The 72,089-nt window shown below is 42.0% G+C and overlaps 1 protein-coding gene and 1 long non-coding RNA gene across 4 annotated transcripts; one reads left to right on the top strand and one right to left on the bottom strand.

Annotated features, from left to right (window-relative positions):
* Positions 1-22,419: 22,419 nt before the first annotated feature.
* On the top strand, positions 22,420-66,117 carry iqsec1b (IQ motif and Sec7 domain ArfGEF 1b). Of its 3 annotated transcripts, none has more exons than XM_029501369.1 (14): positions 22,420-22,583; positions 30,858-31,137; positions 44,304-45,565; positions 46,158-46,319; positions 47,330-47,452; positions 48,883-49,049; positions 49,469-49,608; positions 55,881-55,910; positions 56,060-56,185; positions 56,275-56,374; positions 57,082-57,243; positions 57,350-57,517; positions 58,652-58,701; positions 61,875-66,117. In XM_029501369.1, exons 1-14 carry the CDS (start codon positions 22,519-22,521, stop codon positions 62,403-62,405), a joined length of 3,366 nt encoding a protein of 1,121 aa, XP_029357229.1. In that variant the 5' UTR covers positions 22,420-22,518; the 3' UTR covers positions 62,406-66,117. The 3 variants fall into 3 exon arrangements, with proteins under 3 accessions (XP_029357229.1, XP_029357231.1, XP_029357230.1); XM_029501370.1 differs by lacking the exon at positions 22,420-22,583 and adding an exon at positions 25,404-25,455; XM_029501371.1 differs by lacking the exon at positions 56,060-56,185.
* On the bottom strand, positions 31,076-33,552 carry LOC115043159 (uncharacterized). Its single transcript, XR_003840719.1, has 3 exons — positions 33,132-33,552; positions 32,754-32,846; positions 31,076-32,589 (listed from the first exon to the last, which is right to left on the bottom strand). It is a non-coding gene; the product is annotated as an uncharacterized LOC115043159 (long non-coding RNA).
* Positions 66,118-72,089: the final 5,972 nt, after the last annotated feature.

The following is a 72,089-nucleotide window of genomic DNA, read 5'->3' as shown; positions in this document are numbered from 1 at the left end:
GATGAATCCAGATGTTTTGTTACCTTTACCCTCATCTATAGCTTCTTTAAAGGTTCTCCATAATTTTTTACTGTCATTCTTGCACTCTTCCAACTTGGATAGATAGTATTGTTTTTTTGCTTTTGTCTGTTCATTTTAGTTATTTTGTTTCTGAGTAATCAGTAAACTTGACACTCATCTACATTACTCAATGCAATAGCAGATTTTTTCATACAGCATTGTAATTCATCATCAATCCAGGGGGCTTTAGCTGATCTAACAAACAACTTCTTGTTTGGAGCATGTTTATCACAGACAGCAGAAAATAACTCAATAAAAGTGAATAATGCAGCCTCTGCATGCGAACAGTCCAGAACATTTTTCCAATTTACATTTTCTAAGTGATCTATAAAATCCTTCTCAGAGATATGATAGAGCGTTGCATGTTAGAAGAAGAGTTTTGAATTCTATTCTAAATTTTATTAATTGATTAATTCATCGGAACATTGACTGGGATTGGCTCCAGCACCTGTGCAACTAGGAAATGGAAAAGTGGTAGAAGATTGAGATTCATTCATCTTCAACTGCTTAGCCATTTCCCGGTTGCAGAGGTATTCTGAATATGACTGGGAGCCAATTAAGAGAAGGTAGCACAGGAAAAATGTGATCTCTTTTGCTAGTTCCTGTTAATATTCATGCAGCAGAGTTTTGAATCAACTAAAGGCTTTTCAGATAATTGTCTGGACATCCTAATACCAGTTAATAACAGTATACTAGTCTATAGGTAACAAATGCCTGCCTGAGTTTTTCTGCATTCTCTTGAGGCAGGATGTTTCTGATCTTCACAATATTGTGTATGTGAAAGAAAGCTGTCCTGGACTTCTATAGTTTTATATGAAAGACATGTTCTACCTGTGCCTGTGTGGTTTTCCTCTGGGTACTATGTGTCCTTTCTACAGTCTGAAGAAATGCAGGTTTAGGGTTACAATAATGCTACAATAATGCAATAATACAATAATGCATTTCTTTGTGGGGTGAAACTTTTATTATTTTCACTGTATTAATATGGAATATAGACCTGATTTATAGTCAAAGACCACATGGTCGTGTATTTTTAGACTGGACCTTTGAATGAAACTTCGGCCAGGAACATGGTTTATTTCATTTCAGCACAGATATCAAAAATGTTAATATATTTTATATATTAATATACAATTTATAAGAAAAATGTGTCATAAACACAGAGATTGGAAGTAGCAGCTGTGAAATTATAGGAAAAAAAAATATAATTTGACATTGCCTCATCTACAAAAAAGATATTTCTTTTCTTACCTGGAAGAAGTTAGTTTTAATCATAAAATAAAAAGAGTGTTTTGCATCAGATCTTAAAAATCACATTGCTTTTCTAATAGATGTACTAAAGGATTAAATGCCATATTTCCTTCTTAAATGTAGAAAAAACATAAACAAATGGCACAAGTACTTTAAAATCTTACATATAGGAATTGATGACAAGATAGCATCACATGCACATCGCAAGGCTCACTGTTTTACCTTCAGCAAACTTCAGCAAAATTGTTTTAATTCATCTGGTTATTTCCCACATGCTCACCTGTTTCAGTTCTGCGAACTTCTGATACACAAGAAAGGCGCTCTTAGATATTGTTGCATCTAGGATTGTGTATAGTATTGCCTCTTATCAAATCTCAATCTGGAAGGGATGTTCTTTACTGTGGATTGATTTAAGAGCAATTACTGAAGGAAGGAGTGTAACAATGGCTTAATGTATGGGGGTTTTATTAATAAAAAAAGGGGAAATAAAACGTGCACATTATATACAGGTGCAAATCAAAGCATAAACTGGGTGAAACAGGTGAGGTTGGATATGTAAATGGAATGGCATGATATAACAATGATAATTAAGCGGCTGGTGACTCTTGAGAATTTGGGCAAATGAATGGCAGATCATTTATCAAAATACAAGGGGGCGTCTGCCTGTTGGCCCTGTGATAGACTGGCGAGCTGCCCTTGCCTGGAACGTTGGCTGGGATTGGCACCAACACCCTCATGTTGCAGGAATCACTTACACCTGCACTTCTCTGTAAATAAAACTATTCGCTTGCACTTCGAGTTTGATGCTAATTGCATTTCATTGGCTTTGTAAATCTACTCTGCACAATGAAAATAAAGATGAATCTAATGTAATCTAAAATGATGTCTGACAGAAATATAATTGTTGTTATTGCTCTCAGAGCATTAATGGATTCAAATAGATATAACGATGATTAAACATCATAGTTGCTCTTTATAATCATAGTCAGGTGCTGTAATTGGCCCAGTTTTGCATCAGTGGTTGACTCGTTGCTCAGTCAGTAATGTTGGGCAGTTACTATGGCAGTGAAGGATACAACCTGGGGTCCCCCTTCATCTTTCATGCATTTCAATGAAACCATGTTCATGTAACATTAATAGCCACAGTGGCCATGAGTGCATTTAAGTCTGTCTTGGGCAGCTAGGATATATTATACTGCCATTGCCAGCAGAGCCAATTAATTGTTATTATTTTGTGTGCAAGTTGATCAAAAACAAATGGTCATGAAGTATCAGTGCAGTAATTCAGGAGCAGATAAGAAGAAAAGTAATTGACATGTCTCAGTCTGGAAAAGGTTACAAAGCCATTTCTAAATCTTTGGGACTCCTGCAGTAGTGGGGAGTTGTATGGTTGATTTGGAATGATTATTCACAGAAGCAGACAAGTTATTTGTCTTCACCGGTTTTTATTGAGAAATATAATTTTTTTCTACCGTCGCAGGCTTCAATCTGCTCCTCTTCTGGCTGACCAGATCCCCAGCTTTGGAAAATATCCTTTCACAGGTAACAGTTGATGCTGGGGTGCACAGATACTTACATGCAAGTTTCCACAGTGTTGGATATAAAGTCTTTCGTGCTACCCGGTACTTCAGGGGATCCTCTGCTCTTGTCAGAATTTGTTCTTTCAAATATCTATGACACAGACAGTAAGACAATGAATGACTGAATAAAACTGATGTTTCAACAGTAATCAACATGCATACCTCTGGATCTCCACTGCTGGTGTGGTGCAGAGACTTTACATAGTTGTCCAGTAAAGCCCACAAGTTGTCATTTTCTTCACCAGCACTGGCAGATGTTACAGTCTCCAGTGGCACATCTTCTGCTGACCCATCGATAAGACTGGCTTTCTACAGCAGCCTGAACATTGCTTTGATTAGTAAAGCCTGTTTAAACTGTGGATCCAAGATGGTGGCCACAGACAGGGAGTTCACCTTTTCCAAGCCACTGAATTTTTCAACCAAGTTAGTTTTCAAATGGTTGCCAAGTGTGGCACCAATACAAGGAGCCATTTGGACACATTTGGCAGAAATTACGTCTCAGCCTTTTAGCTATAGGAACCTATGGAGCATGGCATAAGTTTCTTGGGAAATAATGGGCTCACATAATAGAACAAGAAACAGACCAATCACAATTTTTCTTCCAGTGGTATCTGGGTATGCTATTAAATCAGCGATTCCTCCTGCTGGACCTTCGGTGGCTGTAATGAAGACCTGTGTCCAGTCCAGCTGTCAAGACCATCAACAAAAATTGAATTAGGTTTAGGCCTACAGTATACTCTTTGCAGACAGTTTTATAGCCATTAAGGCCAGTGGAAAATGGCTGAGCATAACTTACAAAGAGCTTTTTCCTTTTCCCATTTCACCTCAGGAGGTATTTGTGTTACACTGAAATATTACATCTACATTGAATCTCAATTGTGTCCAAGCTGAAACAAACAAAAAACATTGGATCAGCATTGGATCCATCTTTAGTGGTTGAATAGTAGCAAATGATTATTCTAGATTTTTTACTTTAATTCCAGCTAAACAAAAATGTGAGGTAAGTGAATGTGTGATTTGCTTGTTTCATTTAGTTTTAGAAATTAAATGATGTCATGATAGCCAGCTTTGAATGTATGTTTTTCCATGACAGGGCTCTGGCTATTATTTGCATTGTTATGTTTAATCTTTTATTGTTACAAGTGGTCCTATTGAAGGCCCAGGGTCTGGGTCCATGGTTCACTGACTTACAGTTCAGTCAATGTGTCCTAAAGGCTGAAAAGGACACGTGTGAGGGACAAGTATAAGCTGTTCTGTTTGATGATTTAACCCTAACCCAAATATCTGCTGCCTAGTTCTGATTGGATTGTTGTCTTTGAATAGTTGAGTAAGTAAGTGCTGCTCATGTGCCTGAGTTGGGAAAGATCTGGAAGCTGGAATAATGACCCCCTCTACTGGTCATACCTCAACACAGCCAAATAACCTGAGACCTGGAGGGGTACACATCCCTTATCAATGCAGGTATTATAATATTTCTCTCTTTCTCTTGAATCCCAGCTGACTTTCCAAGTAAGGGTGAGATCTACCCTAGACAGGTCTCCAGTCTATGGCAGGGCTGACATAGAGTCACACAGCCAATCAAACCCATGCTCATGGGCAATTACAGTCACCAATTATTTTCAACATGCATGTCTTAGAAATAATAGTACTATAGTATATTGACACAACTTTTGGTAGTGCATATCTGTAGCTGTTAGAGCATGTGCTATTATTTTTAAACATAAATTCAATTAGGATTAACCTGGAAAACAACATCTGCCACACATTCAAGTCCTGATTTTGTTGTGGACAAAATATTAATCATAATAACACCAACGAATCATACTGATGCAACTGCCAACTTTACCCAGCAGTCCAGTCTAGTACCTTGATTATGTTATTATACTAACGAGACGAAATACCTGGGGTTTACACCTGATGACCCCAAAGGCACGTTAGCTATCACTGCTCACTAGCCAAGTTAGATATTATCCAACAACAAACTTTCACCATACCCTATATGTCCTAAGTTAGATATTATCCTTCGGACATATAGGGTAGGGTGAAAGTTTGTTGTTAGGGAGTTAGTCACTGAGTCTGGTCCATTTTTTTGTAGCACAAGTTTCTTGTGTCTACTCTGAATTCCTACATCTATCCAAGTCTAATTATAAACCAGCCTGAGGTGTTTAATTAAGATCTTTCGTTGAGTAATTACTCAGATTTCAGATTTTCTACAGTTTTTTTTTTTTCCTAAGATCCACTATTGTTCAGTGTGTTATTAGTGTGATATTGTTCCCCACGTGTCAGCCGTGAGCACAGGTGGTTTCAGGAAATGACACCATAAAACCCATTATAAATCTCTGAAAATGCTTTTTATGCCTCTAAGCTGGTGACAGTGACAAATCTCAAGGATTAACTGTTTTTAGTGGGTTATTGAGTCCCATTAGAGTCTCCATCAGGATTATAATTTTATAGCACAGAAATGCAATAATGTGTCTCAGGCTACTGTCGCCCCACAATAAGAAGGTCACGGGTTCGGTTCCCGGCCTGAGGCCTTTCTGTGCGGAGTTTATATGTTCTCTATGTGGGTTTCCTCTGGGTACTCCAGTTTCCTCCCACTGTCCAAAGACATGCATGTATAGGTTAAGTGGCGACGCTAAACTGACTGTAGGTGTGAATGCGAGTGTGAGTGGTTGTTTGTCTCTGTTTGTCCTTGTGTGTCGGCCCTGCGATGAACTGGCGACCAGTCCAGGGTGTACCCCGCCCCTTGCCTGATGTGAGCTGGGATTGGCTCCAGCAGCCCCACAACCCGGATACGGATAAAGCGGATGAAGATAAGTGAGTGAGTGAGAGGCTGCTGTGAATCTGCTGTGGTGGTTGGGTGGTGGTGGCGGCTGATGTATTAAACTGAAATGATGAAGATGGCTGTTTGGGGAGGACATCAGAATGTGTCAGGAGTGATGAGGTATGCTAATCAAATTTTTCTTAAAAAAAAAAAAGACTTATATGATGAATAGTTATTATTATCATAATCCGTTTTTTCCATTGGATCTAGTAAATGTTGCATTTCTCCTCTGACACTCAATTGGGGTTTGATTTGGGTGTCTGTGCAACACTCACAGGTGCTTCCTGTTGCAATGTGTGAAGCATTGCCGCTGATGCTTGTGGTGTCACAAGCTGTTCTGCTTTCAGAGGCTTATGGAGAAAGGGTAACAATCTGCTTTATCCTCATTAGCATCATTACATTATGACGCTCCTGTTGTCACTGTTGTTGCACTGTTTCCAGCTCTCCCTCCCTCTGCCTGTTTTTTTTTATGCCCTCCTGTGCCTCAGTGGTGGAAATATGGCCACATACATTTTATTGATGGTGCTTCAGAGAAAGATGCAAGTGAGTAGGGAATAAGTGATAGAGGATATGATCAGCCACTCAAGACGAGTTCCCTTACTGAGTTCATGTAACTCTGTAAATAGTTGAGGCACTATTGAGGACAATGCTTAACTTCAGTGAGAAGCCAGCAGTGGCAGCAGAGTTCAAACCAATGGAACAAACCTTCTCCAGACATACATGTCAACAACAGAGAGCTGCAAAAAAACAGCTGCTCTCAACAGGTAGCTATGTTTCCTCTAAGGTCACCTTGATTTTATTTACCTACAGAGATTTGACAATTGGCATTATAGACACTTTTTTGTGTAGTGCAATTACACATTTGTAATATCAGATTTGAATTTAAATTACATGGATTTTATACAAACATTGTCTGTTAAAAGCGGGTGCAAACTCCTTATTTATTAAAAGTGAAGCCAAAGCTAAAGCACCTGAAACTTGTATTTTATGTAATGACGATTGTATTGAAGTTTATGGGATGGTGCCCCTGATTCTCCCTTGATTTATTAGCTCAGTAAGCATTTTCTTAATGAGTTTACAGTCTGTCTCTAGTTTCAAGTCTTCAATACAGCATGATGCTAAATTAAATGAATGATACGATTAAGTCATATTTAGAGGAAAATAGACCAGGAATCAGGGGATTGATTGTCAATTGTTGCTTCCATGTGAGTGATAAACTAATCAGAATAGAATGCAGAGCATGTCAGCTCCACACCTCACTCCTGTTCAGCTCCGCCTTCTTCTATAAATAAATATGGTTTCAGAGAACCAATATGCTGATGCCCAAATTATGGACTGGAAGTTTCAAAACAGCTAACAAACCTATAGGTGATGCATGAGATACATCCATCTATCAATCCATCTTCTACCGCTTTTCTGTTTCTGGGTTGCAGGGGGTGCTACCTCTGGTCGAGGGCGGGGTACACCCTTTCCAGGTCACCAGTCCATCGCAGGGCCGATACACAAAGACAAACCACTCACACTCACATTCAGACAATTTAGATGCACCAGTTAACCACGACATGTGGGTGGGAGAAAACTGGAGTACCCGGAAGAAACTCACACAGGCACAGGGAGAACATAGCGCGAACCACTACACCGCCATGCTGCCCTGCATGAAGTACATTTCAACTTTAATTTAGTAGTCATAGGGAATATAACAACTGGCACATTATAAAGTTTATACTACATAATACTTTTTCTGTAATGTCTGCTTCAGGGGCCACGCTTATTCCCTGCAAAAATTTCCATGATCAGTAAAACACTTGTCATTATTTTCTTTATGAGCTCAGCTGCTTTTTTAAATCTTGATATCATAGGTCCAAGAATATCTGAATATCTGAAAACACTACAAACACTACAATGCTATTTTAAAAATATAACATGCCATCACTCTCAAATTTGATTGATTTTGAATGAAAGGCCTGACACCAGGAAACAATAGAAGTTGAAATTTAGTAGATTGATGTAACTAAAAGCCTGGGAATTCCCTCATTAAGTGGAGTTCTGTTTTCTCTGCCAATTAATTTCTAAATTCACATGAGCAAAGTAACACATAATTTTTCATTATGGTGATTCACTGAAAAATACATGGATTTTTTAACTTAAAATGTTGCATGGCTGTCTCATTTTATAATTACTTCAATTATCTATCTTGAAACTCAATAGAATGTAACAAATGCTACAAAGGCCAATGTTTTCCCTCAGAGAGACTGGCAGAGAAAGCTTAAAATCTGCAATGTTTTTATAGCTGAAGCTGAACTTGAGCTAAATCGGGGCACCACCTGTCAGAAGGAGCCATTAGTCGGAAATCCCATTACCAGTAATCCTATAGGCCAAGTGGTGAAAGCGCATCAACTGGTCCCTACTCTCTCCTTAGTTTCTCTGTTTGTGCATCCTGGCACCACCAACAGTCGTGTTGCCACATCAGTTGTTTTGGCAACAGGCCTGAAAGTGCCCAGATTACGAAGGGGCACGAACCCTGGTAGACTTCCTCCCAGGTGGATTGAGAGGCTCACCCAAGGTATTAATGCCACTCCATGCCAGCTGCAGTTTACATTCGCAACAGTAAGTCTTATCATCCAAAGTCCTGCTTTTCTTCACCGTCATGTATTTGTTGGTTTACCTTCTCAATGTTTTCAGATATAGACCTATATGCTCTATCAGCATGAGACATGACATGCCCATTTTTAGCAGAGAGGAAGCTCAGACCTGTGTTATCTATGATGTGCTGCTCTACTATTGTAGACAATCTGCTATACTCTACAGCCATGCTAATGCTAGGAGATCTGTAGGCTCTAATTATACACAGTGATGGTTTGAGCTAAAGGTTAACAACTTCACAATAACAATAATGATATTTTGCAGGAGTGACATTTACCATATACTCTATCCAGGAGTAGCATGTTAACATGCTAACATGCTAATATTAGCATGTACTATACACATAGGGCAGCTATGTATGATGGGAATGCCCTCCCATCCCTAACCCTAACCCTTATTCCACAACAAAATCTCACTCAACATGAGGTCAGGCTTAACCCTAACCCTATGGTTGGCCAAAGAGGGCATGGAACAGAAAGTCATTTTTTTATTGCTCTTGGTTCAGTAATCTGTCTAATTTCTTTAACATGAGAACTTTCACAAATGCACAATTGTGGATTATATGTCAAATACTCTTCCATCTATTTTATCTAATGTATGGCTTAACCACAGCCATGTCAAAGTTTTTAACTTCCACATTAAGTGTTAATTTATCACATCCACTAATCTGTTAACAGTGGTTAAATTCACACGCCAAGGACTCTGGCTGTCATCCAGGTCAGCAGTGGACACTTTTACATGCACAGTTAAGTTCAGCTCGATAAAGCCATCTAATCAGACTTCTGTCCTTGTCCCAGTATACATGCACGGGAGTGAAATAAATTTTTGTTGAAATCATGTCGCTTCTGCTACGATAGGCGGTGATATGCACTCTTTCAGTTTGTAGGTAAAGGGCCACTACCAGTTGACCTATGACGTCACAGACCACAACAGAGGTGAAAAGAAAAAAAGGCCGGTGAGCTAGTAAGTTAGCCTCTGTATCCATCCAAAAATGAGCTTTTGCTGCAGACTTTGCCATGTTTGATGCATAGCACTTAGCTGGTTTCTTTTGTCTGACCTCCTAAGTTTGCCTTTACGTTTTAAATGCTGTTTGACTTCCGAGTCATAATGTGCTGTGAAACTTAAGCGCATGTGCAGATCACCTCCTCCAGCTCCAGTCCGACTGTCTGTATACATGCAGCAGTAGATGAACTTTCAATCGCATTATCTGGTGTGTTAGTCCGACAATTATAAATTCGACGTGTACTTTAAATGTCCAGTTGTGGTCAGACTAACACAATAATGAACTTTTTTTAGGTGTCATGTAAACGTGAGTGTGTGTGTGCATGATCAGACTTTTAAAATGCGTGCAAACACCTTAATCACATTGGAAACTGATGAAATCTGAGCTCTCAAAGTTGGAGTAACAAACCCTGATTACTTCATAGATAATCAGATAACTCCTGCATGTAAGTGCCATTCTCCTACTGAATCGGTGAATGTGTCCTGTCACTCCTCCTTGGGCCTTCTCTGGGAAGGAGAACAAGACGACGTGATAAATACACTTACGGTGTTACCCAAAAACATTACTCCTACAGACAGCAGTTATGGATTTACTCTTATACATGTCTCTGAAGAATAATTTTTGGACAGACAACGCATTGTATATGTTGTCTGCAAGGCTCTATGTTGTGTGTGCCGTAAAAGGTCAAGCTTAAGTGACTTAAGACCCACCAGTTGAAACAAGAACAGCACTGCCTAACGTCACGGAAGCAACACAACTTTAGCCAATAATCCAACTACAACTCTACTCGGCACGTAAACGCAGAGTAAAGACAATTCTCCGTTCTGATCATAATAATGGGGAACACTGCAAGCCGCTCAGTAAGAAGGTTCTGGATTTGACCCTGCTGGGCTTCTCGGTTCTTTATATGTGGACTTTGAATGTTTACCTTATGTATAGATGGATTTCCTCCGAATACTCCTTAGCCTGTTTGTTTGTATGCTTTTGTTGACAGCACTTCATGTAAATATCAGGCTTCTTTTAGATTTTTTAAGAAAAACCTTTCATACTCCTAGTCCTCCTTTTCTGTCAATTGTTACTTAAACTCTGTTATGACTAAAAATACCATTATAACTACTATTGACAATGAAATCCTCAAGTGATCTTCAAGTTAGTCAGCATTCTTGTGTGCTTTTTTGCTGATGGGGATTTTTAGGGTGAGAAAAGAAGCAGAAGCATGATTTGATTCTGTCTGCACTGCTGTTTGTTTGTCTCAGTCAAAATTAACCTTCCATTTTATTTTCCATTTTCCTGCCAGAGAAGTCTGCACATTTCCCCTGTATTCAAACTCAGAGCAGTTTTTCTCATTAATTACCACAGCTTCACCTGGGAGGGATGAAGACAGCCAGTGAAATGACTGAATTAAAAACCCGCTCATTCTCTGTGAGGGATGAGGTGCAGAGACAGACCATGACCTTGCAGCAGTACCAGTCAGAAGCAAGGACTAGCCAGCCTGCATTAGGCTGGACACATGGCAGACAGGGAGAGAGGAGTGTGAAGAGAGGAGGGGCTAGAGTCATGTGGAGAGTGACAGAGGCAGGATGATAGGGGCTCAAAGCACAGGAGGCAAATAGAGAGGGTGGCGAGGGCCTGAGCTGTTTCTTTGTGAAACTGAAGGTGAATGTGTAAGGATGGTCCCTCACTCTCATCCTGCCAGTGTCAACGGTGCAACCGGCTCCTTGCTGTCTGTCACTGCTGGTAGGGACTGCTGCCTTTATGTTTCATCTCTGCTGTTGTGTTTTTGCTGCTCTGTCATATGCCTTTCTGTTGTGTTGAGGTGGTAGCACTTCTGGTGTATGTTTGTCCTGTGTGTGAAATGAGAAAAGGAGAGAAATGTGCGGCAGGCTGCATACCTTGTTTACAGCCTGCACTCAGGCAGGTGGCTGGCAGAGATGACTGCAGCAGCTGCACTCAAATGCCCCCACCATATCCTCAACCCAGCAGCCATTCCCTCCTCCCATCATTCCATCCTCCGATTTAATGACATTCGATATTTATGCTGGAGGACACCCACAGCTCACTATAAACAGGGTTTATACTGAAAGGACATTTAAACTTCTCAGGCTGTTGTTTTCCTCCCTCCTCTCCCCTCTTATCTCATGTCTCCCTCTCCTCTCTTCCCTCTTGCTGAGGCTATGATGTCCTCCAAGCAACTTTACAGACAGAGAAGGAGAAATATTTATTGTTTCTTTTTTGTTTGTTTGTTTGTTGTTGTCTTCCTGCTTCCTTGTGCTCTTTTGCCAAGCATTGTGGCATTCTGGTTAAACCCAATCCCTATCCTTTAAAAAGAGCCATGAATGATGCATGACGTCACGTTGCTCTCAGCTGATCTACAGTAGACAACATTTCATCTTTCAAAGTGAATGAGCTCCTGTGCCATACTCCCCATGACTGCAAATGAGAGGGAGTGTCAGCCTGAGCAGTCACTCTCACAACATTCCTCCCCAACTATGACTTTACACAGTTTAATGGGTTTCAGGAAAAGCACACATTAACTCATCAATGAGTTTGGGGCTCTTGCGCGACACAGGATTGTAAATTACTTGTGTGATCTTGGTTAGAATTCTTTCTCTGAGCCCAGATCTGTTTTTCTAGGTCCTTGGTTTATATCCTCATGGGCAGGATGTTCAGGTTGGATAGATTATGCAGCATTAAGCTGCTTGGTGTTAGATAATTCTACAATGATGAAATCCTCTGTGGTTATGAATTAAAAGGGGCTGAGTTGTGCTGGGTTTTTTATGCTCCCAAAAAATCTGAACTTCACATCTTGAATGGCTTCATGTTCTGTGTATCTCAGCTGTCAGGATAGAGGGAATATGCTTTCTTGTTCAACATTTACAAAAACATTTCCTGCCTGCTTGGTATTTGCAACCCGGCCGTCTTCGAGAAAACCAAACTGATGGTGCAACAAACATGTTAAATAAATTATGGGCTAGTCAGAGCAGTTTTCAGGAGTATTCAGAACAGACAAGAGGCAGCTGGGGAGTTGTGATAATTGTCTGAGTTGTCTCGCATTGCATTTCATAGGCATTTGGATGGGCTTCTCAAGTGCTCTTAAATAGTGGGGAGGCACGGTGCGATGCCAGGGGGCCGTGTGACCCTGCAGACCATGCTTTTTTTTTGCTGTACTAAAATAAAGTGTGATCTATATTCCTTTCTTTTTTTTTGTGTTTTCTTTAATGATAATAGGAATACAATATTATGCAGAGGTGTACTTATAACAATTTTGTAGACAAATGACACTATTTATAGTTGCGGTGTTGGGGTGGGAGCAAAATATTTTCTTCTTCCTGGGAGGCGTAACAGAAAATCAGAAACAGAAACTCCTCTTCAGCATACTCACTTTGATTGTAGTTTGTAGTCACTGAGACATTAAAGCTTCACTATCTCATGTTTTTTCCAATTTTAATCTTTTGTTTGAAGAAGTTCATCTGATGTGGCGTTTTGGACACAAAGAAAAACCAGTTAGTCTTTCGTAGTGATGTCTTGTGCTCAGACTAGATAGTCCAGACACTGGATATGAGTGTGAGTAAGAGCTTGGTTTTGCAGGTTTTGTATTTTGAAAAGGTTTGGTGGCAAACAGTCCACATGTTGATCAGAGGTTCATACAAAGGCCTTGTGTGACACAGGCTTATTCTTGTCATTTGAGATCAGATTCTGAATATGATTTATTTTAGTAGAGTGTTTTACACTGTGCACTCCAGATCGGTAGTTTTACTACAATCTGTACACCCCAGGTTTCAACTATAATGATAGAAAAGAACACTAAATGAGCTTGAAGCAACCTGAATGACAGGGAAATATTCATTAGCTGTATTTGCTACATAGGTTTACTTGTTTCCCCATAGGTGAATTTCTTGCTTGAAGTTTACTAATCAGGTTGACTGCTTGCTGATCAGCTTTATTGTTTAAACTCGTCATGGCCAAAAATGACAGAATATTTCTTTAAATAACAGCAAAACTGTCTCCTTTTGAAGATGACATAGTTGGGAAGGAATTCTCTTCTCTCAGAGACAGGGATCTCCAATTAAATTGACGAGTGATTCATGTGTGAGTGATGGCAGTAGGCCACATGCACAACAATGTAAAGACAAAGATAATGTGTGTAAATGGGACAGGTGAATGCTAGTTTTCTCAAACCACAGGAAGTTAGCATGATCCTTGAACAACTCAAACTACTGCAGTTTGTGACAAAAATTGCACAACTGAAGCTACATCTACACTTACACTTTTTAGTCCAAATTGCATCCATCACTTTTGGACCTTTGGAAACTATGCTGTCCAGGTTTGTGTTGTCAATGAGAAGCACTGCCCGAGGGAGGGATGAGGCCCCTCTTTGAATCTCATTAGTAATGATTAAAAACGGTGAATGCAACACAGATAATGCAGATTGTCGCATTATTTGCAACTAACTGCCTCTTGTAGACAAACTGCTTCCTGTATAAATGAACAAATTGTTGGTCTTGATTAACCGCAACCGTCTTTTGTCAAACACAACGAGAAACTTTTTCTGAAATGAAGAATTTTCTTGAGAGAAATCCCCTTTTATCCCTTACAATGTTCTGCTCAGGTGTTTGAATGAACCCCTCCCCCTCTTCCTCCTCCTCTTCCTCCTCCCCACTCTCAGCACACTGTCTCACATAGCTCTCCACCAGTCGTTTGACACTGTCAAAGTTGACTCTTTGACAGCTGTCATGCGTCTGCGTAATACCTTCGACTTTGAGCACTGCTTTTTTCTTGTTCCTGGTTTGATAGGCGTAGCTTTTAGGACCGGCTGCGACAAATTCTTGTATGCTGTCCCCATCTAATTCGTCGGTCAAATCTCCCAGGTAGTTACCCAGAGGCAGTGTGTTTTGGCCCGTTCTAGTGGTGTAAATGAGGCTGTCTGTGTCAAAGTAAAGAACTCTGTCCTGCATCTGTTCCAAGTAACCGTACAATTTTAATCTGCCGTAGGCCGTGGTGAAAGCGGCTACACATTGTCTACCTTGTTGGGAGGGGCGATGTAGCGATCTCCGTGCACCCACTGGATGAGAGCCTCTCTGTCGTTGATGAAGTTAAAGTATTTGACTTTGTGCTTTGCTGAAAACATAAAAGAGAAAAACTCGGGTTCTGTGATGACAGACGTCTGACAGAGGTTATTTCTCTGAGCAAACTTTCCCCAGAAGCTGTTGAGACACAATTTAGAAATTTGTCTGATTTGGTTTAATTTGGGAGGCGTCCAGCAAAATACCCTGATACATCTGATAGTCCCTGACGTATCTTTCCCTGCTCTCCTCATCTACGACCTCGGGTGGGTAACCCAAAGCCTCCTGTTTACCTTTCAAAAACGTCTGCATGTACTTTAGAAAGACGGTGTCGTCCCTGAGATTGAAATGCCACACTTCTGTATCTTGGCCAAACGATAGCCCATCTTCAAAGCCTTGTTAAACTCTGGCGTGACCCAGACCCCCTTTAAAGCCCCGGCCTCGTCACTGTGAGTGCACGCCTCCTGCTGAAAATTCATCTCTGCGCAGGTGCGGCACAGAGTAAACACCAGTTTACCGGAAAGAGTTCTGTACGGTATAACAGGGAAAAACAAACCTCTGGGTGGATACACTACGGCTTTGATTAGCCCAAAGTAGCTGCTGGGGTGTTCAAAATCTTTAAGGATTATTTCAGGGTGACCCAGAGGATAAGGGAAACTGCAATTTACATAGGGATACAGGGAGGTCACGTCCACATAACAGACGGTCTCGTCAGGATCTGTCTTTACGGCACATGTCCTGCCTCCAAAGCCTCGCCGGGTGACAGAGGCTGAGGAGTGTCGTAACGTCTGAGAAAATCTTTCACCCCTTTCATCTCTGCCCACCTGTGCTCCCTCATGACGACAGGTGTGACACCGTGCTCCGAACGCAACCTCTCTTGGCTCTTCCCAGACGTACTTAACGCCTCCTGCTTCAGCATAACCATTTACAAATGGCATTCAGAGCGTGCTGTATAAAGATGCCGCGGGTGTTAGAAACCCATTCTAACCACTGTATGCTGTTGTGCGAATAAGATTTAAATTGCCATTTGTAATTATCGGTAGGAGGAATGGCTAAGGTTTTGGCCTTGAGAAAATTAGTGAGAAATACTTTCATGCAGGCCGAGGCTATGGTCGACCTGCTGAAAGGATCCACACCCGTTTCCTGGATGTAACCATTTCTGAAAATGGTACAAGCCTCAGAGAGAATGTCCACGTCGTTTTGACAAGAAAACAGCGCTTCTTTTTCAAAGTTAAAGACTCCGCCCCTGACCGTTTCGTACCACACCTCAAACTCCCTCTTGCGCGCAGCTGTCATGCGTTCTGTGCAGTAATCTTCAGCTCGAGGGTAAGGGCCTTCGTACTTCAAACGCTGCTCAGAGCTAAAACCGTGAGGAAAATGGTTTCATCAGCAAAACCTAAAGCTTTGGGCATGGCCGAGAGAGGCTATCTATGTATTTATGACCGTAATCGCTTTCTGAATCGCTTTGCTACCCTGCATGATCAAGGACGGCTTTATGCCCAGCTCTATCAGGGCGTTGAGGATCAAGTAGTTGTCAAAACCTTTAGAATTATGTGCTATAAAGACGGTTTTCTGATAAGAGGCCGTTCTGAAATGTCTGACAAACTCTAGAATGCATTTCACGCCGTGGTTTTTGTGCACACCAGATATGGCATGTGCACGTCCTGCTCGTTCGTTAAGGTTTCAAAATCATAAAAGACTATTTTCTGGTTACGATCCGTGTCTGCCTGTAAAGGCTGCATGTAACACAGATGCTTCTCACTCCCTGACTCCTCCTCCTCGTCACCGGTGACCTCCCCGCATATTCTGCATTTCAATTTTTGACACACGTGAGGTTTGCTCTTGCCGTTCATAGCGACGTACCACTGTCTGTGACATTTTTCACACTGTTTGTACATCTCACATTGACTAGCGTACGGCCCAAACCCTATTCTCTCAACGGGCTCCTTGTGTTTTACTCAGACAGTAAGCAGAACAACACGTTCTGTTACAATCTACATGCTCAAACCTGACTTTACAACATGAGCTGTCCAGACACACGGGGCACCGCCCTGGACAGCGGTGGCTGCAAACGCTGTCATACCCCATGTAACAGTACTCACACACGTGATGGGCTCCTAGAAAAGATTGTAAATTTTTTAGGCCATAATAGTGATTCTGTAGTAAAAACATAAACACAGTTTTGTCTTTTCTAGGGTTAGGGGTAAGGAATTTGGAGAGGGCTCATGTGCCTTTGTTTCTATAAAACACTGCAATTTTACAATCCAAGGCCCTCTCAAATTTTGAAACATCATCAAACGTCACCTCCATCTGATCATCAAAACCTACAGCCGTCTGAAACTCTCTGGCCCTCCTCTCAGCCTCTCTGTCGCAGAGATGGGGATGCAGCAGGTGTGCCAAATTAATAGCAAAGCACATTTTGTTGTGGAGATTTTCCACCACGTACAAAAATCTTCTCTTTTTCAAAACCTCCTCGTCCAATATTTTATCTACGCTTCTTTTCCCTCCGCCGCGAGGATTGCGATTCAATTGCACCACTAATTCAAGACCGGCGTCCGTCATGACAGACATGTTGGACTGAACCAGTTCGTCCAGGAGATTCTGAAAGGCGGAGAGACCCCCGTCAGCGTTCTCAGCTCTGACTATAGAGGACACGCATTTACTCAGTCTGTCCCCTCTGAGCTCCATCTGTATAACGTCACGAGGCTGCGCTTGCAAGAAGACTCTTTCAGACAGCTTGTGAGTGGCTCCCATCACAGCACCGTAAAACTCTCCATAATCGGCTATGCCCGACGGAGTCTGGAAATTTTAAATTTGCCTAATTTCTATATTATTGAATCTATTTCTAATCACAACCCCCTCTGCCCCTCTGCCCCCCTCCCACTCATCCTCCACAAGCTCTGCCCCTCTGCCTCCCTCCCACTCATCCTCCACAAGCTCTGCCCCTCGGCCTCCCTCCCACTCATCCTCCACAAGCTCTCCCCCTCTGCCCCCCTCCCACTCATCCTCCACAAGCTCTCCCCCTCTACCCCCCTCCCACTCATCCTCCTCTAGCTCTACCCCCTGCCCATCTCCTTCCCTCTCCTCAGCCCCTGAAACTACACCTGCGTTTCCCCCCTCCTGAATCCCTAACAGGTGTACGGCCCTGTCTATGGCATTCAAACATTCTGTGTGTGAAACAACCGGTGGAGAAGGTGAATTAAGCCGAGAGAAATGAGGAGAGGCGCGGGGCTCGGTTGCAGAATCATTTTCTATAGTTAAATTGTTCATTACAGATCGCAATTCATTTACAGCATTCGTTACAGCTTCAGGATGATTCAACTCATCTATATTTATTGCAAGAAAAGGGTCGTCTGAAAAACTCCTACAATCGTCATTCCTTTTTTGCTCCATGTCACACCTTTTTTTAACTCAAACCTCATACGCCAGTGCATACAACCTGTCAAGGAATCTATCGAGGTGTCTACACGGAATCCTCCTGCAGTTTGGTGACCTTGTGTAGGATGGCGATCTAATTCTTCTTCTGTAGGATGGGGACCTGTTTCTTCTGTAGCGCGAATTCCTCCTCTTCTCCTTCCTATAGTCTGAAAAAAAAAATAAATCAATAAAATAACTTCCCACTGAGCTATACACAGTTGAAGCACCTTCGCTCTGTTTCACTGTTCATGCAGGTACACAGTTTGAAGTACAGGCTGATGTTTTAGATGTGGGAAAAAAAAAAAAACTTACAACCTCTTCAGCTGGCGGCAGAGGAAGAAGACGAAGAGGTGCTCGAAGACTCCTTGGATCTTTTCCTATATTCTCCTCAAGCTTCCTCCCGTCTTGAGACCTCCAGGTCCTGCAATAGTTGTTTATCCCCGTATGGTCGCGGTTCTTCAGCCGTGACTTTCCGGGAGCTTCCGGCCTATGGAACTGTCTCTGGTACGGGCCCGGTCACGGCTGTAGCGGTTGCTGGTGTGGGAGAACTTTCTCTGAAAACTCTCTCGATTTCGTCCAGATCTTGCGTACAAACTACCGGAAAAAATACTGTAAAAAATAAAAATAATAATATGAATATAATCTCGACAACATTAAACACTTACCTTCAGGAAAATCATCAAAAGTGAGCCACTCCAACTCACCCTCTAGAAGACCGCCTGTAAAAACAAGTCTTTTAAGAAAATATACACATCACAAAAAAACTTTTCAGAAACAATCAATTAACTGCGTTATCTTAAAATGACTTACCGTTGTTCATTTCTTTCTTCCGCTGCTCCGAGTGGTCAACTGATAACAACTTCAACGTCAATCGATCGTTTTGTCAATACACAGGCTGTGCTCGCTGTGGCCCTCTGTGTGGTTCTTGGTTTTTTAAACCCCACCCTGTCACATCGGCGTAATTCATCTGTGATTGACGGTCAATTGAGTGTTTTTCTGGTAAACGCAGAGACCGAGATTTTGTCCCTCCAGACACACCCTGATAGTTTTTTTTTACCCTTCATAGATAAAACGTTTTACCATATGTAATAAACACATTAGAGTCAGGGTCTTGTCCTTTCTTGGAATGAGAAGATGGACTAGTTCTTTGTAAGTTTTGCATAAAGAGAGAAACATAACTTTCAGATTATTTAACACACTCTATCTTGTAATGTGAAGTGAGAGTCATCGGACCTTTGATTCCCACTATTTTGTTTTTGTAAGTTTTGCATAGAGAGAAACACAAATTTCAGATTATTTAAAACACTCTCTCTATCTTGTAATGTGAAGACAGACTCCCTTAACCTTTCACTCTCACTGTTTTTTTACGAGATGTAATAAACACATTAGAGTCCTTCCAGACTCACCCTGAAAGTTTTTTAGTCCTTCATAGATAAACAAAACTTTTCACCAAGTGTAATAAACACATTAGAGTCAGGGTCTTTCTAGTTCTTTGTAAGTTTTGCATAGAGAGAGAGAAACACTCTGTGTCATGTGAATATCACCGTCAATATCCTCGCCTTTCATTACAACAGAGGTTTGAACAACAACAAACGAAAACCTTTAACCGAAAATTACAAAAGTAATTGTAAGTGAGTAGCCCCTTCATAGGGAGAAAACACAACTTTCAGATGATTTAAAACAATGACTTAAAACCATTGTTTTGTCAATATACTCCCTCTTCGAAGAGAGAGAGAGAAACACTCTGTGAATATCATATCATCCTTTTTTTAAATACATACTCGATCTGCTCTCAACACTAAGTTTTTTCCTTTCACTATCGATGTCTACATGAATTTACTGCCATTCTGCTCATACCCGCCCTTGAACGATCTCATTGGTTCTCGCCTTATCGCAAGGGCTGGATCAGTGGGTGAAAACCTACCGCCTCTCGAGTCAACCCTGAGTAGAGAGAAACACTCTGTGTCGGGTGAATATCACTGTCAATATCCTCTCCTTTACAACAGAGGTTTGAACAATGGACGAAACCGAAAATTACAAAAGTAATTGTCAGTAAGTAACCGCTTCACAGGGAGAAAACACAACTTTCAGATGATTTAAAACTCTTTTTTCTATCTTGTTGTGTGAATACCATTGTTTTGTCAATATACTCCCTCTTCGTAGAGAGAGAAACATTGTGAATATCATCCTCTTTTTTAAATATATACTCAATCTGCTCCTTTCACAAAACACATCCTCCCTCTTTGCCTGTCAACCTGGAAATGGATTTGCCGCCCTCAAATGATCCGATTGGTTGTGACCTCATCGCCAGGGGCGTGGAAACACTAGGGGAGTGGTTACGAGCGGGGAAACGCTCTCATTGGTCGAGAGGGGAGGGGTCAAAAGTTCAACTAAGATCAAAGGACCTGTCAAGTTTGATGAGAAGGTGTCCATATTACTCTCTGGCACTATTAGGGTGACCAGATGTCCCAAAATTAAAGCAGTTGTCCCGAATCCCAAATCCTGCCCTAATTGTCCTGAAAATTACACAAGAGTAGACTCTGGAGTTATTTCCTGATAAAACATAAAAGACAGTCAGTGCCCCTATTCCTTCTATGTGGTGGATCTTTGTGTTTTAATCAATGCTGCTGTTTTTACGGTTGCAGACCACAGATCTGGTGAGGTGGTCGTGCATATATATTTGTCACATTTATCTCCAGCTAACAAACTCACACAAACTGTTGGCCAGTTTACTAACACAGTAGAGCAGAATATCCCTGCTGAATGGAAACCAGACTCAAGAGGGTATAGTCTTTAATTGTAGATCTGTGACACCTTTCATTTAGCCTTTTGAGGAGAAGCAACAGAAGAAGTGGTTAATACTAGGATGAAGGATACTGTTGTTTCCTCTTTGGAGTCTAGGCGCAGTATGACAAGTGTGCCTGCAACATAAACCCTTAAAGAGCCATCTACTGCAAGGAAGCAAAGACTGGAAACTGAAAGTATGAACATTTACTTGTGTTGAGGTCATGTCACATATGTCTTGCATATGTAATGCAAGTGGATTTTAGGGTGGTGATGCCATTTAATGAACTTTGATTGGTCAGACTTTTATACTCTGTGATCTTGATCTGTAAACTATTCAGCATAAGCTACCATGGTGATATAACCCAGCAAGAAGCGATCCATTTTCACAGAAACGAACACCCAGGATTTAACCTTAAATTAGCTTTGTAACTCCAAAGCCCACTTCATAAAACAGCTCAATCCCAGAGAAGCTAACTGTTAGCCAACTGTTAGTTGTATTGGAGTTTCCCCTGCAAGTGTTTGGCATAGATTCAGTCTCAGCTGTGAGTTAAAAATACCTCACATCTCTTCTAGGCACTGTCTGTACAGTCTGGATATTTGCTGTCAAGAAATATATGAGAGGGGCAAAAATAACCCAAAGTCTGATCAAAGGCAGCTGCTGCAGACTGCCCCCTCAGTTCTCAAATGCATGGAAGTGACTGCTACTGCTGTAGCTTCACTTTGAGATTAACAGTCTTGGTTAAATGCTAAAACAGACAACTGTCTTGGATAATGTTGGCGATCATTTAATGTTTAAATGGGGTCTACTCCGATTTTATTTGAGAATTTGGAGCAGTTAAATTTTTCAAGGACTTCTTGAACTACAGAGCTGCACTCCCAGAAATGAGGATTAGTGAGCACTTTATATATATTTTTAAAATGTTTTCTTTCTTCACTCACCATGAATTCTCTCCATATGGGAGACATTTTCTTAGTTTATTAAGATCTGTAAAGCTTCATTAAAGAGGCATTCGGCTCCAGCTACCTCTTCACTCTCACTTATTATATACTGTAATTGGGATTATTTTCCACATTGCATAAGGCCATTAAGAATTTCTTTTCTTGAGCCTTGCACTGTAAATGCCTAAGACCTACTTAAGGCTACAGAGCAGAGTCAGGCAGTTTTAGGGCCATGCAGTCATGATTACTCTCTTCCAACTAAACCTATTAGGGTATGTTATCAGACTTTATACTGCATGGTTGCCTTGGCCAAAAACATCTTCTTTCTACTAAATACACGCCCACTGTTTGGCTAATGATGTAATAATGCAGGAATGGATAGCCCCCTCATCATTTGTCTTTCTGGACTGAGGCAGGGTAATTGTGGGTGGGTTGGGGGGGCAGCATCAGCACAGAGATGGGAAGAGAGGAGTCAAATATTTCCCCAGTTGTAAAGTGTAAATTGTGCCCTAGGAGGCTGAGGACTGACATCTGAGGACAATTATGTGGATTTAAGGCTCACATTACTGTGACCACAACTCTGCTTTCACCTGAGTTAAAATAGTATATGGTTTCCCCAGGCTTCACCTCTTACTATTTATAAACTCATCAGAGCTCTCTCTCTCTCTTTCTCTCTCCCATTTTTACTTCTTACTTGATGTCCCTTCCTGTTTCAAACCTTCTTGATCTGTGGGACAGCAGTGGTCCCACTGCTATACAACCCAGTTTCCTATGCAGGAACTCCCTCCCTCTTCCTAAAAATGCCCCTCCTTGGTAGAATGAAAGAACAACAGAGTGATAGAGGTGTCCCAAACTGTGCAGCCAGACAATGAAAGCCACATTCAGTGCCCAGGGTTGGCGTAACAAAGATCAGGGTGATGATGGCTATGGTGTAGGGGCTCAGAGGCTAACATGTGGTGTCTGCAGTGCACCTCTGATAGGAGTCATTCCTTACTTGACCTGAAATCATTCAGTTGGTAAGTTCAACTTTGTGTGTGTGTGTGTTTCAATAAGTGCTGTGTGCAGAAGTCAGTACTTTAGTAGTAGTTGCTTGACATGCACTTGTTGACTGATTTGGCTCTGGATAAGTCTTGTAAAGCAGATTGTACTTTTCACTTATATTCACTCCTTTCTTCAGGCATTGCTGCTAGACTGAACTGAGATCAATTGAGAAAGCATTTACTGATGTCCAAGAAAACTGCCTTTTCTCCTTATGGTATACATTAACTTTATTGCAGCAAATTTTTACCGGAGCACAGAGCAGATGACATTCATCAGTAACACAGTGTGTAAATAAGGTGTGCTGCATTAATGATGTAGCAAAGGGTGGTGCTTCAATGATGAGTCAGGAATTGATTTTCTCATAATGTGCCAAGTGAATGCAACTTACTTATATTTTATTTCTTCATCCAGCACCCTTATTTATATACAATTATCTTAAGCAGACTGTAAGAGTTAGACACATGAAAACATTTTGAATAACATGTTTTCACAACACAGTAAAGAAAACTATGTAAGTGTGTGCATGTGTATGTAAGTGTTTGTGCATGTATGTGACTATTTATTTGCGTGACTGACTGGCAGCTCAGAGCAATTAGTTCATCCCACAGAGTGACACTGGGGAGTAGCTTCACTGGAGGAATGACTCAGCAGCACAGGGAGGACATCATCTCCAGAAGCATCAACACCATTTGCTGATATAATTCTGTTAACTTTTAAAACCACATTTGTTTTTTGGTTGCCCCCAAATAGCAAGGAGCGGTTAAAGTTTCAAAGGGCACTCCATCAGATGTATGTGAAGTGAAGTTAACTTGTTTCTGGGAGTTCAATCTCATGAAAACGGTTGTAAGATCTGCTCTGTGGCTCTGCAGGAATTTTGTGACTGATAAAATGAACCAAGGGTGATAGAAGTTGTTTACCAGACAGGGATGGTCTTACTCAAAACAAAGCTTGGTTGCAATTATGGAAGTGGAAGTTTTGTGAACATCGGTTTACCGCAAAGTAGGACTGGGCAATTATGGCAAACATAATAATCACAATAGTTTTTATTAATATTGTTATTATTATTATTATTATTATTATTATTATTATTATTATTATTATTATTATTATTATTATTATTGCTGATATTGTAATCACAATTAATGAACACATTAATTGTTCTGAAAACATAAGCTTTTATGAAACAACCGCAACTGAACTTTAAATATAACTGAACAGAACAGCTATAAATACATTGAAACCAAGTAATGATAGATAAAAATAATAAAAGCAACACATAAAAACAAATGCAAACTAGAAAATTCCAGGGATATTTTGAGTGCCATGGGGCATCCTTATTTCCAGTGTTTCCATAATATTCTGGTTTCCAGAAATTTCACTGGGGACCACCAATGTTGTCCAAATGAAATAAATGAGTGATAACTGTCTGCTGGACCTACTGGTATGTTTAGTAGGGCCTTACTAGCCCATATATTTGGGATAGATGTGTGACAATAATGCCTATTGAATATAATATGTTATGGCTTTGGCTGGCATCTTCACTAGGGCGACTGTCGCTGAGGGCCATGGGTAAGCTAATGCAGCCTTCTGCTAACGTCCAAAACCACTATTGATTTCTCAGAATCGGAGAAGAAATCATTAAAACTGATGGCCATAACGATCATATTGTTGAGCTATCAAAGCTATCACATTGAGCTATTCTCAATGTGTTGAGAAATGTTAAAGATGTCATTAATATTGACAGTGAGGAAAACGCTAATAGGCAGCAGGTCCTCTCTGCTCCGCCCACTAACTGGACTGAGAAACATTGATTAACATAAAGAAATAAAACAAGGATTTATTGATTAAATGTTGCATATTGTAGTGGTTATAGGTAAAAAATGGATTCTGGCTGACTTGGGTGTTGCTGCCTCCTGGGGCTGCTTTGGGTCTTGCCTGTGTGAGGTGATGTGGGGGCACGGGCTCTGCCTCCCCTTGCGCAGTGGCACCCTGTGGGATTGGGGATTGTGGAGACCTTGGGCTGGGTTGGTGTTTCCCTGCAGCCCGGCGGTCCAGGAGCTAGTCCCTCTGCATAAGGTCGCCCGCAGTGTGGGGTGTGGCGTTGACCTTCTTTTTAGGTCTCTGGACAGTGCCCCTGCGTGCTCCGGTGCAGCCCCTGAACCAGCTGGGCTGGGCTATCTGTCAGCTGGTTGCGAGCAGCGGTGGTGAAGTCTGGAAGCCACACACTGAGATGACTAGTTACTCCCAAGTCATAGAAAAGATTAGCTCAAAATGAACGAATTGTTCATGGACAACACATCACTATCTAGGAGGCGAGAGACAGCAGCAGTCAACAGCTTCTTCTTTTTTCTTTCTGATAGGTGTAATATCCGGACAAGACCACTAATTCATAAACTGAAAACTAAATACCTCAGACCACTTATTGCATGCACCTCCTGATAGTCTTCATTGACACTCCGAACAAGCTGGTTTACCAGAAAGAAGTGAGTGCTCCATGCAGCACGGTGGTGTAGTGGTGGTTAGCGCTGTGTGGAGTTTGCATGTTCACCCTGTGGCTGTGTGGGTTTCCTCCGGGTACTACGGTTTCCTCCCACCGTCCAAAGACATGCATGTATAGGTTAACTGGTGATGTTAAATTGACCGTAGGTGTGAATGCGAGTGTGAGTGGTTGTTTGTCTCTGTTTGTCTTTGTGTGTTGGCCCTGCGATGGACTGGCGACCTGTCCAGGGTGTACCCTGTCCCTCGCCCAATGTGAGGTGGGATTGGCTCCAGCAGCCCTGCGACCCGGATACGGATAAAGCGGAAGAAGATGAGTGAGAGTAAGTCGGTGCTCCAGAACTGCAGCCGGTATGTTAACATAGTACCAAATATCCCGGTCCCTGGTTATCTACTTCCTCTAAACTTGCGGTCAATATCTTGGTCAGCATGTGCAGAAATAACGGCAACACAAATTCCTCTGCTTTACACACTACATGCTCTAGGTCAGCAGGTCCCGCTTCCACATACTCTGCAAGGTCTAAAATGTCTTTCAACAACTCCAGATAAAGTTGAAACACATCCTGCATAGCCACAATGTTTGCAAAGACTTCCAGGTTTCACCAATCGATTAGAGTCAATTCGCATTAGCCCCGCCCACTGACTTTGGGTGAGTTTGACAGATAAAATTAATTAATGAAGCACAGCAACAGAAACATGAAATAATTAAATAAATTATGAAATAATTATATATATTTTTACTTTAAATGAACTGGTATTTTAATTAATTAATGACACATTTAAGTAATTTAAAGATTTATTTAAATATTTCATTCTGTCCCTTTTGGTCCTCCATAAACAGGAGGCTGTCTAATGACAAACTCTTTTGAACAAGGTAAAACAGTCTGTAGGGAATGTTGCCATGAATATGGTGTGTTTATAACATCATGTTGTTAGTTTACGCTTTTATATATAAATATATAAAAAGGAGACTAATGCCAGCCCTCACCAGCACCAATCACCATTGCTGCTATTCAGTGGACTGGTGCAGCTAATCAAGGCAATCAAGAGGTGCACTCACCACTCACAGGAGGGAGGGGGAAGGAGCAGACCCACAAACCAAACCCTGTGACACCATTATAAAATCTGAGAAGGGTGGAAATTTTCATAAAAAATTAACTGTGATTGTATAATAACCATAGCAGCTATCAAAAAGCCTGTTTACACCATCAGAGTTCAAAGTCTTGTTATCCGTTCAAACCTTAAGCCACGTTTCTGTGACAAAGTATGAGAAAGCAGTGTGGCTCGAAAGAGGGGTGGCTTTGATCCATTTTTATGGTTTAAATTTTATGCTGACCCTGCCTGTCAAAGTCACATTTTATGAATACCAACACCTTTGTCTACATTCTGACAAAAAATAATTTGTCTCCTTTTCATGGTTTTGGCCATGAGCTCAAGTTAAAAATAGAATTTAAGGTTATTTTTTACTGCTTCTCCTATTCTACCAACTGACATTCTATACTCTGGCTTTGAAGAAAGTGATTTCCACTCGTACCTTGAGTGCTCATAGTTTGAATAGTTTCCTTGTTGTGTTAAAACAATTCAATGTTTTGTAAAGAGCAGATGTTTACCTCTGTTTTTAAGTTTGAATCACATTTCTACATGCAGGTATGAGAGAGCTAGGTGGCTCATGCCACAGGATTGATGACCTTCTGAATGAAGAAGGGGCTGACAAACTTGGGAGCCAGTTTTCATGAATTCTACTTGCAAAGGAAGGTCGCGGGTGGAGAGCCAGACCCTTTGGCCTACCTGGTACTCTGGAACTTGGGAGTGAGAATGATTGGCTACAGTATCGGTCAGCTGCCTTGAGGAGGGAGGCCCTTGCTCGAGTCCAGCTCTGACTGCAGCAACTGAGGGGCAGGAAGCATCCCCTTCCAAGGCTGGGAAGAGAGGTGGCACACTGGAATGGAGCTAGAGCAGTGGCGGAGCTGGTGAGGGTGTTGTGGGAATATTCCAACCGCAACAAATAGGGCATGCACTGGCGTTTACCCTCTCCTTTATCTCCCAGGTCAGAGATGCCAACACACATGGAGAATGGAGGATGTGTCCGACGCACTGGTATCTTTAGCCTTCTTCTGGAACTGACAGGAAAGGGCGTCAGGTTTGACACTGTGGTAGCCAGGTCTGTAGGAGAGGGTGAAGTTGAATCTGGTGAAGAAGAGGGCCCACCGTGCTTGTCGATAGTTACGTCTTTTCGCTCTTGTCGGTCCACACTAGGAAGGGCTGTTTTGGTTCCTCCAGCCACTGGCACCACTCCTCTGGGGAAAGCTTCACAGCCAGAAGTTCCCAGTTGCCAATTTCATAATTTCTCTCAGATAGTGAGAGGCACTGAGAGAAAAAGCCACATGGATGTAGCTTCTGGTCACTGGCTGTTTGCTGGGACAAGATAGCCCCCACTCCAACATCTGCCGCTCCAAGTCAGTGACTTGGAGGTTGGGCACAGAGCTGAAGCATTCCCTGGATATATCTGGAAGGCGCAACTAGCAGACTGGGACCGCCAAAAGGATGTCTTGGAGGATGTCAAGATGGTGAGAGCAGCAGCTACAATTCCGGATGAAGCGTCTGTAAAAGATGGCGCCCAGGTGCAACTGTTTACAAGTCATCACTACCCTGACCTTAGCAGGATCCATTTCCAAGCAACCCTGGGCCATGATGTAACCCAGGAAGGACATCAACTGGGCGTGGAACTCTTACTTTTCTCCTCTTTGCAAAAAGGGAATTCTCCAAGCTGCAGGAAAGTCTGAACATGGTGGCTGTGATCCTTGAGGAAACTGGAAAAGATGAGGATGTTGTCTCAATAGACAAATGCATTCGATCCACAAAGACCCCATGAACAACAGAAGAGGGAACAGACCTTGTGAAGCCCGGGGCCCCCGTCTAGACCCAGGCCCAGATATGGTGCCAGTACACAAGCGCCTGGTCGGGTGGTCGGGTCTGCCACTCAAGCCCGAAGAACCCACATGGATAAACCCCCCCACCGCACCTCAACCTCCGTGGATCCACCATCTGCAGGGAAGACCAATGGGGTTGGGTGTGATGCCAAATGGGTAGCGTTGGAAGCAGGAGGTCCTGGCAGACCGGACCCAGGTGGCATGGACTGACCAAGCATGACATATAGTCATTAGTTGAGTTATCGTTATTGGTTGTAGACTGAAAGTTGTGAAATTATTTTTCTGTGCTCACCTTTTTGTTTGCTCCTTGTGTTCAGGCCCAGTGTGCAGGAGTGTTTGGGAGGGGGTACCCCAGCACTTCCTCAGTTTTATAGGAGTGATGTCATGGCTGACATCATCAGGGCTGAACCATGTAGAAGGGTTTGTCTTTTGTTTTAGAATTTAGGATGTAGTGTAACAGGCAATTTGAGGGTAATTATGTTGTTTTTTCATACAGTATTAGGGGTATGGAGAGAGGTAACCCTTGTTGTTTGGTATGGCCTGGAAGGGGCTAATTGAGGGCTGTATAAAAGATCAGTAGAGTTCAGAGGTTAGAGAAGGTAGGCCATGCTGTGGTGAACATGTGCTGTAAGTTAGATTTTTTGTAATTAATTTAAGTTTATAGTTATTTTCTTGGGAGTTTTTGTTAATTTTTTTGTAAATATTTTTGTTTATATTTTGCCTAATTTGCACGTGTTTACCAATGTTTAATAAATTGGCACCAAATTTGGGAACTTAGTGTTTGCCGAGTCTGTCTACTCACCATCTTCCTTGCCCTCACGCCAAACTGCCCTACAAGGGTTTGGATTCTGTCCTTTTTGGTGACAGCTGTGATGTTTTCTGTCCATGAGGAGTCAGCAAAGATGAGGACACCAAGAAACCTGAAGGTGTGGTCCCTCTCTACAAGTTCAACATTGAAGTGAAGAGAGGCAGGTTCTGTTTTGTGCTTCCTGAAGTCCAGGATGATCCCTTTTGTTTTTGTGATGTGCCGTGCCAGAATATTCACTGAACACTGGGCTGTTGACCTCTGCACGTCCTCTCTGTAGGCTGACTCGTCCCCCTCTGAGATTAGACCAACCACCTTAGTGTTATCCGTAAACTTGATGATGATGGTGATCTTTGTGGGCTGGACTGCAGTCCAGTGCAGTGGCAGTCCAGGCACATGTGAGAGAGGAGGCCATAGCAATTCAGCTCAGTGATCAGAATATCCGGGATAATTGTATTGATTGTATAGTCCTAGCAAGCCACCTCCTGTTTTTCCAGGTTGCTCAGCACAGAGTGGAGAGCTATGGTGCCATCATTTTCTGTAAGTCTATTCACTTGATAAGCAAACTGGTGAAGGTCAAGTTTTGGGGGAAGGCAGCCTTTAATGTGCCAAAGAACCAGCCTCTCAAAGCACTTAATGATTCCTAGTGTGAGGGCAACAGGCCCGTAATCAAATAGGCTGACTGTGGGTGATTTCTTTGGCACTGAGATGATTGTGGCTATTATCAGGCGGGTGGGGGGGTGACTGCTTGGGCCAGGGAGAAATTTAAATATCTGTAGAACAGTGGTCACCAACTCCGTCTTGGAGGGCACTGCCCTGCATGTTTTAGATGTTTCCTGCTCCAACACACCTGATTTAAATGAGTGGCTCATTATCAAACCTCAGCAGAGCTTGCTGACAAGCTAACCCCTGCTGTAGAAGATGGACTAGAGCTGGTGGGCACTAAGCACCTTGCTGGAAATTCCATTTGGGACAGCAACCTTCCTGGGGTTTACTGGCAGAAGGACCCTCCTCATTTCATGCTCCTTTACAGTGAGTGGAGGGTTGTTGGTGGAGGCAGGATTGGAGTGGTTGAGTCTTGCTGCAGCAACTCAAAGCAAGCAAACAGCAGTTATGCTCCTTGTTGTTGCATTACAGCCTCTGTAATTAGTGGTTTCTGTAGACCTTGCCACACCTACCGTGAATTATTGCTGGAGAAGGGGGTGGCTATATTCCTCTTGTTGTGCACCTTAGCCTTTTTAATTCCTTTTTTCAGGTCAGCACATGCCACATTATGTAGTGCTATGTCACCAGACCTGAAGGCAGCATCGCGGGCCCTGAGGAGATTATGGACCTGGCTGGTCATCCAGGGTTTCTGGTTTGGGAAAACCCAAATTTTTTTTTATCCACAGTCACAAATCCAATGTTTAGGCTGTTTAGATTTACAAATTCAACCAGATGAGGTTTCTTCCTTTACTTCCTTTGATTCATCTAATCACAGTGAAAGATGTGGAGGAATTCAGCATATCTGAGGTTGAAATTTAGCTGGTGCTTTCTTGTCTGGGACAGGATTCTCAACACCACCAGGGTTTATCCAGTCAATTGTCTAGGTTTGTGCTTCTTTGAGTACACAAAGGTCTTTATTGACCTTTAATATTCAACATAAACAACACATTTTCAAAGCCATTGCTCTACATGCTTTAATCACACTTGAAATCGTGTTGCCTTGTTTTCCTGAGTAAGAGAGTGAGCAAATGATTCAGTCACAGTGATTTCAGTGTCTTTGTTCTGGGTCTTTGGTAGAAGCTCTTGGCTTCTAATTAAGACAGTTTTTCAGTTATATGAGTGATTTTGTGTCTCTGTGTGAAGACAAGTGGCAGCACTCAGGCTCCCTCTATAAATTCTCTCACTTGAATTTAAACCCTGCCAACAGAATCAAAGTTCAACTTCTCCACCTGTCACGTGCTTCTTCTGAAACACAAAGCAATGTGGAAAATGACTCTGCAAGCTAACCCGATGTGCGGCTGTGTGTGTTGCAGTGTGGAAGCTGATCCTCCAGGCAGTGAGGTGGGTGCCTCTGTGGACTCCAGCAGTGGCTATGGCTGTGTCCCAGTAACCCACAGTGGCAGGCTTGACTCTGACCACTGGGAAACCCTGCCCTATGGACACATCCTGCTAGCTGGTCAACTACAGCCCCACCAGCCTAAACTCCAGCGCTCCCAGTCCATCCTTCGCAGACAAGCAGAGGAGGCAGCAATCAAGCGCTCCCGCTCACTGTCAGAGAGCTATGAGCTCTCATCAGACCTCCAAGACAAGCAGGTATGATGGCTGGGACAAACACTCACACAGGGACAATCTTATTCCAAATAGTCACAAATTACCATTTAATGACTGATCATTTTATTCCATTTCCCTTCAACACTGCCAAGTGTTTTAGTTTATTTTATCTTATTGCTTTAGTTGTTGGGCAAAAACATTACATTTTTAGTTCACCTGTGATCTTAGTTAATTTTATCAACTTAAACTTAGAAAATATTAACTTTACATTTAATTAATTTATAACCCCACTCAAAATTGATTAAGAATAATGTTCTTGGCCCATCAGGATTGGGATTTACAGACTTCAATAAAAATGGTTAGATACTGTCCCCTCGGTCACTTCTGATGGCAGAGCTCACACCCTTGCTTACTAAGGGAGAGAATACATGCTTACTCTGGGTCTGACTTGTTGCACACGTTTTTTCTACATCACTGCGTTTTGTGATTTGCTCACCAAACAGTTTGAAATCATGATTTCGCTAAAAATTTTAAGAATCATTCATCTCTATCTCACACACAGACAAGCATAAACTACATTAATCTTTAAAACAGCACACACTGAATCTTTTTCAACAGTGATAGCTAATCACAGCCAAGCAAAATGCAACAACAATATTGAAGAGGTGGTGCTCAGACAGATTATTACATTGGGGTTTACAGGAAACTAAATACTTTTTGACTCACACCCTATGGAACACAAAATGGGTATCATCAGAACAAGGGAAAAGAGCTGTCTGCTTCTGGGGTCTCTGAGAAACTCAGAGAAATTTTTAACAAACACCACATCCTGGAACACTTCAAACCCAGCACCACATTCAAAACTGGTTCATGCCAAAGTGACTAACTTGAAAAAATTAGTCGATGGAATTGTTATTTTGAGTTCAATACACTTAATGCCAAGTTTGTTCAACTTAAAATCAATAGTAATATCAATTGCTTTACATATTTATTCCACTTATAACTTTAAGCTGAATACACTAACCTCCAAGTTGATTTATCTTAAAAATTAATTTGCCCAATTACTCCACTATCCGAAGAGTAAAATAAAATATGTTTAGTGCCAACAGTAAATATAGTATTTTCAAAGTGCAACATTACCAATAACCAAGCACTTAGATCCAGAGCAGTGGTATAAGTATTCAGCTCCCTGTTTTAAGCAGATAGTTGATTCTTCAAAGATTGAATTTTGGGTTTCAGCTCACCTCTGCCCAGGTTTAGCATGACCTGTTGAATAAAGTGGAAGGTGCTTTTCATGCACTTGTAGCAATCCAAGTGCAAGGCATAAATCAGTCCAAAAAGGACATAGAAAGCCTGTGGCAGGTTGGCCAGCTCCTCCATTACTACACTCCCTTCCAAGACGATGCTCACTCTCGATGGGTTGAGTTGAGGATGTTCGTCAATGCAGAGAATTCTCACTGGAGTTTCACTGTACAAGTCCTTGTCAGTTGCATCCTAACAGAAAAAGAAACAGACAAAGAGAGAACATTGTAATTTCAATAATGCTGTATTGACCACAGAAACTAAGAAAGGACAACACCAGTTTTAAATTGCCATAATTTGATCCGTGCATTACAAGAGCAGTTTGAAAACCTGTGTGCTTAAATTCAGTTACTTACCAAGCAGGTTTTGAAGAACGCAGAGGAGTCATCCCCCAAGACGACTGGCAGTCCCCAAAGACAATGGCACCAGATGTCTGTTGGCTCAGTGGTCTGGAAGATAGTGGGCATAACTATGTACACTCATACTGTATATGGTTAAAGATTCCAGAAAATCGTCACAATTTAATTACTTTATCACAAACTTCCTGGACATAAAATGTAGAGGAGTGGATAGAAGGACAGAAGACGAGAGATAAAAACAAGAGAAGAGCAAAGTATAAAGAATAGGAGAAAAGAGGAGGAAATGGAAACAGGAGAGCACTGAAAAGTAATGAGATGACAAGAAAGGGGGGAATAATAGAGAGGCAGTCATCTTAGGTAGATAAGTCAGCCTACCTTTGTCTGACGAAAAAGGTCACTTAAATACTGTCTTCTTCCTGAATAGGTCCATCAAGTTTGGGGAGGAACAGTCAAGTGCCTCAAGGAAGTTTTCTTTGAAATTTTTCCCCACCACTCGGATGAACTCGTAACACAACTGAAAACATAATGTCTAGGCCCATGATCAAATGAAAGACATTTAAGTGTGCATTATGCAGGTGACTAAAGTAGTCAGTTTCAGTACAAGACTCAGCAAACCCACATGACAGACAAAACTTTACTGGTACATCTACAGCTGGTTGCTGTTGTGAAGGCGGGATAAGTGTATTCTTGGTGCATTAAGTGATTTGAATGTACATAGACATTCCTGGTGTAAACATGGAAATGGTTCTGTTCCCATGTTTTAGTCTATAGCAGCGGTCCCCACCCCCCTGGCCAGTCTTTTGAACCGGGCCACACAGAAAGAATAAATAATTTACATTATTTATGTTCTATTTACTATCTGAAGCTGAACTATGTTTTATTTTGAAAAATGACCAGATTCTCTCCGTTACATCAGTCTATGACTCACTCTTGACGCATGTCAAGACGTCTCGGTCATGTGATGTGTTACCGCTAAAATTAAACCCACAAGCTAGCGGGGTTTGAGCGAGCGAGCAAGCGAGACAGACAAAATGAAACATTGATCATTGTAAACATAATACAAACACCATTGCTTAGCATAGTAACAAATAACGATAAATAATACTGACCACTTTAGCCTGCTTCTCAACCAACGGCAGTCGAAATATCACCTTTCATCTCTCCATGGACACAGCAGCAGCGAATATCACAAGGTTTAAAGTAATAATAAAAAAAAAAAACTAAACTAGCAAATTACCACAGCTACATGTGCTCTTCAGTCTTTTGTGAAGTTTGCTAACACTAACAGCTACCAATTCCCGTTTTCATCCTTCAAAATAAAAGCATGTATTTCAAAATAAATTCAAAAACTGCTGCAATTACACACTGCATAAACAAATGGCCCAACACAGAAGTTCTCAGGACTAGACTCCCCTAAAGCAGAAGTCACACTCCTTCCAAGAGAGCAAATACACATATTTTGAACAGGGAAGATAGATGATTTGAAAGAAGGTTGAGGGGAAAAAATCTATGTAAAACTGGAAAAATCATTCCTCACCAGAGGAGGTTTGCAACACCACCACTCTCCCACTTCCAATGTCGTCCTTTCAACTCTACCCAGGAGACTCAAAAGCTTAGCCTCCAAAACAAGACGTTTACTAACGGCTCCAACGACTCTCATGAGGACTGAATGGAGCACTAATGAAGTCGAAACCAACACCTCCAACGACTGTGATTTCCAAACACTGGCCAACTAATGGGCTGCTGACATTAGCTCTGATAATAACTGTAAAGAGCCTAAATACCTGAATTTCTTCACCAGCTGTCAGACTAGTTTAGTCTGGCCAGAAGGGCACAAACTGATGAAGACTCTTGGATGAGAGGCCAAACAGCTTCACAGATATAAAACCACACTCCACTTCAAAGAAATACTTTCTGACTATTCAACTAATTCACAATAAACCTGCTGAAGAGACTAATTTATGTTTAAAACTTAGTTGTTAGAACCATATTGCGTTCTATCAATAAGCAATGCATTACATATGTAGCAACTATGCATTTAAGCGAAAATCAGTTATTGCTGGATTAAGTGTGTAGCGATAGAGCTTAGTTTAATAAAAACAGATGGAGCATGTTGGCATTTGTGAGCAAAAACACAATGGTCTTAGAAGTCACACGTGTTGGTCATGGCTGTATTGTAAAGACTTTGTCTTTGTTATCACATGAGCAGTAACTTTAACCCTTCACTGCATGGCCTTTTCAATGTTCAGGATTAAATTAATAGCTTTTGTTAGATGTGACTACGGGCCATTTTCAGTTCAAATGGGTGAGGTTGTATGAACTCAAAAAATCGGACCCATTTTTCACTAAGCATATTTTAAAGCTGTTTTTAAGAGCTTTTTATTGCCCAGCAAAATCTTCAAGAGGCACCACATCGGTGCGGTCAAGTACAGATCTCCTTATATTTTGGACCTGATTCAAAATGAACCCACTTGACCATTGGATCAATTCCAAATTCACCTGGGTGATAATAAAAACGTGGTAAGCTCGAACAGTAAAAATCTCTCATCCAATAAATGGAAAGTCAGTTATTTAACAGTTCACCATCTCTCTGTCTCAAAAAACTAAATTTTATTTTATGGAGGACCATTTTGCAGGTAGTCAGAACAAACTGTGAATATTGATAGAACATACTGACACACAACTGAAGACTGCAGCAATCTAATGAAGAGCTCTAGTGCAAGGTGAATGACAATATAGTAACAGAAAATGGTCAAAACATAATTTGTGAAAATACAATGATCAATTATCAACACTTTAACATCTTTATATATATTATTGTATTACATTACCTATAGATTTCAATTTTCTTTTTTGTTGCATGCTTAGTACCCTGGACTCACACCTCAGCAGCTCAACATCTGAACAAAATGTTTCAAGTTTTACTTTGTTGGAGTCAACAAAGTAAAACTTGAAACATTTTGTGAATGTCCACTGTCTGGTACCAGAGAGCACCCATCAGTTTTATGCCATATGGAAGTGGAAGTGTACAATGTGGAGAACACATCCTGTAAATCTCATAGAAATCAGACGATGTTTGCATAATGAGGCTTACATCCTGTGTCTGGGGGCGGGGTGAGTCTGAGTCTGCGTCACTACTGACACTGTACTGCCCTCGCAGTGCGTATGCTGGTGCACAACTAGACAGTCAGCTAACTAAAGGAAGTCCTTCAATAAAACAAGAGATTTCGACTTCTTCTTCCTTTAATGAAGTTTTCTTTCCTCACCGTAAAACTGAAAATTATTACAGATAAAAACAAATTGTTAAATACTGTAGGCTAAAGTTAACAGAGTACGTTAACAACATAAACGAAATCTTCATACACTGTCATACTTACAAATAATTCTTTTCCCAGGCAAGAGCGTAAAAAACACATCAACAATCTGCTGTCTGCTTGCTCCTTAGCTAACTCAAGTAAAACTGCACATGAACACAGAAAAACACACGTAGCTGGAAAATAAAGGTGAAGAGCGATCACACTGACGCGTTTTTTCCGAACCAAAAAACAGAGCACTCACTCCGACGCGGTTTCTAACAACCAAGAATATATATACTTTTTAAACTTTTACCTGTTATTATTATTAACTTATTTAACTTGAATACATTTTAGCATCCTTAACATTTTAAGGCAGCACACTCCCCGCTTGATATAATCACATTATATCACTCCAGTTATAAACACATTTAAAGGGAAATGTCTTCTTACGACAATATAGAATTCTTTCACTGAGTCTCTGAAAGAAGGACTACGACCTCTGAGACTGGCCTCAAAAACACTCTGGCTGTCCCGTCCTTCACAATCCGCACCTCTACTTTGCGGACCTTGTTGTCACTGCTTGGCAAAACCTTGACAATTAGTCCCATTGGCCATTCATTCCTGTGGGCCTGGCTGTCTTTCAGCAAGACAACATCTCCTTCTTTGACATTCGGTTTGTCTGTTGTCCACTTTCTGCGGCTCTGTAGTGTAGACAGATATTCTCCCTTCCATCTTTTCCAAAATGTGTCAGCAAGACACTGGACTTGTTTCCACTGCTTGCCATACAACTGAGCTGTGCCAAAGTTTCCACAAGGGGCTGAAACTGCACTCATCTTCTGAGTAATGAGCATCGCTGGGGCTAGCACCATAGGCATATCTGGGTCAGTGGATATGGTCACAAGAGGTCTTGCGTTCATGATTGCCATGACTTCTGCCATGAAAGTGCTCAGGACTTCATGTGTGAGACGTGTTGGTCCTGTTTGAAGCAACATTGCATCCAGGATGCGTCTGGCAACTCCAATGAGCCTTTCCCAGGAGCCACCCATGTGGGAAGCATGAGGGGGATTAAAAACCCAGGAGCAGCCTTTCTCCTGGAGGTACTTCCTAACTGTTGTGTCGTCTGTATTTATGTTCAGTTCTTTACATGCTCCTACAAAATTAGTCCCTCTGTCAGACCGTAGAAGTTTAGCTGGACCACGAATGGAGAAAAACCTCCGGAGAGCGTTGATAAAACTGTCTGTTGACATGGTTTCAATCAGCTCGATATGCACTGCTCTGGTTGACATGCACGTAAACAGCACAGCCCAGCGTTTGCTGTCTGCATATCCTCCTCTTGTCCGGCGTGTCATGATGGACCACGGCCCAAAGACGTCGAGGCCAACAGTGGTGAACGGAGGCTCAGGAATAAGTCGGTCGGCAGGTAGATCGGCCATCTTCTGGTCCTCCAACCTCCCTCGCAGTCTGCGGCAGGTAACACATTTGTGAATGACAGCTGACACCAGACGCTTGCTCCCAATTATCCACCATCCAGCTGCTCTTATAGCTCCCTCTGTAATGTGTCGCCCTTGGTGAGCTACTTGTTCATGAAAGTGTCTCACAAGTAGTGTGGCAATGTGATGAATGTGTGGAATGATCAGTGGGTGTTTTTCTTCTTTTGACAGGTCAGCACAAGAAAGACGGCCTCCAACACGGAGCAGACCATCTTCATCCACGATTGGACTGAGCTTTTTGAGTGTGCTTTGTTTGGGGAATGCCTGTCCACCTTCAAGACATTTCAGTTCCTTCTTAAAGACACTGTGCTGCACAGAGCGGATAATCACAGTTTTGGCTTGTAGAAGCTCGCTCACGCTGGACTCATCTCCGAAACACTTCCATCCTTTCCTTTCAGCCTTGTCTGACTTTCTTTTGAAGGATGCTGCAACGTGAATGAGTCTGGCTATGGTGTGACAAAGTGTTCTCCAGCTTGAGCATCGCTCGAAGTGTTGTGCGCCCAACTGAGACTCTGATGCCTTGGTTGCTAGAGTAGTAGCCTCTGGACGAATCTCATCATCAGCTTCAGGCTCAATGAGGGCGAAGATACTACATTCGGATGTCTCCGCTGCCTTGTCATGATAGAGAAAAGCTGGCCCTGAGAACCAGCTGCTGTGTTGGAGTTGGCATGCCGGCATAAACCTGGTTGCATGATCAGCTGGATTCAGAGCTGTTGGCACATAGTACCACTGGTTGGGGTGCGTAGATCTCCTGATCCGAGTTACCCGGTTGGAAACATAGAGGTAAAACCTTCTTGTGGAGTTATGAATGTAGCCAAGAACGATCTTGCTGTCAGTGAAGAACTTTACAGTGTCTATCTCGATGTCCATCTCATCACTGATCAGCTCGTATAGTTCAACAGCCAGCACAGCTGCGCAGAGCTCCAGGCGTGGAACAGTGTGGGCAGGACGAGGAGCTAACTTCGATTTCCCCATGACAAATCCGACCTGATATTGTCCCTCAGTGTCTGCAGCTCTCAGGCAGGCCACCGCTCCTATGGCTATTGTGGAAGCATCTGAGAAGATGCACAGTTCCTTTGTCTGTGTTGAAGACAGTGAAGCTGGTATGTAGCACCTCTTAATATGCAAGTCTTCAAGAGCCTTTAAAGAGTCTCGCCATAAGTTCCATTCTGCCTCCTTTTGTGGGAGAAGAGGAGCATCCCACTCACTCTGATCAGATGACAACTCTCGGACGAGTGCTTTCCCTTGCATTGTTATTGGAGCTACAAAGCCCAAGGGGTCGTACAAACTATTGACTGTCGACAACACACCTCTTCGTGTGTATGGCTTTTCTTCGCTGGACACCACGTAAGTAAAGCTGTCTGTCTCTAAGTTCCAGGAGAGGCCCAGACTCCTCTGAAGAGGGAGGGGATCCATTTCGAGATCCAGATCCTTAAGATCCTTGGCACGGTCCTCTACTGGAAGTGCTTCCATGACCTGGCTACTGTTCGATGCCACCTTGTGCAGTCGCAGGTTGGATTCTGCCAACATCTCTTTGGTTCGTGTGAGGAGATCTATAGCTTCTTCAGGTGTGGCAACTGAGGTGAGTCCATCATCCACGTAAAACTGCCTTTCAACATACTGTCTTGCATCCGAACCGTGTTCTTGTTCACCTTTTTGCGCTGCTCGTCTCATGCAGTAGATGGCTACAGCAGGTGAAGGGCTGTTTCCAAAAACATGGACCTTCATCCTATACTCGACCACATTCTTGCTGATGTCATTATCTTCATACCAGAGATACCGGAGATAATCCCTGTCCTCCTCTCGAACGACGAAGCAATAAAACATTTGCTCTACATCTGCTGTAAGAGCTACAGGTTTTTTACGAAACCGCAGGAGAACTCCCAGCAGAGTATTGTTCAAGTCTGGTCCACTAAGGAGGACATCATTGAGTGAGGTTCCATCACATTCAGCGCTTGAATCAAAGACAACGCGTATCTGGTCGCGTTTTTTAGGGTGATACACACCAAAGGTTGGTAAGTACCAGTGTTCTTTCCCTTTGTCCAGAGGCAGTGCAAGCTCAGCTTGATCATTGTCCAACATCTTCTGCATGAACTTGCTATAATGCTCTCTCATTTCTGGCTTTTTCTCCAAGGTTCTCCGAAGTGAGCAGAGACGTTTCAAAGCTTGCTCCCTGTTGCTTGAAAGGCGTCGTCTTTGAGCACGGAAGGGTAGAGGAGCCACCCAGCTATTTTCCTCATTTTGGTAGACTTCTGCATCCATGATAGCTAGGAAGGCTTTATCCTCTACAGACAGTGCTAATTTGTTGTCATCTTTGGACCTGTCAAACACAGAACACCCTAGGTTGTCTGTACTCACATGGAGACTTGTGTTTATCTCACATGCAGGGAAGGTTGTGCTGTGATGTTGTGTTGTACCACCGTAGTCTTCCTTCACATGGATACTGTTAGGACATGGTCTAAGGAAGGATACACGGCCGTTGTTCATGATGTTTGTCTTGTAAACGTTCACCTCTGAAGGCTTATGAACTGTGCCCAAGCACACATCTCCCACAATGACCCAACCTAGGTCTAGCCGCTGTGCATAAGGCGCGTTGTGGGGCCCGTTGATTTGGTCACGTACCTTGTGCACTCTGAGGATGTCTCTCCCTAAGAGCAGGAGGATTGGTACATCTTGGTCCACAGGTGAAATTTTACTGGCGACTGGTCGCAGGTGGGGGTGATGGTGTGCGACCTCTGGGGAGGGGATTTCTGTCCTGTCATCTGGCACCATGTCACACTCTATTAAGGGGGGTAAGGGAAGCTTCACTTTCCCATCCATGGACTCAATGATGAAATTAGCAGCTCTCCTACCTGAAGTCTCTAATTTCCCAGCACAGGTTTTCAGGGTGTAAGGGGTCGAGCTAGTTTTCACTTCAAAAAGACTGAAAAACTCTGTCTTGGCGAGGGACTTATTACTTTGTTCGTCCAGCACTGCATACATCTTGATCGCATTTTCTTCCCTTCAGGATATGTTTTCACCAAGCAGATTTTGGAGCAAGACCGTGAACCGTCTGCATTTCCACAAACCTCTGTACACTTGGAGGTGACTGACGAAGGTGGGCTTTCATTTTGCTCCCCGCTTTCATCTCTGTCATCCACCGAACTCTGTGTGGTCACAAGGGGAGGACCTGGGTGCAGAGCTGCAATGTGTTTGTCACTGTTACATTCAAGACACTTGACAGTCATTTTACAATCTTTTGCCATGTGTTGAGTAGATCCACAACATCTATAACAGATACGATTCTCCCTGAGATATGTTTTGCGTTCTTCTAGAGTTTTGTTTCGAAAGAGCTTGCATTTTTTCAATGGGTGGGGCTTCTTATGAATTGGACACTGACGATCAGGTTCTTCCATTGTCTTTGAAGCAGGACTGGCCTGGATGTCTGATGATTCTGCAGGGATGTCAGTTTTCTGTACAGCCACAGACCCTTTACTGCTGTACTTTGTAGGCCTTTCAGTCCTGGAGGAGACATGACTGCTGAAGGGGGTTATAATGAAGCTCGGATCATTTTTTATCTTTGCCTGTTGTTCGACAAACCTTAAGAAGATAGAGAAGGGAGGAAAGGCCACTCTGTAATCCTCTTTGTACTTGCTTCCAAAGCTGATCCATCTTTCTTGAAGGTTATAAGGGAGCTTTTCCACTATTTGCCTCACCCCACGAGCTGTATCCAAATATGTGAGCCCTGGAAGCGCACCATCTTGCTTAGCACACTCCAGTTCGATGAGAATGTCACTCAGCTCTCTCAGTTTAACAGTGTCTCTATTGGTCAGCCTTGGGAAGTTCTCAATCTTTTTAAACAGTGCGTCTTCAATGACCTCAGGAGTCCCATAACACTCCTCGAGACGTTGCCAAACCATCGCAGCGCCTGCAGCAGGATTGAGAACGTGAACTGCACGAATCCTCTTCGCCTGTTCTGACGATTCAGCTCCCAGCCATTTGGTTAACAAGTCCAGCTCTTCCCTGGCTGAAAGATTCAAGTCCTTTGTGGAACTTAGAAAGGAGGCTTTCCATGCCCAATAGTTTTCTGGTTTGTCATCAAATTTCAGAAGACCAGCACTCACCATTTCTCTCCTGATGAGATATCTTGCAAAGTCTTGTGCCCCTGTAGGCTCAGGTAAGTACTCTCTCTCTGGGTTAGCTGTGTGTTGAGTACCATGAGGGTAAGTGTCACTCGGCCCTTTGTTCCATAATGGCTCTTTTTTTTTTATATCTTGGTACAATGGCTGTGTGTTTCTTGCGATGTCATGGAAAACACCAGGCTTAATGTCAAGTGTTTCTTGTTTATCTGTTTTCCTCTCACGTGTCTCCACAACTTCAGGTTCCAAAGGCTGTCCCTGCATGAACATGTCTGAGTGTTGTTGGATGTACTCACTAGTACGTTGAACTGTACTGAGGGGTTCTTCTTCGATATCTGGAAGCTGGCTGCGCTCCCCGCCTTCAACCTCGACTTCCTCAAAGGCAGAAGCCTCAGCTTTAGCTGCAGCAGCAGCTCTTCGACACTGGAGGAGATGGAGATCAGCGTCGAAGCTAGCCTTTTGCTTCAGCAGGTTTGCTTCCAGTTCAGCTTTCTGCTTCATCATTTCAGCCTCTCTTTCGGCGAAGGCTATCTGAGCCTGTGCCGCTTTCGCCTTAGCATAGGCTTTTGTGGCTGAAGAGGACGTTGATGAATATCTAGTGGATGCTCTAGATGACTGTGACTTAGCATCATGCGCTTGGAGAATCACCTTCTTCTTGGTGGCTTGATCTCCAACCTTTGTTTGCTGTTCTTCACCAGTTGCTTCTTGCTGTGTGGTGGTATCTTCTTTAAGATAATGTTTTCCTGAGCGTAGACTCATATTTGCTGAATATTGTGTTTTGCTGCTTGAGCCCGCCGTGTAATATATTTTTTTACTGTACTGCCCTCGCAGTGCGTATGCTGGTGCACAACTAGACAGTCAGCTAACTAAAGGAAGTCCTTCAATAAAACAAGAGATTTCGATTTCTTCTTCCTTTAATGAAGTTTTATTTCCTCACCGTAAAACTGAAAATTATTACAGATAAAAACAAATTGTTAAATACTGTAGGCTAAAGTTAACAGAGTACGTTAACAACATAAACGAAATCTTCATACACTGTCATACTTACAAATAATTCTTTTCCCAGGCAAGAGCGTAAAAAACACATCAACAATCTGCTGTCTGCTTGCTCCTTAGCTAACTCAAGTAAAACTGCACATGAACACAGAAAAACACACGTAGCTGGAAAATAAAGGTGAAGAGCGATCACACTGACGCGTTTTTTCCGAACCAAAAAACAGAGCACTCACTCCGACGCGGTTTCTAACAACCAAGAATATATATACTTTTTAAACTTTTACCTGTTATTATTATTAACTTATTTAACTTGAATACATTTTAACATCCTTAACATTTTAAGGCAGCACAGACACATTGGAGTTTGTTGTAGTACGATGTGTGGAAACTTGTGGAAATCGGTCAAAAAACTTAAATTTAAATTCGCAATCGGGCTTTGGCACTTTTGAGTGCTTGGGCCCTAAATATTAGGCTGATTTGGCCTTGTGGCCTCCTAAATGTCTGTGTGGGAAGGACAGTGGTCATCCTGTTAAGTAGTCCCAGTTGAAGCCTTTCGAAGAGTGTCACTGTCAGGGTCCACATTCATTGTGGTAATTGCACAGAGCCAGTAACAACTGGGGTGGTTTTACACCAAGAGTTGAGATGTTAGCAAAGGGTTTGGTTGTGTGGGTTGACAGAGGAGGTGAAAATATTAATGCACCGCTGTGTCCCATTTAAACACCGTTAACTACAGTGTAATGATCTGCTTCATTTTCTACATGATTCATTCCTTTCATTCTTTTTTTTGGAGTGAAAACTTATTATTCACTCTTATCACTCATTATTAATGAGCTTAAATGTTAATCCACTCTTAAGTAGATTGATTAATCTAAAACAGTGCTGCAGTGCTCAGCCATAATCATATCTTTCCTATAAATCTGTTTTTCGTGGGGGTTTTTGGGGAACAATTCTTCATTTTTACCTGTTTATCATTTGAGCAGGGTTCCCATTGCAGTTCTCCTCGTCTGTTTTCTAAGATGTGACAAAGGCAGATGAGGGCACTACTAGTCTTCATTTTGTTTAATTCTGTTGGCCTTTTTCAGTATTTTACCTCTTTTTTTTTTTTTTTCATTTCATACTCGACAAACAAAATCTACCTCCTGAGTAGCAATTACTCATCTTCAGCTGGTTTGAAAAGAAGCCATGAACCATTGGGAGTTTTCTCTGTTACAACAGGAGGGTGTTGTTATTAAGTCAGTCAGATGCTTAATCCCAGTGCAGAATGTTTTGCTGAAAGAACTTGAAGAAGTTGAGGAAACAACTTAATTGCTTGGAATAGACAGATATTGATGTACATTTTACAATTTGTTTGTTAACAAGACCTCATGTGTACATGGCTGTGGGTTTTTTCAAGACAATTCCCTTATATGTGTGGAGTTGGCCAAGCTGTCTCAGGCAAAATTCTGCAGATGAAGACTATGAGTTACTGTTCTAAGCTCCAACAACAGCTAATAAATACACGGTGAAAAATAGGATTTCTCTGTGTGATAGTGATAATTTACCATTAAGGAGGGTTGGCTTGCCATAAAACAAATATACAGGATTATTTAGTGTCCTCCAGATGTTTCTCAGGGGGTTATGACACTAATTCTCCTTCTCTGACTGCAGGTGGAGATGCTAGAGCGTAAATATGGTGGGCGTTTCATAACCCGGCATGCAGCCCGCACCATCCAGACAGCCTTCCGCCAGTATCAGATGAACAAGAACTTTGAACGTCTTAGAAGCTCTATGTCTGAGAACCGAATGTCCAGACGGATTGTCCTATCCAATATGAGAATGCAGTTTTCCTTTGAAGGGCCTGAAAAAGTCCACAGCTCCTACTTCAAGGGAAAGCAGGTCTCGTTAACAGATGATGGTACCGAAATCAGTTCAGTAGTGCAGTCAGAACACGGTGGGGAGATGGGTGTGCAGGCAAAGGCACCCACAGCCCAGAGCGACTTTACGGATCCTATCACAGAACTAGAAGATGCCTTCTCCAGGCAGGTCAAATCTCTAGCTGAGTCCATAGATGATGCTCTAAACTGCCGCAGCCTGCATGGTAATGACACCCACTCAGAGACAGTGAGGGGACATCAGGATACAGAAAAACTGGTCAGCTGCCAGGTGAAACCCTCCTACAGCGCCTCAGAACAATTTAAACTTGATGAGATCATGGCATCCTACAGGGACGTCACCCTTTACATTGATGAAGAGGAACTGTCACTTCCCCTGCCTTTGTCTCAGTCTGCTGACAGGCCCTCCAGCACAGAATTGGACTTACATCACCGTTCCCTCAAGCCTTCCCAGGACTATTGGTCTCTGGCTCATAAGGATGAACAAGGGGATATGGACACCAGCTGCCATAGTACACCTTCCTTAGAATGCCAAGAAGAGCATCTGCAGGTCGACCAGCTACCCCTACTGACCATCGAGCCTCCCAGTGACAGCTCAGTTGAACTGAGTGATCGTTCTGACCACAGCTCTTTAAAGAGGCAGAATGCCTATGAACGGGGCTTAGGCAACCAGCAGAGCAGCCCCAAACATATCAGCTATGGTTTGCCACTCCACAGGCTTTCCAGAAAAGACGATAATTCCGATCGCTGGCCACGGCAACTGGAGACCCACTTGGCCATCAATGGTGTGGCAACCCAACAAAGTAAGTCTGAGTCTGATTTCTCTGACGGCGACAACGACAGCATCAACAGCACATCCAACTCCAATGACACCATCAACTGCAGCTCTGAGTCCTCGTCCAGAGACAGTCTTAGGGAGCAGATGCTCAGCAAGCAAACATACCACAAAGAGACTCGCAATAGCTGGGACTCACCTGCTTTCAGCAACGACATCATCCGCAAGAGGCACTACCGCATTGGGTTAAACCTTTTTAACAAGTATGTGCTGTCCACTGTGTGGCCACACTAACGCCACACACAATGTGACACGTCCCTTGGTCTTTTTCAACCTTAATTTGCACAATTATGCATAACATATCGAATGAGGGATAGAGGAGGATGTGTAAATTATTTCCAGTAGATTACTTTTTACTTTATTGTTGAAGAACCAAGCATGAAACCCCCTAGAAACACAACTGTAGGCCTATTCTATTTATGCAGACGAGCCTGGTACTCCGCCAGGCACCGCCAGATATTCCGACCCACTTGGTCTTCATCTGAGCCTGAATGATTATATTTAATTGTAGCTGATTGTTCATTTGGTTTCTTTCAGAACCAGTAATTAAGTATCTTTTAATCATTTGTCACAAACACCAAAGAGAAAAGTTATTTTGTGTGCCCTCCATCCTACTCTGTCTCATTTAATTCCAACACCTCCCTCCCTGCATGTTGAAATACTGTCCTTCATCTGGCACACACTTGGCCCAGGGCAGAAGTTCAGTGGGATATTCACAGATTTGGACTGTGTCCTCACTCTTTCTATTTTTTTCTCTACACATCTCTCTCACTCAAACCTCCCCTTTGTCTCCAGGAAACCGGAAAAAGGCATCCAGTATCTGATAGAGCGAAACTTTGTTCCAGACACTCCAGTGGGTGTGGCCCACTTCCTGCTTCAGAGGAAGGGTTTGAGCCGCCAGATGATTGGCGAGTTCCTTGGGAACAGACAGAAACAGTTCAACCGAGACATCCTCGAGTGAGTCTGCAGGGGTTCACATTTGTGTAGTTTTTAATGTGATTGTGTGTAGACAGATCAGATGGAGTCACAACACGACTCTTTAAACAGGCTTCTGATTTAACTCCATGAACACAATTGTGTTTTTAAGCCTCACAGGAACACTTAGTTGCAAATAGAGTTACCAGGTCTCATTTGCTATCAACAGCTTTTGGAGTTTCTGAAGGGAACATCATGACTCAAATTACATCCAGGAAATAAACAGAAATAGAATCTAGTCTAATTGCTGGAATCTTCAGATAAACAAATATTCTACAGTGTTACTAATAAGGAAGGGAAGACATGAGTAGCTCATAGTTTTGAGTGGGCACTGTTTGCATCATTGAAATGGCTTTTTGACTGGACAAGCATTTGAAAGGATACCAGCTCAGTCAAAGCCCACTGAAATTCAGCGGCGGATAAAGTCAAGAAATGTCAGTGTGCCTTTGAGATGCATATGTAATGGCTTCCTTGGGAAAAGCTCTTTAAATCCTGATCTGCAAAGTCATAGGGCTATACAGAGCCAAGTCATAGTCTTAGCCAAGACATAACAGGTATTCAAGTAAGTAATTCTTTGTTCTATGTTCTTTTCTATGTTAGAATATAGGAAACCCGCGCAGGAACAGGGAGAACATGCAAACTCCACACACATCAGTGTGTGGGGCAACAGTGCTAACCACTATGTTGCCGTGCTGTCCCTCTATACATATATATATATGAAATACAAGAACCAGAATGAAACAATAAAACACAATCCATTATATTTAATATAAAAATAAAAAATATATTTAATATAAAAAATTGTATAGCAATCCCCACATTTTTGTCATTTATCAAATTTGTATATTGAGTATGTGGAGTTTCTAGTAGCATATTACTGCATTGAGACCTTCACATCCATTGAATTCTTTAATTTATGATAATTTAGTTATCATAAAGATACATTTTTTTATGTGTACTTGTCAAACTGATCATCCAGTGTTTCTTACCAGCTGTGTTGTAGATGAGATGGACTTCTCCAGTATGGAGCTGGATGAAGCTCTCAGGAAGTTCCAAGCTCATATCAGAGTCCAGGGAGAAGCACAGAAGGTTGAGCGGCTGATAGAGGCCTACAGGTGAGAAAGGTGCAGGCATCACATATGACGTGGCCTCATGTATTAACTCAAGGACAGCTGGATCATGAAAATCAACAACATAGAAGATAGAGAAAAGTGTTGTTTTTGCAAATAGGATGTCTGTTACATCAATTTAGGCTTAGGCTGTTTGCAAAACAGGCTCAAGTGGCTTGAATCAGATTTGTTTCATCCCTATGTAACCATGACCTGACTGTTTTATGGCAGTGTTAATGGCACAAATCACATGGAATCTGATCTTTTCATATTGGATTTGGTTCAAAATCAGATACAGATAAATTTTTTTTAAATGCAACCTCAGTCTGAAATACCGTGCAATCAGTATCGGAATTTAGCGTGACTTTTACGTCACTCTAGATTTAAAATTTTCATTATTGCAGGTGGGACTCACAAAAGAAAACGATCACTGCAGACAGTAGCAATGGAGGTAGTGAGTGGAGGGACAGTGGCTTTATAAGAAACCTTATAAGAAAGACCTTGTCAGTAATTGTGGTGACACATCTACCTACTTCAACTGCACAACGACATAAAAATAAAACCATAAATGCTAACATCTATGACTTCCATGTCTGTCATTCCCAGTGTCTTCTTGTTTACTTCCATAGACAGAGTGGTCTGTGTGATGTTTGCCTATTCTTCTGCGCATGTGATCACATGAGGGCCATGACGAGGTCACAATGGACTCCCAAATTTTAAAAGATAATGTGAACAACTACATGAAACAAAAAATTTGTCTGATTAATGGATGGCACAAGCAGTTTCAAAAACACAATTATCCATTAGACTGACGTGTCACCAGAAAGTTGCCATGTCACTAAGACATTCCTGGGCAGAGAATAGTGAAGCAGTGAAAAGCAATTTTAAATCCAGATTTAGTTCAACCAGAGAAAATTGGTTGGAGACAATTTGTTGAAAAAGTTGAGAAATATCTCTTATGGGGTCAGCTGGTGGAGGAGTATTATTTCTTCTACAACTCTTTTAGAAAGGTGTTTCTCTTAGACTGAAAAATTAACTACCACACCTGGGAGGTAAAGACGGCTGACCATCTGTTGCTTGCCTGTAGCCTCAGTGCTGATATGATGAGGAGCTCACTTCTCAAAATGTTGGTAAATGGCCCTCTGTTGGGTGTAGGCTCTACTGACAGGCCTCAGTCATGACTTGTTGTTTTGGCCTGAGGCTATGAAACATTGCTGTATACGAATTATATGAATGCTATTCCTAACTATATATGAATGCAGCACAGTAAAGCACTCAGTTTCGATATCAGCATAGATATCGACATTACCCAAAAGGAAGTGTCCCAATTTATCTGATTCGTAGTCTCTTGAAACGGAAACCTTGAGATCAGTTTAACTCTGAAGTTTCTGTTTCCAACTTTATTTTATCTATGCCTTTCATCTATCTTTTTGCAGCCAGCGCTACTGCATCTGCAATCCTGACGTGGTGCGGCAGTTCAGGAATCCTGACACCATCTTCATCCTGGCTTTTGCTATCATCCTCCTCAACACAGACATGTACAGCCCCAATGTCAAGCCTGAGAGGAAGATGAAGTTGGAGGACTTTGTTAAGAACCTTCGAGGTACTTTCCCTCCCTGTGCTTATTTCCAGTGTATTGTCACATAATCTACAGTATATTCTTCTCTGTGGCAGCAAGGAGTAATATTAACCTCACATGGCAATTTGAGGATGCATTTTGCCTTAATTAATACTTTAGGGTTCATAAATCATGGTCAAGATTGCACAAAGATTGTAGGGTATTAAGAAAGGCTTAGTGGCACAGCTACCTAATTTATCTGCCTATTGGAGTGTCAGTAAGTATCAAGTGGAGGAAAAGTATTCATCCACAACAAATTCTGAGTGACGTTTGGTCTGTACTGTGAGAAATATGTGCAGCACTGTAGTGTGCAAGTAAATCCAGGAGTTCATCAACTATGATAACTTATTCATAGTTACATACTTCATACCTTCTGTCCTCTCTTCTTCCTCTCTCGTCGTCAGGAGTTGATGATGGGGAGGATATCCCTAAAGAGATGCTGGTAGGGATATATGAGCGGATTCGTAAGCAGGAGCTCAAGACTAATGAAGACCATGTGTCCCAGGTTCAAAAAGTGGAAAAACTGATAGTTGGAAAAAAGCCGGTAAGCTTGAGTTTGCCCCCCACCACCATCTCCACTAAAAAAACATATGTGTGGCAGCACAAGGTTTTGTGTCGTACTAGTAGAATATGATAAGTAGTTCTACATGAAATTTATTGTAACTATTGTAACTAGGATTGAAGATTGAAGATTATGTCAGAAGGGGATAAAAAGATCAAATTCTAACAAAACAACCTAGTCAAGTAGCAAACAAACAAAAAGAAAAGAAGAAGCAGAAAAATGTAGATTGGGTAAATAAATACTTTTGTCCCACATTCAACGATATTTAAAACTGTTTAAAATAGGCTGTAGGCTACTCAGTCCCTCACATACACTCCATGCCCACAGCTGTCCCAACAGCTGATGAGAGCAGATATTTGGAGATGCAGACGAAGCTGTCTGTTCACATTAACAGCACACAGACAGTGTTCATGCATGAGGCGAAAGGCTGAGACTTCTATCAAAGGAGCAGTGATTCTGGGAGTCTCTCCCCTAAGCAGTCTCTAGTACCGTCTCAAGCAGCATCTAAAATTAAACAACTGATGTTATGATACATTACAGTTAATATGCAAAGCTGACAGGGAAAAGGAAATAAACAATGGACCTACCAGAAAAGCAGTGAATGAACGCTCAGTTTAAATGACCAAGGCGACCCATAGAGGAGGAACAGAACCTAGAGGAGGCATAAATGGCTATTAAATAACAGAGCAGAATGGAAACTGACAAACTACAGCCATATCCAGGACGACTAAAATACCTGCAGCAAGTTTAGCACAGGTGCAAGGCAGAGGCAAGGCGACCAGGAAGCAAGGCCAAATAGGAAGTGAGGCACTGTCAGACTGTCAAACAGCCAGCAGGGGTTGGAGTCAATTCCGTTGTCTGTCCTGAGACCATGGTCTTTGGCACGGACCAGTGGTCCCTACCACTGCGGGGGCTTTCACACCAACAGCATTTGTGTGCACTAAACGTGTTTGGTCCCTAAGTTCAGTACATTTGTGTCGGAATGGAAGAGGTGGTCTTGGGCCGTTCCATCTCCATAACTTTGGTGTGGTTCCTCTCGTGTGAAAGCAACGGAGACAAATTCGAACAAATAGTTTAATGCATTGTGCATATCGGGGATACTGAATTGTGGGTAAAATTATTCATTTTATTTCCTGTTGATCCCAACATTGACCCATATGTTTGTTCATCAGCGGCTGGAGATGAATTGGTCATTCAGGAGCAGGGCACGTCTCTTCTGTCTGAAATGGCGTGCAATGCGACTCCAATACATCATGACGTTGTTTTCAAGTCACAGTCGTGACTCATGTTCAAACTGAATTGTTTGCAGAAAATTACATACAACATAATAGGCAAGCATTAGCCCCAGGAGCTGTCGCAGAGCTGTCACTCCATACTAACTTATCAAAAGTGGCGAGATTTTCTCTGAGGAAGTTATCTTTGCGGTTTATGTTTAGAAATATGCATAGGTGAAATCAAACCGTACCGACATCTTTTGACACATCGTAACATTTTTCTGCCTGGTACAGGCCAAAGCAATCGAGCTATAGATCTGAAATAGTGCAAAATATACTGGTCCTGACCAGCTCCTCAGTGGTCTGTGAAGGGGCTTTTGTAATTTTAATAAACCATCTCCCTTTCCCAGTCGTTTTGGCAGCACTGTTATTTGGATTATGTCAGAGATCATCACCTTTTGTCCATAAAATAAATTAGACTATTATTTGCATTATTTAAGCAGCTCCATGTAGTCTGGCCCAGCACCTCATTGGTCGCAACCAGCTGGTCTCTGGCATGGACCAGTGATCCCTACCACTAGGAGCACTAAAGATACTGGTCTCGAGCAGTAACACAGTGGTCAGTGGGGCAGATTTGAAACGTTTGGGTTATAAAAAGAAATTTTAAAATGATGATATAGTAGTGTGGATGTAGCCTAACTTGGATGCAGCAAGACTTGGTTTTTATCGCTATTAGGTTAAATGATGATCTTACCGGGGGATCCCATCAGGTAATTGTAAATTTCGATGTATGATGTCACCTCCGGCCATTCAGCGGGATCGTTTCTCCATGAAAATTAAGGCAAACAAAAGGATAATGAGAAAGACCCACAGATGTGAGTTCTTCATTGTACTGTTTTTTTCTCCCGTCAGCTAGCGTGTTAAAATAATCATCTGACATGTTGAAATAATGTTTCAAGCTAACTACTGGACAGTGTCTTTTAAATTGTGCCTCCGATTGTTTTCCCCTCCGGCTGGCCATGTCTTTCGGAGTATGACGCATTGCGGTCAGTCTCTATCACAGGACGCCCTGACCAGGTTTTTTCTTCAGCCCAAGCAGGATATGGACTAATATTATTTGTATGGTACTCGTACTCGTCAAAATTGTTATATCCTTACTGGATACTTGTTTCAGCCAAGTATTCAGCCAAGTATCCAGCTCAGCCCTAGTTACATGAACAAAGGGATATCTTTCTTCGAAGTATTATTTGAACCAACTTTGTGCAGCTTGTTTGATCCCAATTTCATGTTTCAGCTTTTGTAATAGAATAATACTGTAAATGGTATGAAAAGTAGCGCTAAGATGGAACAAGGCCAGTTGGTTGCCTGAAGCCATTAGAATGCGTTGATTTACTGTAAAACCTGACAAACTCTTCAAACAAGAATTTTTCAAGAATTTTGGAAATGCAAGAGAGGTTAAATATGGGTCTATAATTAGCCAAAACATCTGGATCTAGATTAGATCTTTTAATAACAGCAATCTTGAAAGGCTGTGGTGCAAAACCTAGAGATAAACTTACATTTATCAGATCAAAAATATACATGTTAATTAGTGGATAAACATGTTTAAATAGCCTCGTAGGTATTGGGTTTAAAAGACAAGTTGATGGTTTAGATTATGAGACTGGCTTTTTCTGTCTTCTGTTGTCTTCTGTCAACTCTGAATAGTAGGAGTTTCTGGCAACGTGAAGAGCTTTTTTCTTTTTTCTTTGCAGGTTAACTAGAACGCATCTGCATTTAATTTTGTTGATGTTTTCTTTAACGCACAAATTTGAGGGCTATACCAAGGTGCCAGCTTCCTGTTTCATTACTTTCTTTTTTAGAGGAGCCACAAATTCAATAATTGAACACGGTGAGGCTATAGTGCTATTCACAAGGTCATCAATCTGTGTAGATGTCCGCTATTGACTTTAGACATGGCAGTTTAGCTATGATGTCTGAATATTCTATTTAAATTTGTCCACAGCATTCAGATAAACATTTGCTATAGCCAAATTTATTCCCAGATGCTTGTTGCCATTTTTTGAAAACTCAAATATTATTAAATAGTAGTTGGAGAGAAGAGAGTTGTGGGGAAATATTTATTCAGGTAGTCCAGTAATTCCAGCTTTAATGCAGTACTAAGGCTGTCACTGACAAAATCTACATGAATATGGAAATCACCATTATAATGTACTAAGTATTAAATTCAGAACTCCAATAGAAACTGAATAAGGACGAGGTTGATGATATACTGCAACTACCAGAACTGGTTTTTCACTTTGAATGGGAGAGACCAAAGGTAAGGCTTTCAAAAGATCTATAACCAGAAATTGGTTGAGGATTCAATAATAAGTTGTAATTACATATTGCAGCCACCCGTCCTCCTCAACCTATGGTACAAGGAATATTAAAGTTAACATGAGTGGGGGGGTGTAGATTAATTTATACTAACATATTCATTCTGCTGAAGCCAGGTTTCAGTGATACAGAATAAATCCATAATGTTATTGTCAGGCCAGGACTCAGATAGGACTCAGATGCAGAGGCTTTGTAAGACATAGACTTTATTCTTGGCAGCAATGATCTCAGACCCAAGTGAAAAAAGGAAACAGGGCTATGAAACATTAACTTAAAGGGATGTCACACGGAAAAAAGGGGGAAAACAAAAAACACTCCGTAGGGAGGAAAAACCTAACTAATAAAACAAGAGAAACTCACTCACGCTACTAAGCTCTGCTTATCAAGGTAATTCTATGAAGACGTTATTAAAACTCAAAATCACTCTTAACGAGGAAAACACAAAAGCTATGAACATTAATCTATCCAAAGAATTTACAAACAAAAGGTCACTCATGCAGAGGAAAGAATAAAAGGCTATGGGGAAAAAGGGCTAACTCTGGTATAGAAATTACAAACAAAAATTCACTCAGTCGAGGACCAAAAGCTTACACAAAGAAACGAGGGCTGTGGCATGGACGTAGCGCTGGTGTGAGACATCAATCGACGACACACTGGCACAAGACAAGGGAAAGACAGGCTATTTGAACTGTGGGGGAAAATGGGGAACAGGTGGAGACAATTGGTAATCATGAGGGCACACAGGAGACATGAGGAAGGGCAAGTGTTCTGAAACGAGAGTAGAGTTAGGCATTTCAAAATAAAACAGGAAATGACGAGACACAGTAAGCCCAGACAAGACAACCTCACCACGGTGTGACAGTTATCATTGATCAGATCATGAACTAACAGGGATTTGGATGACTAATATTCAACACCTTACATTTATTTTTTGCAATATTTTGATTTGAATTGGGTTTAGTTTTAATTTCAATTAAGTTCTCATTTTTAGCTCCTCTTCTGTTTACCCCCTCTCCACGGTGGAATGGATGCTGTCTCTCCTGATCAGAACTGGTCTCCCCCATAAAATATTCCAGTTATCTATGTAGGCCACATTGTTTTTTGGACACCACCTCGACAACAAGTGGTTGAATCATGACATGCAGCGATACATGTCATCACTGGTCAGACTGGACAGGGGACCAGAGAAAACTTGTGTCTGACATAATTTTTGCAAAATCACACTACGACTTCATATTAATCTTTGACCGCCCACTGACGCAGTTTGGTATTGTTGCTGCCGAAGTGAATTACCACCTTTACCAAATTTACGGTTATCCTTAGCAAGCTGTTTTAGATAATACTGGATGTTGCCTGCTCTGGCCCCCAGGATGCACACTTAGCTATGGCCGCTGGTGTTGCTACCTTCACATTCCTCAGAATAGAATGGCCAGTGACTATGGTCAGTTTCTCAGCACTTTCGTCATTGAGTTGGGAGAACTTGTTGGAACCGGGGGCTTCGACCTACAGCTATGATTCTTATCTTGGACCGTCCCTAACCCACGCTGACTAGATCCCAGCTGCTCGGGAACTACTACGGGGGAAGTAATTAGCGAGAGCTTCTCTAGTATGGTCCATCAGCTCCATCCACTACAGGGGACGACAGTGCGCAGCCGCGCCTCCAAATCATTAACTCTCTCCTCCATATCTATCAACAGCCTGCATTTATGACACGTACCATTATCACTAAAGGAGGCAGATGAGTAACTCAACATGAAGCACACAGAAGAGGAGAAAGTCAGAACAGAAGAGGGAGAAGGAGAGCGAGAGGCCATTGCTAATTGCTAAGCTAAATTAGCAGAGCTAAGGGATCGCCTGAGTGATTTAGAAATGAGTTAAAACAAAATGCTTAACTGTGAGTTGAGTGAAAATTGCCTTTTAACAAGTTGAGTGAGTGGCCTGTCAGAGAAACACAAAGATATTGCGACATGAAATCGAACAGCAATGACAATGACCACTTACCACTCAGCACATGGATGCTTGACCCTAACCCCCTAGCCCTTTGCATGCAAAATAGTGCCTACTAATCTTCAGACCTTCTCTTCAGACCTGAATCTAGCAGCACACAGGACCAAATTATCCAGCATACCTCTGTGCTGTCACTGAGAGCCTGAGTTTACCCTCAGCCAACGGGTTCTAAAAAGGAAAAGAAATGAAAGCGATAAAAAAAAAAAAAAAAAAAACAAAACTCTGAACCTGTGTGACAGATTGATTTTTCAGGGCCATATACTGTCATGCTAAATGAATGAATTATGTCTTTGGCCCAAAGTGCCACACATGAAAAGTGCTCCATGATAGGTTCTGTTATAATAATGAAGATTAAGAACAATCCTGAAGTTGTTCAGTTGGAGTTCAATGGCCCGGTTATGAATGTACCTTCACCTCAGTGACACAAATAAGCACAAGTCCATGAAGCTTTGGATATTATCATGATCATTTAGGTTGACACAGACTGGAGACGCAACATATTAAAAGGATGCTTGGCTCTGTCAGTGACAAAACTAATGTTCTGGATTTAAATGTAGCTGGTACACCTTGTTGAAAAGCAACTAGTGTTCTCTTTGATATATTGGGAGTTGAATCAATGATCCCTGTAAAGTAACTCATGTTATCACTCCACAGATGGGCTCTCTACACCAAGGTCTGGGTTGTGTAAGTGTTCCTCTTTCTTTCATCCACATCTTAGGGTTGAGAAGAAATGTCTGTAAAATAATTAATGAAACAGAAATAGAAATGTATATTTTACAAAGTTAAATTTTTTTGCTCCTCTATGAGGAAACCATAGCATTTTGTGTGTGCAGGTATTGTCACTGGCCCACCGGAGACTGGTGTGTTACTGCAGGCTCTTTGAAGTGCCTGATCCCAACAAACCACAGAGGTTGGGCCTGCACCAAAGGGAGATCTTCCTCTTTAATGACCTGCTTGTGGTACAGCAGATGTCACTTTCCCTCCACATTGAGAAGACATTACACTTGAGGAGTCAACACCACATCATGTGTTTGTGCCTTTTTCATAGGTTACTAAGATTTTCCAGAAGAAGAAGAACTCTGTGACATACAGCTTTCGGCAGTCCTTCCCACTTTATGGCATGCAAGTTATGCTCTTTGAGAATCAGTGTAAGAACCATCGAGATGTTTCTTCAAATCATCTCCCTTACTTTGAATGTGATGTGAGACAAAGATCTATAAGTTGGATTCAAAGCCAAGCAAATTAAAGTAGAGATTCAAAAAGCTTGGAACAAGGGTATAATAAAAACTCAAGATAACATGATAATAAATATGTATCTGTGAAAAATACTTGGACAAACAGGCACTGACAAAATCCAACTAAAAGCTAAATATTAGAAGAATAGGTACACACATATTATAAATAGATAAAATTAAAATAAATAGGCATAATGATGTCAAATACAAAGTGAGAGATAATTAAGGTGAGTGTGTCATCAGAAGTAAATGAGTGGAAATATAAAATAATAAATAGTGCACTATACAGTATACTGATAACTATGAAGGTGCAGAAATGATGCATCATGTCACAGTCACGGTGGTGACTGTCAAATTAGCCCATGTGACGACTTTGAAATGTACCATTAATTTAAGGAAATACACAGATATGATTACTGTCAGATGTGTCCACATGAGGGGCCAGTCAGATATCAGCTTCTACATTATATATTAGATATTATAACTTACATTTCAGTGTTTCAGTGGAAGTTTACTTACATTTGGAAGCTAATACACATTAAGTTTGATTGCAATAGACTCTCCTAGGCAACTATATTTTTGCTGGACAGGGTCTAAAGGTTAACCTCTTAACTCTTCAGATTATCCCAATGGGGTCCGCCTCACCTCAGCGATCCCTGGAGCTGACATCAAAGTCCTCATAAGCTTTAATGCACCCAATCCTCAGGACCGCAAAAAGTTCACAGATGATTTGCGGGAATCAGTCGCTGAAGTCCAAGAGATGGAGAAGTACCGGATAGAATGTGAGCAAAACGTTCCTTTTTGACACTAATCACCAGATTCTGATGTGTTAAGCCTGATGAAAATATCTTGGGTCAGGGCAGCTTTTCATTATTGTCCCTCTCACAGCTGAGCTTGAAAAGCAGAAGGGGGTGGTGCGGCCCAGCATGTCCCAGGTTTCTAGTTTAAGGAAGGACACAGGAAATAGCCGAGCGAGCCTTGATGAAAGCTATGCAATTGGTGAAGGTTTGAAGAGGAGTGCCCTCAGCAGCTCTCTACGTGACCTCTCTGATGCAGGTAAAACTGAAGGTTGCCATTGAAAAACTCTATGTAATGAATCATCCCTGTGTATACCCAAGCTGAACGCTGGTATGATACGGCCTTTGTGAATGTTAAGGCTGTAGAGGTTGTGTTTTTCTTTCTGCACAGATTTTGATTTTGGTGGTAGCCACAGCAACTGTTATGCAGAGTTGGTGGGCAATTGGTGGGCTAATGGTGTAATTTACTGGAGGCTGTCAGCTAATTACCCTGTGTCACCACCAGGGAACACAGCTCCTTCGGTCACTGCAATCAATTTGAGCGTTTTAGTGGTAAGAGAAATTAATGTTGCAGTTGATTCAGACAGGTTATAGAACGTTACATTCACAGGGCAGAGCTGCTTTGCACAGTCAATGACCTCACCTTTACATTTAGACTGAAGCAACATCAAAGAATTAAATTAACACTTCATGTTGATCAGTTCAGCTGAATGGTGTATTCTTTGAGAACTGTTTAAGGATCACACAGCATCTGTGAAATTGAATTGACAAGGATTTCAGTTGATTTTGTGTGCAAACGGGACAGCTTTACAGGGTATTTGTGCCAGGTTTACCTTAAAACAAATGAAGTGTCATCTTTCATTGTAAAGCAAAGGTTAAAGAAAATAACCCCCTTGATGCCATGGTAATGTCAGTAATATCATTTCACCTTGCTCATAGAGTCCTTAGCACCTGTCAGAAACTGAGAAAGATGTGGTCAGATAAAAATAAAGAAATGCTGTTGGTGGTGTAATATGAAATTCACATTCCTCCAGTCACAGATTTTGAAGGCACAGATCAATTTGGGGTTTGACACAGACTGGAGGAGCAGCATGAGTGCCAGTTTTTCCTTCCACCTTCCCTGGCTTGAAGTTGTAGTGTAGACACCTAGACATTATGAAGCTAGAGTTTCTCAGAGGCTGAACATGTTGTGCGGTGGCAGCAGCATCTTCCCCTCTTTTCAGTCCTTATTCACCTTCCTCTACCACAACACTTGGCACATGACTAACTAGCAGCATACTGTCATCTTTGCTACCTTAGAGTGTAGTGCCCGCCCATACTAGACAAGAGGATGTGTGAAACTTCACATGTTTACCAGGCATGTTTAATCTGTCATGTTTCATGTTCTGGGCAGGCAAGCGTGGGAGACGGAGCAGTGCAGGATCACTAGACAGCAATATGGAAGTAAGTAAGACACAACTGATGCCAAGCTGTCCTCTTTGTATTGTTCATTCTGAACACACAAGTCTCTGTGTTGTTGTTTCTTTGAGCGTTTGACTGTTCTTTTTTGGTTTTGGTGGTGTTTTTGTTGTGAAGTCCTTAGACACATGCATGCACATGCAGGAATGGCTAACCCTTCATGTACACAGCATTGCATGACTTACAATGGTCACATAAGAGCTGCTCAATGTTGGGTCCAGACCCTTACCCCTGAGTCATCCTCTCTAGTTTACTGAGTTCGATTTTTAGCTCGTTGCTGAGTTTTGCCTTTTTTTTTAACTTAACATTCACCTGGCTGTGCTTCGTTTACAGCTCCTGCATGTTCTCAGATGACCAACTCAGACTGCTTCCTTTTATTGACCTTGTCATGCTTAGCCTTGTGCAGTAACTAAATATAAACCCAAGAATTTGAGTGAACAGAGCCATTCTTAGCGGTTTCACTCAGGAAGTTTGATGTAATTGTTGACAAAATCAGGTATTCAAAAGCTGTGCCTGACACAAGTACTGTTACTCTGTGATTTCACAACTATTTAATCCATATTATCAGCTATTCCACTGGCCTGACCTGTTTGAACCTATGACCATCAGTGTGTTAGCAAGCTAAAAGACATCAGAGCTGTCAGAAAGTTAATGTATCATTGCAGGGCTTTCCAAGGTTCATCTTCTGACTGTTAGGCTCATTTAATTGATCGCTGATCATCACCACATTACAATTACCTGTGAGTTTTTCTACAATACACAACATGTTTGGCCTATCCGCATGTCCCTTTGTCAACCAATTAGCAAAGACACTCATAGACCAAAAGAGAACACCTTGTTCTTGGTAGGATGTGTCACAGCTGTAGTTTCTCTCCTTTTTTATCATCATATCATATTTATCATATTCCTAGCATAACTTGGAAATCAAAGGTTTGGCATAAATATCAGAGTTCAATTATAACCTTATAACCTGTATTCGATAGCATAATGCTAAAAATATTTATATGAAGCCGAACATGTGATATACACTACCAGTCAAAAGTTTGGACACACGTTCTCTGAATAGTGTACTTTAGTACTAAAAGTGTATCCAAACCTTTGACTGGTAGCACATATGTATCAATGATTTATGCTCTCATCTGTTTTTTTAGTGGCATTGTAAAAAAGAAATACCTCAGTCACTAAAATAGTCAATTAAAATTCATAACTGTCACTCACCATCAAAATTACTTTTGTCAATTTGTCTAACAAGAACACTCACTCACTCATCTTCTATCCCTTACCAGTTTCTGGGTCACAGGGTGGGGGGTTGTTGGAGCCAATCCCAGCTCCATACAGAAACAGACAGAGGCAAACTACCAGTGACACTCATGCTCAAACCTACAGACAATTTAGAGTCACAAATTAGCCTAAACATGCATGTCTTAGGACGGAGGGAGGAAACCCATGTAAGCACAGGGAGAACAAGCAAACTCAACACAGAAAGGCCCCAGGCCGGGAACTGAACCCATTTTATTGTGGGGCAACAGCGCTAACCATTATGTCGCTGTGCTACCCGTATCAGGGACCACAGCAATAAATTATTTATATATATATATATAAAACTTTATGTACGAATCCACGGGTCAGACTCAGTTTAGTAAAGGATATTAAGTCATGATGTCTAGAAACACATGAATGCATCACAATTCAAGACTGTATATAAAAAGTTGCATGACATGTGTGGTCATTTGTGTGTTTATATTCTAATTTCCTGTTTCTGTTTTAATGGTTTCTGTCCACATGCTCTTTTTTGTTTGTCTTGCTGAGCAGGGGTTTAAGACATCAGTATGTGTTTATTAAATCAGTAGTGCCCTTATATTGAACCTAAAGCTGTCAGATAAAATGGGAATGTAAACAAATGAATGTACTGCACACACGGTGCGGATTCAGATATATTAAATAAGGAACTATAACCTTGTAAACTAAACACAATAGTGACAGCAGATGAGACAAGAAAAAGAGAGTTTGAAGCCTTAGAGGCTGTTTGCGGTCATTGTCAACACTCACAAACAGACAAACTCAAAAAGTTCAGCCTCCAAACTGTTTCAAGAGGGTTGACTGTGAGATGTTAGCATGGACAGACAAACAAAGGTAGTCAGCAGCAAATGGAAACAAGAGATGCTTTCCACAAGGCAATACAAGCAATTGAATGAGATGGGTTAAGCAGGTATGTAGCAACACATAATGTAATAACGGTGCAATATGTAATAACGTAATACATTTTCTACTCATTATGTAATAACGCCACATTTTGTAATAATGCCACATTTTGTAATAATCTGTCACATTATGTAATGAAATTCTTGAACGCAATATGGAATAAACTTTGCCACATGCACCTAATGTTTGTTTTCATTAGAACAACAGCAAATGTTCATAGATGGAATTGAGTGTTTTATCTGATCCATATTTGCTTTTGTCTACTTTCTATCATGAATAGTATTTGCAGAACATAATCCAGATTGCACGTCCATGTTCAGTCAGTAACGCTCATTTAGTGCCGTTTTTTGTCTCTATGAGCTTTCTCTATCATGATGAATCATGTTATATTTGATTTAGATTTGACTAATGAAAAATCCAACTAGTTTTCAAAATGATTTCTTATTTATGATTCATGCTGGTATGCTTAAAGTCAATGTTGTTCTGATGGTTTTGTGTTTTTCCTAATTAAGACATCTATTTTGGTGGTTTATTACATAATGCACCAAATTATATGGGCAATCTTGGCTGAAGGGGCTCCTTCGCCACATGTGAGGATTTTCTTCATTAAAAAAAGTGCATCGCCCGTATTTTGTAATAACTGATGCAGTATGTAACAACTTATTACAAAATGCGGCATTATTACATAATGAGAAGAACATTTATTACATTATTACATATTGCACCAATATTACATAATGTGTTGCTACAAGGTAGTTCTGGTGGATGTAGAATTTGACAAGTCTGTCTGCTCAGCCAAAACCTGTTTCATTTCACTCCCACAATATCCCATCTGCATTAAAAAAAATCCCTTAACTTTCACCTTGGAGTGAATATATTTTGACTTCTTTATATATATTTATTTAATAGAAATTAGACTTACTGCTGTTGTATTCTGACTGTCTTTTCTCTTTCAGGGGTCCATCATTAGCAGTCCTTACATGTGGCGAAGGAGCCCCTTCAGCCGAGATTGCCCATCTCGCCACAGTGGCCAGTCCCTACCCAACTCCTCTTCTCTGCTCGGATCTCTATTCGGCACCAGACGTGTGAAGTCCCCCAATGCCACGCCCCAACCCCTTCAGCCCACCCTTATCTCCCACGCCCCACACCCTACCAACCTGCACCACACGGCCCAGGTTGAGACAGATACACCATTGCCCATGCACCAACACCATCCCAAATTCTGTCACATGACCCAAAACCCACCTCCTTACAACCACCGCCATCACTACCACCCACCAGCCCACTTGCAGCACCCTCCAAACCAGTTCTACCCGGCTCCATCTCATGGCCAGCATACACCCTACCCAGCTCACATGCAGCGTGGCCATGGCAGCCATTCCTCCCACCCAGCCCATGGCCCACAGCAACATGGCACTGCACCACCACCTTCCCAGGCCTCCAGCAGCACTAAGCCCAAGCACAGTGGTATCAGTACAGTGGTATGAATAACATGGGGGCCTTTTTGAGCTCTCTTACTGAAATTAGATTTTTCATCCGAGGCTCTGGGTTAATGAAACAGTTTCACTGTGCATCACTGGTCTGGGGACTACAAATCCTGTGTCTCCCTCAGCATTTTTCTCATGCCCACCACTAGGGCATTTCATTCTGCCCAGATACATTTATTTTCCTAGTGTTCCTTTCATCTCATTTCAGGTCATAAATCATGCCTGCAAACCTCTGGGGCAGCAGACAGTTATGCAAGAGCATGCACAAAAACCACAAATACTGTTTCTCCTCAGTAAATTACAGCACAAATAGCTCACAGTATTTCACAAAAGTAAACAGTAATCTTGACTTAATCGTGATTTGATCATTGTGACAAGAGTTTGGTTAAACAGAGACAGATTGACAGACAGGAGGGCTCTGCCTCAGCAGTAGCTATACAAGTATTTAATGTAGCAGTAGCTCACAGTGGACTGTGATATATCTGTTAGCAGTGAGAAAAGTGCCAATTAATCAAAACATTTACTAATTTAGTCACAAAAACTGCTTTATGTATATTGTGCATAGTATTTTGTAATCTCAGCTGTTATCTTAATTATCATTATTACAAGACAATTAAACATCACTTGAATTCTCGGTATTATACCTGTACATACGTAGAATTCAACTGTTAAGAAACCAATGAAAGCTTTTATTAAGTAGGCGGTTCATTGTGCTGGAAAACGACTGTAAATGGTTGCCTTTGCATTAAGACTAAGATTTTCAGGGGCTATTGCACCACCAGTGCATGCAGTCTCATCCACTGCACTTCATCTGTTTCGAGTCATCTCTCCCCCTCTAGAAAAATGAAGCCAGAGTGAGTTACATTCATCTGAATATCTACCCTGCACTACTGGCTGCTTGTCCACAAGCTTCTTTTTTTTACTATTTTTGCAAAGTCCAATAAACAAAACAAGATGCTCTCCATGTTGTACTGCAACCTGGTTGGATTCTCACAGGATGATGCTGAGGAGGTTTTCATAGGAAGTGGTACAAACTGTATAGCAGAGGAAACAGCAAACAGTTTCTCCTGATGCGAAAGCTCTCAGCTGGCTGAGTTTGCTCTGTCCCTTTTCATTAACACTGTGCATGTCTTTAGCAGTAAGCCCGTAGTGCCGTGTTGTTTACTCCCTCGGCTGGACATTTTCTCAGAGCAGAGAAAATCAATAATTATAACTTGGTGATGGTAATAGCATTTGTTTTGTATCACTCATTCTTTTGCTCATTCATGGCTGGGAGGTACAACCAGCCATCCCTAGCACAGTATGCATTGTGTGTGCATAGCAGAAACAGGAGGCCGGTGTGCCCAAAGTAATAGACACAGGACTTGTTTTTTTTTTCAGTTGATATCAATCCCAGAAGTTAATCTGTATCTGCTGAAAGACCATGACATTGGCGCTTTTAACTTGTGCAATATGTTTATTTTTTTGTCTAAGAGCATTTCTGTTGGTTGTACAATTTTGTCTAGCTCTGTTAAGTTTTTTTTTTCTCCCTCCAGAATCCTTGACCCTCTCTTCCTTAATGTAGCACTGAAGTGCAAGTGTCCAAATTTATATTCAGCAACTATACTTTTGTACAGATGTAATGTCAGAGAGGAAGAACATCAAAGAAAACAACTGCATGTAACAATGTATTTTCAGGCTATTTCATAACTATCATATAATCCAGTTGACTGTTGTAAAAGTAATGGTAGAACAGTTTTGACTTCTTCAATTACATCTAACTGAAGCCAACCACATTTCTGTGTCACTCCAGAGAATAACCAAATCTGTATCTGTGGCAGTTGATGCTGCCACATCTGTATAGCTGTAACAGTCCAACAAAAAAGAGTATAATCTTTACAGCAGGTGTGATGAAAGATGTACACTTTCATCTTGAAATCAAAGTGATAACTGACACGACTATCAGTATAATGTATGGAACTAATAACTTAACATTTCTCATCTGTCTGTCACATATTACTGTGGTCATGTCATGTCCTTTAAATGGGCCTAATTACCCCCCTAGGTCCAGGTTTTGAAGGAACCACCTTCTAATAATACCACTTTTGTAATGGTTCTAGAAATTGTAATATATCTATTTGAATAATGAAGTTGACAATAAACCTTTTTAATGGTTACCTGATGACACATCCATACAAAACATTCACAAGACCACAAAAATTCCAGAGCCTGGTGTTTGTCATCTAGAAAATGTAATTACTATTATAATTATGATTATATTGCATTTAGAAATGCTGCCTGTTATTATTTACAAACAACTTCAGTCTGAAGATGTAAATGTTAAATTATCAACATAGAGATTTTAGATTTAGTTGTATTCCAGCTGTGTCACTGTGGAGCAATGTTCAGGTGACTGTCATTCTGTACACACACAGACACACAAAAAAATCTTTTAAGAAAGAAATAAATAATAATAAACATACTTTCATGGGGAAGAGAGAATAAGCCATCATGTGTGATACTCTACATGGTAGCTATACATATTTACATGAAAACTTCTTTCTCTACTATCTGAATAAAACTGATAGTTCTTGGGGAAACCTTGCTGGAGGATGATAAACATTTTTTTCATGCCTAATGCCTAAATTCTTTATAAATGGTATGTCATTAAAAAGTCATACCATTTTCAAAATATTACTCATAACCCAAAATGTATCCTGCAGTACCTTTATATACGCTCTGAATGGTATTTCTGCAATCTAATATTTGACAAGTTAAATATGTTGGGGTTTTTTGGGGTTTTTCTTTACATCATTTGAGTGGAGTAACTGCTACTAATTCAGGAGAGTGCCAATCTTGCTTGGTCATTATATTTTAAAGTTTTATACCAGAGAAATGGAGACAAAAAATTTAAATAACTGACCACAAGCCCACATTTGTATGAGCAGTATTTAAGTAATCAGATCAGCATCCACTGTTTTCGATCACATTCAGCTTCCTTCTGAAGAGTGACCTAATGTAAAAGCTGTCCAAATTCTGTGTGAGGTGCTTTGTTTCATGCCATTGATGCCTACTGTTTTGTTGTATGTTCTTCAGGCCAAGCAGCAGGCTCGGCCACAACAAAAAGTTTCAGTGTAATATTGATTACTCTGACTGATGCTTGTTTACATTTAGATGATTTCTGGCTTGCTAGTGTGTCTTCATTTTAGGTTGTGTCATTCTTCTCCAGTATTTATTTCACCTCTATTTTCACTGTTCAATATAAAAACATTGGAGTAAACTGCTGAGTGTAAAGCAACAATCCATCACTGGCAATCTGATGTTACTTGATGAAATACATTGGGTTTGAAAGAGAGGAAATATTTACAAGTGGGAGAATGAAAAAACATATGTAAATTATTATTATCATAACTACTACTACTACTTGTCTGCAGTTACATTGAACATACATTCCTGATCCCCTCTGAGATTTACATAATCATCAAACTCCTCTCTGCCTCTGTCAAGACTGAATTATCATAGGATTTAGAGATGGACAGCCAACTGTTACACAGTTAACACTGCTTCTGATTTGTTTCCTCTCACACTCACAGCACACTTATTGAATTCCAAGGGAAGGGAGGAGTGCTCTTATTTTATTATGCATTCTGTTTCTAAGGAGACAAATCCCTAATGATTTAAAACTAGTACTGTGACGATATTGAAAACACAAAATAAAACAATATATGGTAAAACCTGAACTACTTCTGAGCGCCTGTGTTCCTGAAATAATGCAATGCCATGGTCTAAAAGAGGTGCTGGAGTCCTAAGATTACATTAAGCTTTTCTTTCAGTGGTAACTGGAGCCCTGGAAGTTGTATTACTGCACTTCCACATGAAAAGTGGAAACAATTGTGAACCTCTTCATTGAAATCAGAAATCTTGGAGCACTTACAATCACAATTTTTCTTCCAATGGTATCTGGGTAGGCTATTAAATCAGCGATTCCTCCTGCTGGACCTTCGGTGGCTGTAACGAAGACCTGTGTAATTCAGGTCAATGTGTGCATGAATTTGAGTTTGACAGGTGTCTCCAGGGAGGCCGAGATGGTTCTCAGCCTCCCCAGAGAGCCACCTCCTTATCGTGGTGGGGAGGTTTGTGTGCCCCTGTGAACCTGTGTTGTCTGGGGCCAAGTGCCCCTGGTAAGGTCTCCCAGGGCAAAGTGGTCCCAGGTGAGGAGCCAGACAAAGAGTGGTTCACTGACCCCATGAAACACAGAGGGAAGGAAATTGTGACCCTGCCCGGAGGAAACCCGGGGCCCCCTTCTTGAGCCAGGCCTGGAAGGAGGGCCCGTCAGCGAGTGCCTGGTGGTCGCGCACACCACAGAGCTCGGCCGGGAGTAACCCAAAAGAGCTACGTGGCATTTTCTTCACACCGTGGGCCCACCACCTGCGGGGACAACCGATGCGGTCGGGTGCATTGTCAGTTGGATGGTAGTGAAGGTGGTAGGCCTTGACGACCCAGACCTGGGCGACAGAGGCTGGCTCTGGGGACATGGAATGTCACCTCGCTGGGGGGGAAGGAGCCGGAGCTTGTGCGGGAGGTGGAGCGCTACCAGTTGGATCTGGTGGGGCTTACTTCTATGCACAGCCTTAGCTCTGGATCCCTACTCCTGGAAAGGGGTTGGACTCTATTCTTCTCTGGAATGCTCATGGGGTGAGGCGCTGGGCAGGTGTGGGGATACGCACAAGCCCCTGGCTGCGCGCCATTACGTTGGAGTTTTCCCCGGTGAATGAGAGGGTCACCTCCCTACGCATCAGGGTAGTATTTGGCCTTCTTGGAGACCTCCAGTGGGGGACTCTATAGTCCTATTGGGGAACTTCAACGCACGTGGGCAATGATGGAGACACCTGGAGGGGCGTGATTGGGAGGAACGGCCTTCCTGATCTGAACCCGAACGGTGGATTGTTTTCATGGACAGGATGTTGAGGCATAGTCGTGGGGGAGGAGGGCTGCACTTCGGGGAGCTGAGGGTCACATCTCTGCTTTTTGCGGATGATGTGGTGCTATTGGCTCCATCTACCTGTGACCTCCATTACTCACTGGACAGGTTCGCTACCGAGTATGAAGTGGCTGGGATGAGGATCAGCACCTCTAAATCAGAGGAAAACTAGATATTACCCAAAAAGGTCGACCATCACCTGACTTCCCAAGATTGGTACAAGCTAGAAAGGACTACCATCAGCATTTTCAAGCTAGCAGCTACAGTGTCTATGAATATTCTCATTCATCTAGGTCATTGTTCTCTCTCTCAAAATTGATTTGTGGGCAACTGGACTGGTATCTTATTCAGAGTAGTGCTGACTAGCAGACCAACAAGCATGAACTGATGAAGCTCTTTGGATATGAGGCAAAACATCTTCATAGACAAATACAAGTCCAGTCCATGAATCAATTTTGAGAGAGAGCAGCTACAGTCGCTATCAGTGGCTAATGGACTGCAGCAGCATCACAGACCCAGTGTTGTGGGTCACAACTGCCGGGCAGTGGGCCAGATGAGGTCTGTCAGTGGTACCCAACATGGTCTTCCCATCCTCAAAATTTGATACAGCAATCTTCCAATGTCTCAGGAAAAAAGGATCTCAGAGTCTTCAGAGGTTGCAGTTTTATTCAAAGTACAGCAAGTATTTGAACAAACAATGAGTGGTTCAGACCTCGGGATCTGAAAGCACACTGAGTGATATCGCTCCAATCCCTTCCTTATATATCCCTTTCTTTAGAGACAACTTGCCTGAGCAGAGCCCCCTCCATTGGAATTCCACCCACTTTGTGTTCTTTATCTGAAACCCCTAGACTTTACCCCTCACTCGTCTTTGATCTCTCTTTTCTACTTGTGGCACACTCTCATCAGCTAGTACTCTTCTAAACAGTTCTTCTGCATGTTTATTCTGCAAGATTCTGCAAGAGGTGAATAAACAAAAAGCTCAGGAGCTAGAGCTACAGTGCTTGCAGGCTAAAAAGGACTTGGAGTCAGCCACGGCTAGATTGGAAGTCTATGATAGATAAATAAGTGATAATCAGTCTAAGCCCACATAATGTACTTGAATCTCAGCCCCCCGCACCTGCCATACCTAGCACAGCCATGTTATCTGCCCCCTCCAGTGTTGCTCAACTGGCACAGGCAGTTCAAGATGTCATAGCAGTTAACCAACTCCCTACTCCAGAGCCCAAAGTATTCAGCAGTGATCCCATCCATTTCATTGAATGGAAAGCTAGCTTCACATCACTAATTGACAACAGGGCATTTCTGCTGCAGATAAACTGTACTTTTTGAAGTATATCATTGGCCCAGCTCGTAAATGCCTCAAGGGCACCTTTTACAGAAATGAAGACGCTTACAGTGATGCCTGGAAAAAAAAAAAAACTAGAGCAAAGATACGGCCAGGCAATCATTATTCAAATGGCATTTAGAGGCTATCTATCCAACCAGACAAAAAAAAAAAATACACTCAAAGGCTTTGCTAATGCTTGTCTACTCACCATGCCTCATGTAAAAGGCCTGGAGATATTAAACAATTGTGAAGACAATCAAACACTCTGAAAACTGCCACACTGGGCAGCTGCAAGATGGAACCACCAGGTGACAAAGACTTTGATGGAAGGAAAAGAGTTCCCCACTTTCAAGGTTTTCTGCATTTCTGCTACTGGAAGCAGAAGAAGTCACGTGCAACCCAGTCACCTCCATTTGGCTTCGTGCCTCAAACTGTGACAAGGAATATAAAAGGATGGCAAGAGAAACGAGCCAAGTATCTTCAGTGTAAAGACAGATGTAAACAATGACAAACAAATACCCACAAAATTTAATGTCATATTTTCCACGAGCGCTCTGCAACACGTATCCGACTCCCTGATGCATACGCCAAAGACTGTATACCTGTTAACAGATCACATACCAACATGTGAAACAGCTAGGCTTTGGATTCACTTGTGTAGGGTTGTGGTTTTGTTGGACCCCTGAGCAGAGACTGATGCAAGTTGGTCAAATAAAGGGAGTTGACAGAAATGGAAAAAAGCAGGCAGTGGAGGCAGGGAGCAGGCTGGCTCATTGAATGAACTACAGTGAGGATGAAACGGATCCACTGAGATGACACGCGGGCTGAATACATGAGAAGACTCAGGCACTGAGGACACAAAGGGCAGCAAAACAGTGAGGCACACAGGAGGGCCTGTGCACAAGAAAAACGCAAGTAAGAGCAGGGGCCATGAGAAGTCTATAAAAACTGGCTGTTAGTCACCAAAGGCACACCGAACAGGCAAATACAGAGCTCTACTGAACAAGACAGAATTATCTGGCAGAGTAGTGGAGTGAAGACCAGGTTTTTGAAGACAGGTTGATGGGCTGAGTGGAAACAGGTGTGCCTCATCTGCTGCTGTGGAGGAAGCCAGCCACACCCTGTGCCACACAGACACCCTGCAGGAAAAACAGAAAGGGGAGGTCGGCAGGCTGGTTGTAGGCCTGCTGTGGTAGGGTTAGAGTGTCCGCAAGGGGACTCAATAGAAAGGCCTCACAGGCATACCACAGGCATATCACAGGCAGAGCATTCATCTGATGAAACAAGACATGCAGTACTTTTTGTCTGGTTCTGGTAGATTGGACTTGCCCTAAAGACTCTAGTGTCATGGACTGAGCCAGACCACTTTGCCTCTATATTGGTGACAAGGCAGTCAGCATCACAGATAATCTGAAACAATAAGATGTAACCTATTAAGATCATTTAATGCACAGAATTAATTTATGAAGGTAACAGTAACCACAAATCACTCTGACCTGAACATTGATGCTGTGCAAGGATTTCCTGTCGATATAATCAATGTCATATTGCCCTGAGGGGCGTTTTTTCCTGACATGGGTGCAATCGATTGCACCAATAACATTATCACATAAAATAGTAATTTTCCAACTCTGGTAAAAAAAATAATAAATTATACACTAATGGTTGCAAGTTCAAATTAATTTGACCTGCAATCTTGTAGAACTCCTCCTTTATGTACACCTGGTATGGTATGTACACCTCTCCAAACACACAAGCTGTGCGGTAAGTGTGTTGCGTCATTTCCGGTCACTGGCGGTTGTGCTCTCTGCTGTGCTCTGTCATCTCGTGTGTTGTTCCCACTGTTCTTCTGCTATTATTTCCTAATTCACTCGATTAATCCGACAGCAAATTATTTTCACACCAACACTAGGTTTAAAAGTCAATATCTCCCCTTTCTCCAAAGGTTATAACCGGTTCTGCTCCTCCGCTAATCAAACTACCCGATTAGCAATGTCCTCTAGCTCTCTGTCTCCACTCTCTGTTCCTACTTCTCCTCCTCCTCTCTTCTCCTGTTCCATGTGCCTCATGTGTAGTTATTCTTCTGCCTCCTTTTATGATAGCACCTCTTGTCATAGATGTAGGATGATGGTAGAAATGGAGGTGAAAATTAATGAGTTAGAATCACGGCTCCGCACTTTAGCTAGCCCAACCTATGCTAGTGTAGCTAGCCCCCCCGTAGCCGGTGCGGGACGACCTAGACAAGCTCATACGGCAGCTAAGATAGTTTCCTCCCCCCCAGTGGCTCCCGAGCAGCCGGGATCTAGTCAGGGCGGCTGGGTGACTGTCCGAGACAAGAGGCATAGTCGTAGGCAGCAGCCCCAGGTTCACCATCGACCAGTTCACGTTTCCAACAGGTTCTCCCCTTTCAGCGACACACCCGCTGAAAAGCCGACTCTAGTGATTGGTGATTCTATTCTGAGGAACGTGAAGTGTATCCCCGGGGGCCAGAGCAGGCGACATCCAGTCTTATCTGAAACTGCTGGCTAAGGGTAAACATAAATATGCTAATATTGTTATTCACGTCGGCAGTAACAACACCCGACTTCGCCAGTCGGAAGTCAGAAAAATGTATGTGGAATCGGTGTGTATTTTTGCTAAAACGATGTCGGACACTGTAGTTTTCTCCGGCCCCCTCCCCAATTGGACCAGTGATTACATGTACAGCCGCATGTCGTCATTCAACCCCTGGCTGTCGGGGTGGTGTCCTGAAAACAGCGTGTGCTACATAGATAACTGGAAGTCTTTCTGGGGGAGACCTGGTCTAATTAGGAGAGATGGTGTCCATCCCACTGTGGACGGGGCTGCTCTGATTTCTAGGAATAGGGCCGATTTTATTAGAAATCCCAAACCCTGACAATCCCGAGTCGAGTCCAGGAGGCAGAGCTGCAGTTTAGCGCGCTCCTCTGCGCCTCAGTCAGAGCGGTCACCTGCCGAGAATAGAATAGAGTCTCTGTCTATGTTTAGGTCTATAGAAACTGTGTCTGTCCCCCAACCACCTAAATTTAGACAAGTTAAACCCAAATTAAACAGACGAGGAGCTAAAAACAAAAACCTAACTGAAATTAAAACAGCCACAAATTCAGTCTCAAATAACACTGCGATCAAATGTGGACTGTTGAACATTCGATCATTATCATCAAAATCTCTACTAGTTAACGATCTCATAGCTGATCACCATATTGATTTATTTTGTATAACTGAAACGTGGCTGCAGCAGGATGAGTATGTTAGCATTAATGAAGCTACACCCCCAACTCATGTTAACTTTCATATACCTCCTACCACAGGTCGAGGAGGGGGGGTGGCTGCAATATTTCAGTCAAGTCTATTAATCAACCCCAGACCAAAATCT

The sequence above is a fragment of the Echeneis naucrates genome, chromosome 5, assembly GCF_900963305.1.
Source record: "Echeneis naucrates chromosome 5, fEcheNa1.1, whole genome shotgun sequence".
NCBI lineage: Eukaryota > Metazoa > Chordata > Actinopteri > Carangiformes > Echeneidae > Echeneis > Echeneis naucrates.
The sequence above is the reverse complement of the archived record's forward strand: the minus strand, read 5'-3'. Positions and strand labels throughout refer to the sequence as shown.

Bases quoted from the DNA above. Each gene is read 5' to 3' on its own strand.
- iqsec1b (XM_029501369.1), top strand. From the start codon at position 22,519: ATGTGGTGTCTGCAGTGCACCTCTGATAGGAGTCATTCCTTACTTGAC. The intron at 49,609-55,880 runs GTAAGCTTGAGT...ATCACTCCACAG, and splicing joins TGATAGTTGGAAAAAAGCCG to ATGGGCTCTCTACACCAAGG. The intron at 57,244-57,349 runs GTGAGCAAAACG...TCCCTCTCACAG, and splicing joins GGAGAAGTACCGGATAGAAT to CTGAGCTTGAAAAGCAGAAG.